Source organism: Balaenoptera acutorostrata, chromosome 19, assembly GCF_949987535.1.
Source record: "Balaenoptera acutorostrata chromosome 19, mBalAcu1.1, whole genome shotgun sequence".
Lineage (NCBI taxonomy): Eukaryota > Metazoa > Chordata > Mammalia > Artiodactyla > Balaenopteridae > Balaenoptera > Balaenoptera acutorostrata.
This window is the reverse complement of record NC_080082.1, coordinates 29,716,239-29,787,285: the sequence shown is the minus strand read 5'-3', so window position 1 is coordinate 29,787,285 and position 71,047 is coordinate 29,716,239. Positions and strand designations below refer to the sequence as shown.

General features: G+C 49.2%; 1 protein-coding gene across 1 annotated transcript; it reads left to right on the top strand.

The window, feature by feature from the left end:
- The first annotated feature begins 21,941 nt into the window (after positions 1–21,941).
- On the top strand, positions 21,942–59,638 carry SLC6A2 (solute carrier family 6 member 2). The gene is made up of 14 exons (XM_007167592.2): positions 21,942–22,215; positions 34,452–34,583; positions 35,313–35,550; positions 44,032–44,170; positions 48,994–49,128; positions 50,819–50,922; positions 52,167–52,291; positions 53,037–53,149; positions 54,394–54,522; positions 55,485–55,584; positions 56,561–56,661; positions 57,157–57,324; positions 58,867–58,938; positions 59,550–59,638. The coding sequence occupies exons 1-14, from the start codon at positions 21,942–21,944 to the stop codon at positions 59,571–59,573; spliced, it is 1,854 nt and encodes a 617-aa protein (XP_007167654.2). The 3' UTR covers positions 59,574–59,638.
- The last annotated feature ends 11,409 nt before the right edge of the window (positions 59,639–71,047 follow it).

The following is a 71,047-nucleotide window of genomic DNA, read 5'->3' as shown; positions in this document are numbered from 1 at the left end:
AGCTTCTTTTGTGAGGATCCAAGGGTTAAACCCAGGGTCAGCAGGTGGAAGTTATAGGGAAACGACTCCCCTAGCAATCAGAGAGGTCTAAAGGTGGAGTCGCTTGCCTATGGAAGAAGTGAGCACTCCGTCACGGGAGGCATCCAAGCACACGTTCAGTGCCCACCGTTTGGAGATTATATGGTGGAGAGAAGCATCACTTTGGACAGGCTCTGGAGTGCCATCCATCCTAGAAATCCTGTGATTTATCTTACTAGCCACAGTTCAATTGACCTGATTTATTTGGGGTCTTGTTTTTTGTTTGTTTGGGGTTTGATTTTGTTTCGTTTTAGAAGATATGCAGAAACTTCAGAATTCTCTTTCCACTCTAGAAATGGGACTCAGAGCTCTCAGCACAGGAACTACGACGAGTGGAAAGTGAGCCGGGACCACGATACTTTCGAGGCGAAGGTAGCAGGAAGTCACTGACTGTGCCTTAATTTGTGGCTGCCAGGAAGAGTTAAAGTACAAGCCAGGCTTCTGAGAAACAGGAAGGAAAATGGACAGATAGGACACGGGATCCTGGAATTAATAAGAAGTCAAATGGCTGAGTCACTGAGATAATTTCCAAGTCTGAAGGTAACAGGAAAAAATAAGAAATGGAAAAAAGAAAATCAGACACTTGGAGAGTAATGAAGGCTTTCCAGAGACCCCTGGTGACCAACACAACAGGAGAAGTCAGGAAAAGTTAATTCCACCCTGCTAGGTGAGTGCTTCGCGGCAGCCAGACCGTCCTGCTCCGGCCTTCCCCTATCACTGGATTCCTTCCCGGTCAACAGCAGCCCTCACACCCACCCCAGGACCCAGTGAGACCGGGGGCTCACCATTTGCGCAAGGGATCTCCTTCACGTCCACTTATACTGCTGTTCAGTCCATTTCATCACTCCCCCTCAGTAAGGACGCAGAACATCAGAACAGAAGTAGACGTTGGGAAACACTGCACGCGTCGTACAGAAGGCAAAGCGGAGGCCCAAAGAATGGTCCCTGTACCAAGTGCGACAGGGAAGATTGAGATGTGCAAGAGCCGATTCATGTTCTCTCCTAAATTGATAGAAAAGAAGTTCACAGTGCTAAAGTTAGAGCTCACGCTTCTGCGTTAAAAAATATCGTCTCTGGAGATTAATATGAGAGTCTCTCCCACTCAATAACTGGCTTTTGAGGAATAGAGATTTCTCCTGTCCCACACACTAAAAGTCACGTTTTTGTTGACAGGGTGAGGTTTGGGGATGTTCTTAGGAACCACCAGGCTCTGTGTTCTGCCCTGTTCACAGACAGACTCATCCAGAGAGCCGGCCCGTCCGTCCCCGGGTGGTCCAGGGGCATGGAGCCTGTTTGGCCCACTTTGAAAGACACAGAGGGGCCCAGCAGGGTTCCCAGCAGGACTGGGAAGTTTAGGCAGTTTTCTGAGCCAGGGCAGTCACGTGCGTAAGGAACTAGAGAGAGCAGGTCCATTTACTCTTTCAGTATTTCTTTGCATTTTGTCAAGATCAGAAAATGTCCCCAGACTGTTCTTTCAGGGTGTGATTTAGACTCCGTCGTTAAAACCACCCTTTGCTCCTGCTGTCCTCCTCCGCCTGCCTGTGAGGAAGGCCTCAGCCCCCCTTCCTCACTGCCCCCTCTTCTCTTCCGGTGCCTCCAGGACCTCCCGGCCCCACCCCTGCCCACCACTCTGCACACAGTGTTGGACAGACCCTTTCAATACAACTTTGATTGTGCTGTTCACTGTATAAAGGCCTCAGTGGCTTTCTCACTGCATTGAGTAAATGCCATCCTCTTCAGGGCGGCCAAGAAGCAGATTAAAATTAGGCCACCGTCCACCTCTCCACTTCCTCTCCCTGCCCTTGGCCACACCCCTGGGAGGCAATGCCCCTTGCTGCTCGCTCCCTCCAACCCACACGGTGCTTCCTCTGCCTGAGTCATCCCTCCCTGCTCCCTGCCGACCTAGGTCCCTCTCACCTTTTGGTCTCATTGGGGAGGCCTTGGAGAAGGCGTTGCCGAGCACCCAACTAAAGGGCCCTTCCCAGGTTTTCTGAGTTAACCCACTGCTCTGGTATTGTCTGCAAGGCTTTGTCAGTATCTATTGATAGCTGATTTAGTTGCTTGTTTATTTGTTCCTAGTCTTCCCCCTGCCTGAGTTTAAGAGGAACCTCATCTGTTTTTGTTTTTGTTTTTGTTTTTGTTTTGGTGGGGTTTTTTTTAACATCTTTATTGGAGTATAATTGCTTTACAATGGTGTGTTAGTTTCTGCTTTATAACAAAGTGAATCAGTTATACATATACATATGTTCCCATATCTCTTCCCTCTTGCATCTCCCTCCCTCCCACCCTCCCTATCCCACCCCTCTCGGTGGTCACAAAGCACCGAGCTGATCTCCCTGTGCTATGCAGCTGCTTCCCACTAGCTATCTATTTTACGTTTGGTAGTGTAAATATGTCCATGCCACTCTCACTTTGTCACAGCTTACCCTTCCCCCTTCCCATATCCTCAAGTCCATTCTCTAATAGGTCTGTGTCTTTATTCCCGTCTTACCACTAAGTTCTTCATGACCTTTTTTTTTTTTTCCTTAGATTCCATATATATGTGTTAGCATACTGTATTTGTTTTTCTCTTTCTGATTTACTTCACTCTGTATGACAGACTCTAGGTCCATCCACCTCACTACAAATAACTCAATTTCATTTCTTTTTATGGCTGGGTAATACTCCATTGTATATATGTGCCACATCTTCTTTATCCATTCATCTGTCGATAGACACTTAGGTTGCTTCCATGTCCTGGCTATTGTAAATAGAGCTGCAATGAACATTTTGGTACATGACTCTTTTGGAATTATGGTTTTCTCAGGGTATATGCCCAGTAGTGGGATTGCTGGGTCGTATGGCAGTTCTATTTTTAGTTTTTTAAGGAACCTCCATACTGTTCCCCATAGTGGCTGTATCAATTTACATTCCCACCAACAGTGCAAGAGGGTTCCCTTTTCTCCACACCCTCTCCAACATTTATTGTTTGTAGATATTTTGATGGTGGCCATTCTGGCTGGTGTGAGGTGATACCTCATTGTAGTTTTGATTTGCATTTATCTAATAATTAGTGATGTTGAGCATCCTTTCATGTGTTTGTTGGCAATCTGTATATCTTCTTTGGAGAAATGTCTATTTAGGTCTTCTGCCCATTTTGGGATTGGGTTGTTTGTTTTTTTGTTATTGAGTTGCATGAGCTGCTTGTGAATCTTGGAGATTAATCCTTTGTCAGTTGTTTTCTTTATTATTACAGTCCTGGCTCATAGAACTGTTCCTGATGCATAATAGTTGCTCAGGAAATACTTGTGGGAAGGAAGGAAAGAGGGAGGGAGGAAGAACGGGAGAAGAAAAAGAGAAAGGATAAAGGAAGCGTCTTATATCTACATATTCTAGTTGGTTTCTAGCTTGAAGAGGGTAGTAGCTAAAACAAATGATTAACTATGGGCTTTAATGCATTATAAGCAGCAATATTGGGGGGCAGATTGAGGATGGGGAGCCCTCAGTCTCACCTTCCAGGCAGCCAGCTCTGTGGTCCAGGGGAGGACAGACAGGAGCTGGGGAGGTAAAGGGAGCTGCCAGTGGGGCGTGATGGTTGGATGGAGTGGATGGAGGAGGGGAGAAGTCTCCGCCCTCACAGGTGGACAGGATTTGCCCTGCCTGGCAGACTTGTGATGGTAGCATCTGCCATTGTATAAACAGCATCAGGACCGGCCTTGCCCTCAAATAACCTAGAATCAATGAAAGAGTTGGTGGAATGCAAATATTTAGGTCAGAGCGAGGAATATAATTTATTTCCTTCCTTCAGCCCATGAGGTCCTTGGAGATGGGGCCCGGGTCTTCTGAAGTTATGCAAATGAAGTATGTCGCTCAAGACCTGGCCTCAGGTGGGCACTGCACACACAATTGAGCTATGATGAAGGTGGCTCAGGAGGGGGTGGGACCTTGTTCCAGGGAGGTGGCATTGCACCAACCTTTGGTGTTCCAGAGGCCAGGACTCATGTGGCTGGACACATGCTACACAAAAGCAGCTGGCTGGCCACCAGCAGAGAAACCTCTTTTAACCGAGAGTGCAGACACTGGACAGCTTGACTAGGGGGCTGGAGGGGGCAGGAGCTTCCCACCCTGGAGGCCGAGGAGAGCAAGAAGTGCTCAGGTATTAGGTAGGAGATGGTAAAGACGGTGGTCTGAGTCCCTGCCACACCACAGATCATTCTCTGATGCCCAGACTAGATCCATCTCCCGCTGATGCCCAAGTGGACACTCGGAGCCGTGGGGAGGGTGCTCTGCTCATCAGGGGAAAGTCAATTCCCTACGGCTTTTACTTATAACTTTGTTTGCAGATAGTGAGCCTTTTCTGTCCGTCTCCTCATCCGCATCCTTTCTGCCTGTGACAATCACATTATTTAATTTAGACGAGTGAAGTTACCTTAGATCAATTATACTTATTTTTCCTGTGTAATTTCCAAAGCTTAATATCTCCATTCAGGCCCAGCCTGGGGGACAGGTTGTCTAGCAGAGTCCTAAACGATTTCAGCCCTTAATTCAATTGTACTTTTACCACAGCCCAGGCAGCGAGCATAATTCTTTTATCCCTAAGATGTCTCATTAGCAATAATCTAATAGCACGTATTAAAATATAGGTCACCGAGGTGGGCTGCCAAGTGGAAGGCTTGTCATAACTTTGAAGGCTGGGCAGCTGTCTTGTTCCCCCCACACGACACACCCCAATCCCAGGCTTAATTCTCAAGCAATCAACTCACAAAAAACAGTTTACTTTCTGCGGTTCAAGGTTAAGAACTAACCCTGGCTAGAAAATAGTGTTGGTATCTGTTGCCATGGGGTGGGGTGAGGGAGACAGTTCTTGCCAACATGACACAGTAAAAAAGATCTCTGGCCTCTAGCATTTGGAGCTGGGGCCCTCATCGCAGTTGTGTCCCGAACTTGCAAAGTGACCTGAGGGTATGACTTTTACTCTCTCCGGCCTCAGTTTTCACATCTGTAAAGGGGGAAGGCAGTGGAGTTAGAGCCATTGTTCCTCTGGCAGTCCGAGTTCAACTTGTCCTTGTGTGCCCTTGATGTTTTCCTTTAAATCAACTCACTCTTCTAAATTAAATACATTTGTTTTAAAAAGGAAGCTCAAGTATCAATATGAAAAAAATCTCAAGAACATTTGCAGAAAGATTCATGCAGAATGATGCCATTTGTATAAACTTTAAACATGCAAAACGAAATACTAGCAAACAGAATCCAACAGCACATTAAAAGGATCATACACCATGATCAAATGAGGTTTATCCCAGGAATGCAAGAATTCTTCAATATACGCAAATCAATCAATGTGATAAACCATAGTAATAAGTTGAAAGAGAAAAACCATATGATCATCTCAATAGATGCAGAAAAAGCTTTCGACAAAATTCAACACCCATTTATGGTAAAATCCCTCCAGAAAGTAGGCATAGAGGGAACTTACCTCAACATAATAAAGGCCATATATGACAAACCCACAGCCAACATCGTTCTCAATGGTGAAAAACTGAAACCATTTCCTCTAAGATCAGGAACAAGACAAGGTTGTCCACTCTCACCACTATTATTCAACATAGTTTTGGAAGTTTTAGCCACAGCAATCAGAGAAGAAAAAGAAATAAAAGGAATCCAAATGGGAAAAGAAGAAGTAAAGCTGTCACTGTTTGCAGATGACATGATACTATACATAGAGAATCCTAAAGATGTTACCAGAAAACTACTAGAGCTAATCAATGAATTTGGTAAAGTAGCAGGATACAAAATTAATGCACAGAAATCTCTTGCACTCCTATACACTAATGATGAAAAATCTGAAAGAGAAATTAAGGAAACACTCGCATTTACCATTGCAACAAAAATAATAAAATACCTAGGAATAAACCTACCTAAGGAGACAAAGACCTGTATGCAGAAAACTATAAGACACTGATGAAAGAAATTAAAGATACAAACAGATGGAGAGATATACCATGTTCTTGGATTGGAAGAAACAACATTGTGAAAATGACTCTACTACCCAAAGCAATCTCCAGATTCAATGCAATCCCTATCAAACTACCAATGGCATTTTTCACAGAACTAGAACAAAAAAATTCACAATTTGTATGGAAACACAAAAGACCCTGAATAGCCAAAGCAATCTTGAGAAAGAAAAATGGAGCTGGAGGAATCAGGCTCCCAGACTTCAGACTATACTACAAAGCTACAGTAATCAAGACACTATGGTACTGGCACAAAAACAGAAATATAGATCAATGGAACAGGATAGAAAGTCCAGAGATAAACCCACGCACATATGGTCACCTTTTCTTTGATAAAGGAGGCAAGAATATACAATGGAGAAAAGACAGCCTCTTCAATAAGTGGTGCTGGGAAAACTGGACAGCTCCATGTAAAAGAATGAAATTAGAACACCCCCTAACACCATACACAAAAATAAACTCAAAATGGATTAAGGACCTAAATGTAAGGCCAGACACTATCAAACTCTTAGAGGAAAACACAGGCAGAACACTCTTTGACATAAATCACAGCAAGGTCCTTTTTGACCCACCTCCTAGAGAAATGGAAATAAAAACAAAAATAAACAAATGGGACCTAATGAAACTTAAACGCTTTTGCACAGCAAAGGAAACCATAAACAAGACAAAAAGACAATCCTCAGAATGGGAGAAAGTATTTGCAAATGAAGCAACTGACAAAGGATTAATCTCCAAAATTTACAAGCAGCTCATGCAGCTCAGTATCAAAAAAACAAACAACCCAATCCCAAAATGGGCAGAAGACCTAAATAGACATTTCTCCAAAGAAGATATACAGATTGCCAACAAACACATGAAAGGATGCTCAACATCACTAATTATTAGATAAATGCAAATCAAAACTACAATGAGGTATCACCTCACACCAGCCAGAATGGCCACCATCAAAATATCTACAAACAATAAATGTTGGAGAGGGTGTGGAGAAAAGGGAACCCTCTTGCACTGTTGGTGGGAATGTAAATTGATACAGCCACTATGGGGAACAGTATGGAGGTTCCTTAAAAAACTAAAAATAGAACTGCCATACGACCCAGCAATCCCACTACTGGGCATATACCCTGAGAAAACCATAATTCCAAAAGAGTCATGTACCACAATGTTCACTGCAGCTCTATTTACAATAGCCAGGACATGGAAGCAACCTAAGTGTCTATCGACAGATGAATGGATAAAGAAGATGTGGCCCATATATACAATGGAATATTACTCAGCCATAAAAAGCTACAAAGTTATTTGTAGTGAGGTGGATGGACCTAGAGTCTGTCATACAGAGTGAAGTAAGTCAGAAAGAGAAAAACAAATACCGTATGCTAACACATACATATGAAATCAAAAAAAAAAAAAAAAAAAAAAAACAATGGTTCTGAAGAACCTAAGGGCAGGACAGGAATAAAGACGAAGATGTAGAGAATGGACTTGAGGACACGGGGAGGGGGAAGAGTAAGCTGGGACGAAGTGAGAGAGTGGTATGGACATATATATACTACCAAATGTAAAATAGATAGCTAGTGGGAAGCAGCTGCATCGCACAGGGAGATCAGCTTGGTGCTTTGTGACCACCTAGAGGGGTGGGATAGGGAGGGTGGGAGGGAGGGAGATGCAAGAGGGAGGAGATATGGGGATATATGTATATGTATAGCTGATTCACTTTGCTATAAAGCAGAAACTAAAAAAAAAAAAAAAGCAAAACGATACTTTCTGTTGTTTAGACAGGCAAAACTAGTCCATGCCATTAGAGGAGAGGAGGGAGGAGATGGTGACGGAGAGGGGGTACAAAGGGGAATTCTGGGGTTCTGGTCATTTTTTTTTAAGTATATTCATTATGTAAAAAGTGTACTCGTGTGATTATTGCTCTTTTCTGTATTTTTCTGTGTGTGTTAAGCCTCATAGACACACACACATATATGTAAGATAATTTTAGGAGTATACACATACAATTTTAGTTATATATCCCTATATCTATCTCTATCTTCTTTATCCATCCATCCATCCATCTACCTATCAATCTATCATCCGTCTAGTGAAAGCATAGATACATGCTTGGGAATAATCAATATTATATAAGGATGGCGGCAGGCCAGGGCAGGTGGGAGGGAGATGAATACAATTGGGAAAGAGACTCAGGAACTTCGACCATATTTCTAATGTTTTTATTTCTTAAGTTAGTTAGTTGTTTGTTATAGGAGTGTCTATAATTTTATGTAAGTCTGAGATATGTCATAAGTTTAAAATCATTAAGTAATAAATAATGAAAGAAACTTTGTATAGTATCAGAAATCGAAAACCACTACCACATGCTATAAATAGATGGTAAACATAACAATAGTTATGCAATGAGATGAAACGCTGTTATTCAACTGTACTTTGACACTGTTTGGGCTGGAAGGGTCTGATCCTGAGCCCGGCTTCCCTCTGTTGAAATGGGGATCAGTGAAGGAGAGAGAGGTGCTACTTCAATAGTCGGGGTTAAAAGGACATGGTGTTACCAAACGAAATGTTGGAGTTTGGAGCAGAGAAAGGTTTATTGCCGGGCCATGCAAGGAGAACAGGTGGCTCATGCCTGAAAAGACCCCAAACTCCTCGAAGGGTTTCAGCAAAGCATTTTTAAAGACAAAGTGAGGGAGGGGCGTGGCTTGTTCTTGCAAACTTCTTGGTGTCAGAAGCATTTGTTCTTGTAGCTTTCCATGTAGGTCAGGTCAGTATGTTCCTGTAAACCTCCAAGGAGGCAAATGTTATTCTCTCTGTTCTGCAACTTTTTATCTCTACATGAATGGGAAAGTATTATACCCTTAAAGGTCAGGGCCTTGAGAATGGGCTGTGCTGTATATTTCAGGCTATAGGCAACATTCTTAACTGGAAGCAAAAGCAATAGAATACAAAGGTTAAAACAGAAGAAACATCTAATATGGAGTCAGATTTGTTCTTCTCTATTACAGTGGGAAGGGGGTCACACTTTCTTCCTATATGAGGCAAAGCCATTTAAAGCAGGGGCTGCATGGGCCTAAATCATCAACATCTCACGACCCATTGTGCTGCTCTACTTCAGGAAAGGGTAACGAGGTCCCTCTAAGCCCTGGCTGTCCTGCCTTCTAAGTGGTTTGGGGAGTGGAGTAGGTCTTGTTAGGAGTGGGCTGGGAGACAGGGAGACAAAAGAGGAGGGATTATTATTAGTAAAATGATTAGCAATGATTGGCAGAATTGGGAAAGCCTTGAGGAAGAGCCCCCTTCCTCCTGCGACCCCCTTCCCAGGCCTCATGAGTGCCTGGGAAACTGTCAGGCAAACAATCCCCACCATGTGGTTTGTTCTCACGCTGGGGCTCAGCCTGGATGCCTCTGGGAGCCGGGCCCTCGTGCCTGGGAGGGCGGCCTTGTCCACCCCGATACAGCCCTTTAAGCCCCCTCCTGTGCTCCGGGGAGCTGGGGGCTGACTCCCTGCAGCGTGTGTTTATGGGCTTTGATCCTGCTCTTCGGTCACAGAGAATAAAACTGCCACCTCCCCTCTCTGACTGCATGTCCCCCCATGAGGACAGGTCTGTCCCTCAGTCTCCTAAGGCCACAAGCCCCTTTACCACCACCTCTCCTCATACTCCCCAGCACACAGGCAAGCAGAAATATGCAGTATAGTTGCGGGGGTGTCCGAGTGTCTGGACTGACTTCAACTCAACAGCCCCCATCTATCCCTGGGCAGTATGAACTGGCTACCTGGTCTCCTCACAAGGAAAGCAGTGCATTGGAGGGTTAGTGTGTGCATTTCTGTGTCCCCTGGAATAAGCAGGGATGACCTAATGGTGACCTGTCTTCGACTCTGTCACCCAGAATTCTGCCCGGCCCAGACCCTCCTCCACCAAGACCTCAAAGTCTCCTCAGCCTCCTCATCTCAGCTTCCCCGTCCCTTGTTTCATCCCTTCAGGGTGTGCCCAGACTACCTAGTCTGATAAATACTCCACAGAGAGGATGTGGCATGTGAGAAGATCCCTGGACCACATGTCAGGAGTCAGGGTCTGAGCGCTTGTTCTGTGTGACCTTAGGAATTGGGGGTGAGGCACGGAAGCTGTGAGTGGAGGGTTCTTCTTCGAGTTACCTGGGAGGAAGGGAAAGCAGCGTGATACAGCACTAAGGAGGGGGGATGCCGTCAGATGGAGAAGACCTGGGTAGGACAGAGGGAAGGGGAGGAGAGAAGAGAAATAGAAGAGAAGCAGGATGGTGTTGGGGCAGGTCCCAGAGCTGGAGGGTGGGGGGACATAAGGGATTGGAGGGGGGAGGAGGTGAGCCTTGGAGAGGGAAGGACTCCAGCTCCGAGGAGAAAGGGCCAGAGAAGACAGTGGCTGCAAACAGACAATGCTGGGGTTCAGAACTGCATCAGCCTCCGCCTCCGGGTTCCCAGACAAAAAAGCGAGAGGAGCCCTGCTGAGAATGGGGAGCTTGAGTGGGGAAGGGGGAAGGTGAGAAGGTGAGGAGGATGAAGAAGGTGGGGACCAAAGAGGGAGACCCTGAGCCACCAGCATACAACAGTGGTTAAGAGCATGTGCCCTGGAGCCAGCCTAGCTCTAGGTTCAAATCCCACCCTCTGTCCCATCCTACCCATGTGACCCTGGGCAAGGCATTTAACCACTTTCACCATTATTTTTTCTTTTGGAAAATTTTTAAAAATTTTATTGGTTAATACCATTAATTCTTTAATCTGTAAAATGGGGATAATAATAGTGAGTATTATATGAAATAGTACTTAGCATGGTGCCTAAAACCAATAAATGCTCAATGAATGGAAAGATTGCCAAATATATAGCAAATGTCTTTTGTGTATTGAGTATGTGCCCAACACGAAGCATTTAGCAGTCATGATGCATTTAAGCCTTACGAGTACCCTATGAGATAAGTACTATGATGAGCGCCATTGTATAGAACACTGAGGCACACATCAGCCCAGGCTGACACAACTAGTGAGCAACAGAGCCAGGATTTGAAGCCCCAAGCAGTTAGTATGAAAGTTGAGTGCCACTCTGCCTGCTTGTCACATAAAGGAGGCCAGCGTGTCAGGGGTCTCCCGAGAAACTAGGAGGGGAGGGTGATGGTGTTTACCATAAAGAGGGGCAGAAAATCATTACCCTGAGCCTTGCTCTCTAGTTCCCCTGCCCTTGCCCTAAAACCACTCAGCTTTCATCTTGGGGGTCAAGGATACAGGCGGAGGAGGAGACAGGCTTCATAAAGGCATGCCTCAGGCTGGTGTTTTCTGTCTGTGGTCCACAGAGCGTGGCTACTGCTTGTGCTGCCATCACTAAGTGGCTTATTAGATTCAGGTTCCTGGGCACGAGGGCGGAGCAGGACCAGCCCAGGCTGGGGGCAGATCCCACAGCCCTTGGCTTCATTGTGCTGAGGCCTCCTGACAATCACCTTGATGAGGGTGCAGTTCCCACCTCCATCCCCTTGCCCATCCCACACACCTGCTCTGGGGGTTTTATGGCTGCTCCTGGTACCTCTACAACTGTCCCTTAGACAATGAGCAGGAAGCAGCTCTTCTCCTTGCATGCCCTAGAGGGCACCCTTTCACCCCTCCCAGGGAGAAGACAACTCGGCCAGGAAGTGGTTGCGAGTTTTTTGCTAAGTGTAGCCAGAGCAAATGGAAGAAGCCCCAGTGCTCGGGAAAGACGGCACTCAGGTGGGGCAAAGCCAGTGTGAATCGCTATAGCTACTCTCAAACTGGGACTCTGCTTATGAAACATATCACTAATACTGGAATTATGTTTTTTTTAAACAGGAATTAAACATGCCACAGACAGGCAGATTCCTGGTCCCCACTGCAGATCCACTGAATCTAAATTTCTGGGGCAGGCCCAGGAATCTGCACTTTGAACAATCTGCTAGACTAATGTGAACTGGGAAAGTGACAAAGAGGCAACAGAACTCTAGGAAGAAGCAGATTACTTTCAAGGACATGACTGTAACTGACGTCGCAGAGCATTGATAAATGAGTCCCTTCCTGTAGTGTTACCAAGTCTTTCCCATTGATTGTTTTATTTAATAGCTCTGTTATCCCCATTTTACAGGTGGGAAACCTGAGGCTCAGAAACCAAAGTCACTCAGCAGGTAAATGGTGAAGCAAGTTTTGAACCCACCCAGTTTTTTTTTTTTTTTAACTCCAAATCCACACTCATAGTTGTTATACCAACCCTTATTTGCTACTTCATCCCAGTCTCGGAATTTTTTTTTTTTTTTTGGCTGTGTTGGGTCTTAGTTGCGGCACGTGGGATCTTTTGTTGCAGCGCACAAGTTCTTCCCTGTCGTGTGCAGGCTTCTCTCTAGTTGTGGTGCGCGGGTTTTTCCTCTTCTCTAGTTGTGGCGCAGAGGCTCCAAGGCGCGTGGGCTCTGTAGTTGTGGCGTGCGGGTTCCAGAGCGTTTGTGGTATGGCGGGCTCTAGATGAGGCGCGCGAGCTCAGTAGTTGCCGTGTGCGGGTTGCCCCACAGTCCTATGTGGGATCTTAGTTCCCTGACCAGGGATGGAACCCGCATCCCCTGCATTGTAAGGCAGATTCTTTACCACTGGACCACCAGGGAAGTCCCCCAGCCTCGGAACGTGAAGTCAGATAGACCTAACTTAAAATTCTGAAGACAATCCCCACCTCCCAGAGATGTGGAGACATTAAAGTTTTTGAAACAACAGCAAGAAGAAGTAACACATATGCCATACCAGGCACTGTTCTAAGTGTTTTGCATGTATTTATTCATTTAATCTTCTCAACAGTTCTATGAGGTAAGTCCTATTTGGCATCACCATCTTATCCATTTTACAGATGAGGAAACTGAGATACAGAGAAGTAGGAGAACTTGACCAAGATTTCACAGATAGTAAGTGTGGAGACAAGATTAAAATTCATGCAATATGGCTCCTAAGTTCCTGCTTTTACCCATTCTGCCTCTCCAGACTGCAGAAAAAGGTTAACTTGGTAAGTTTCCGAGGAATAGATATCAGAGGGCCAGAGAGACAAGTGGGAAGGGGGTGGGAAGGTAGCTGTATGTGTATGTATGATGTATGACTAGTGAAACCACTGGGAAGTGTTTCCTGATGGAAAAGAAAACAGAGCACAGAGACAAGTGGGCAGTCATGTCAGGGATTCTGAGATGGAGTCCATGCAGGAATCTGCAAGTCCCCTAAACCTCTGTTTAAAATGCTGTGTACATTAAAAATGACAAATACACAGAGATAAGGAATACTTATCTTGGATAGGGATATCGAATACTGTAAAAAATTGTCAATTCTCCCCAAATTGATCTATAGATTCAATGTAATCACAGTTGAAATTCCAATGGGATTTTTCATGGAACTCAACAAGCTGATTCTGAACTTTGCAGAGAAGAATTTGCCAAGACACTTCCAAAGAAAAAGAGCTGGAGAGTCTTGCCCCATCAGATGGAAAAGCTTATTATATGGCAAAGTCGTTTGTTTGTTTTCCCAGCTTTGTTGGGGTATAATTCACAAAAAGTTGTATATATTTAAAGTGCACAACGTGATGATTTGATATACATATACATCGTGATATGGTTACCATAATTAAGTTAACACATCCATCACCTCACATAGTCACCTTTTATGTGTGTGCGATGAAATATGTAAGATCTACTCTCTGCAAATTTCACATATACAATAGAGTGTTGTTAGCTATAGTCACCATGCCGTACTTTAGAGCCCTAGAACTTAGTCACCTTATGACTGAAAGTTTGTACCTGGAAAACAATGTTAATTAAAACAATGTGGTATTGCTTGGACACAGAAAACCAACCAATGGGGCAGAATGAAGAGCCCAGAAACAAACGCAACTGTACAAGGAGACATGGTTGGTGAGTGAGCATTCTCTGCCAATCAGAGCAGAAAAGATAGAAGTACTTAATGAATGGGCCACAACAGTTTATCAGTGATTCATATGAAAAATAGTGAAGTGGCATCCCTACCTCACACCCTACACAAAATCAACTCCATGTGGATTAACAATATAAATATGAAGGGAAAAACTATCAAAGTTTATAGTTTAGGAAAATAACAGGTAGGGAAGGGTTTCTGAAATAAATACATAATGTATTTTAATGCATTGCTGCATTAAAATACATTAAAATGAATAACCTCTATCAAAATCACCATACAGAGAAAAAAGACTTACACAACCAAGACAAGATGTTTGCAACGTAAGTGACAAAGGTTCGGGCCCAGGATATTAAGAACTACTGTGAATCAATAAGAAAAAAACAAGCCAACACAAAATTGCACAGACAACATGTCATCATGTCACAGAAAAAAAGAAACACAAATGACCCACACTTATGTGAAAAGATGGTCCAGGTCATTGGAAGTCAGAGAAATGCATGTTAAAATCACATCTTTTTTTTTGTTTTTTGGCTGCGCCGTGCGGCTTGCAGGATCTTCGTTCCCTGACCAGGGATTGAACCTGGGCCACTGCAGTGGAAGTGCCAAGTCTTAACCACTGGTCCACCAGGGAATTCCCAAAATCACATCTTAAAGATTGGTAGAAAATAAAAGCCAGATAATGCCAAGGGTTGGTGAGGATGTAAAGAAACTGGAAGTGAAGAAATAACACTGTTAGAGTTTCAGCTGGTACCACTTTAGAAAATAGTTTGACATTATTTGATAAAGCTGAACGGACACATCTCTGCACACCAGCACTTCACTAAGTATAGAGCCTAGAGAAACTTGCACATGGGCATAGGAGCTGTCTGTACAAAAGTGTCTAGGCAGCATTGTTCAAAATATTTAAAAAACTAGAAACAATCCAAATGTCCTTCAATAGCTGAATGAATAAACAAATTGTTATAATTCAGACAATAGAATGAATATATACAACAGTGAAAATGAGTGAACTACAGCTAACTCCATCATCACGGATGAATCTCAAAAATATTGTATTCAAGCCAAAGGAGTCACAGAACAGTATCTGTAGTATGATTCCTTTTATATAAAGTTCAAAGAAGGACAAAACTAAACAATATATTGTTAGGAATAGATTCATAGGTGACAATACTGTGAAGAAAAACAAAGAAATTAATGAGCTGCTAAATACAGGAAAGTGGTTACCTTGGAGTGGGGGAGAGTAGTAAGAGGAGGGGCACACAGGGGCTCATAGGGTATTGGAGATGGTCTATTTCTTAATCCAAGAGGGTGGGTTCTTGTATGTTCATATTACTGCTACTTAAACTATAAATTGTTCATATATTTTATACCCTTTTTCTTATGTATGAGAAATTTCACACTAAATTTTAAATGCTGTGTGTGCGTGCATATTTCTGGGAGAGTCCACATTCATCGGATTATCTAAGGAGTGTCTGGTCTTCTAACAGAGTACACCCGGGCGTGAAGGTTTCTGTGGTCCCATCCTGCTCTGATATTCATTCCCATGATGGACAGAGGCCTTGTGTCAGCCTGATTATGGCTCATCCTGGTCAGCTGACCTCAACCCCCCTCTGCCTCGGAGCAGGACATGAACCAGGTGTGAGTCCTCTGTCCCCATAACTCACGTGACCACCTCAGGCCAAAGGAGGTATGTGGTGGCTCATGCAGAAGAGGGAGGTCCTCCTCTCCTCCCAGGAGACTGAGTTCCTTTGCCTCGAACATCTCCTTTCCTTTCTCCTTCCGCAGTTCCACTCCTGACATAACTTCTGTCTGTCTTTCTTCTTCCTACTGTCCCTCCCCATCTTGCTGATGGACTTGGCCCTCACCAGAAAGCCCGAAAGCAGCAGAGCAGGAGTCAGGACCCAGGGTGCTGACTCCCAGCCCTGTGCTTTTTCTGCCACCCCACATGCCAGTGCCTCTGTCCATCCCTTAGAGGGTCACGAGGCTTGGCCGGGCTTGTGTTGGCAAATCCACAAAAGGATGGTTTACTCATTCATCCATCTCACCCGTGGAAGGGCTTCAGATTCTATTCTGAATGAGATGGGAGCCATTGGAGAGAGGGAGGAATAGGATCTGAACTCGCTTCCATAAGGTCTTCCTGGTGGCTGTGTAGAGCTTAAACTTCAGGGGGCAAAGGGAGAAGTGAGGGAGGCCATTCAGAGGCTGCCACAGTAATCCAGGTGAGGGATGACATAGCCTGGAACAGGGTGGTGACCTTGGAGGTGTGGAGGTGGGATCTGATTTGGAGCCAACAGAGTTTGCAGTAGGATTGGTTGTGGGAACGTGAGAAAGAGGACTCCAAGGTTTTTGGCCTCTGAGGATCTACAAAGACAAATATGCCATCACCTGGAGTGAGGGAGATGAGGAGAAGCAGGTGTGCATGCAGCTCAGCAAGGGGACATCAAGAATTCTATCTTGGACATGGGAGTTCCAGGTGCCATTTATTACTCGTGTGGAGATGTTGGTCTGCATTTAGATCCAGGCAGGGGATGTAAATGGTTGTATCCATCGTCAATGATGGATAGACGCTCTTTAATGCCAGCGCCTGGATGTGGTCCCAGGTGGGGTAGGAGCTCCATAGAGAAGAGTCTAAGGACTGAGTCCCATCTGGGTAGGTTGGAAGCCTCAAGGACACCTGGGGGACTTTAGTGGGAGGTGTCCTGAAGGAGACTGATTTCAACTCCTAGGGGTCTTTTACTGAGGACACTTTTTTGCTATTTGTAAATGCAGTTTAACCTATACCAATGACCAATGACCCAGGGCAGGTCAGTGGCAAGGACATCAGTCTAATGCCCCTGATCAAACGATGAAAAAAAAAGAAACAGAAAGAAAGAAAGAGAGAGAGAGAGAGAGGGAGGGAGGAAGGGAAGGAAGGTGGGAAGGAAGGAACGAAGGAGGAAAGAAGAAAGGGAGGAAATGTACAGGCGAACCTCTCCTCCTCTCTGGCCTTATTTTCCTCATCAGTGCAATGGAGGTGCAGGCTCTGATAGTATCCTCAGGACACTTCCAGGACCGAGCCACTTGGATTCCAAATAACCTCCAGACCAGCCTTTGTGTGTCAGGGTCTTGGTGTCTGCAGGGAGATGGCCAGAGCTGGGCTGACAGCACCAGCCATCACCTTGTGCCCATGGCCTGTGTCACCAAGTGCCGTGGTAAGTGGAAGTGACGCCTCCCCAGGGATCCCGTTAGCGCTGATAATGCTCCAGCCGCCTGCCCACCCACTTGCCCTCAGGCCACCTGGAGGGGCAGGAGGCAGGGCACAGAGAGAAGCCACATGGCCCCATGGCTCTTGGAACTGAGGGGCAGGGAGTCTGGGCCAGAGATGGAGAGAGATGCCTTCCCCTTCAGCACAGCCGCGGGCTGGTATCCTCACTGCTGTCCTCCAGAAGTCTCTGAAACCACAAAGTGGAACCCTCAGGACTTGCTGGCGGCCCCTCCAGTGATGTGCATGTATGGGGGGGGGGGTGTCTCCTTCCATCTCTGTAGCGAACACTTCCACTGCCTCACCAACACCACTCGTCATCCACTATTCCTGCCAATGCAGACCTGACCCACCAGCTTCCTACTGCCCGTACCTGGGACTCTGATGGGAGCCTTTTTCTGGCAACAGGAGGTCGCTCAGCCCACACACCAGACAGGCTGGGAATGCTGGGAAGTTAGCACCCTTCCAGGGAAGGCTGAAGGGAGCAGCCTTCATGGATAAATACTCCAGCTTCCTTGCCCGGGGATGGGACAACTCCGAGGGAATGCTGTCTCCCAGAAGTTCCCAGCAGGACTGACCAACAGCTGCCCACAGCCGTAACTGCTTTTTTTTTTTTTTAACATATTTATTGGAGTATAATTGCTCTACAATGGTGTGTTAGTTTCTGCTTTATAACAAGGTGAATCAGCCATACATATACATATATGCCCATATCTCCTCCCTCTTGCGTCTCCTTCCCACCCTCCTTATCCCATCCCTCTAGGTGGTCACAAAGCACCGAGCTGATCTCCCTGTGCTATGTGGCTGCTTCCCACTAGCTATCGATTTTACATTTGGTAGTAACTGCTTTTTAACATCCCCTCTGTTGGGTTCCTTCCCTTTCTTACCTCCCCCCTCCTCTATCAGTGCTTCCCGTATCCCCTCCTAAATAAACTTCTTGAATTCAATTCTTTGTTTCAGGTTCTGTTTCTGGAAGAATCCAACAGAAAAAACCCCAGCCAAAGACACCAAACCCAACCAACAATTGAGATCTCTCCTAGTTCTGTTGTGTACACATTTCTGGAGTGCAAGCTATGTAACAGGATATATCAGGTACTGTCCTTGTCCCTAGTAGGGAAGTCACACAGATAAAGTACTAGGCAAAAATACAAAGCAATATAAAGGAGGAGTTTACTCTCTTGTGGGAGGTGGTTATCGGGGAAGGCTTTACAGTGGAGGTGACATCTGAGGTTTTAAAGGATGAATAGGAGTTCTCCAGGTAGACAAGAGGAAGATGGACAGCCTACTTAAAAATCCAGAAGTGTAAAAAGGCACAAGGTGTTCAAGGACCCATTAATAGTTGAGTATCTCTCATGTTGCTGGAGAATAAAGCACATTTTGGAGATGGTAAAGGAATTTTAAGAAGAATGAGGAGAGAATTGGAATAGCAGGAGATGTGGTTAAATAGGCAGGCAGAATCTTGCCTGTACAGCTGAAGGTGTTTTGATATTATCTTGGAAAGATCGGAAGATTTTAAGAAATTATCTTTTTTCTGATTGCATAAGTATCAAATGCTCATTGTAGAAAAGTTGTCAGATAAAGAGAAGTATAAAGAAGAAAATAAAATTACCTCAAATCCAGGGTTAATTAAATCACGTTGATGTGTTGTTGTCTCTCAGAGGAGTTTTATGCAGAAGAGTGAGGTGATCAGATGAGTTTTAGAAAAGGCTCTGGCAGCTGGTGAATATCATGTGGCTGGAAAGATACTGGACACGGGGTGACCGGCGAGGAGGCTGCTGCAGTGGAAGGCGATGGGTGGGGACCCTCTGTGGGGATGCTGCAGCAGTGGGAATGGGGCTTCGTAGCAGGTTTAAAGGTGGGATTCTCAGGACCAGTTGGATGGGACATGGGGTAGAAAACAGGAGGGGAACATGACTCCCAGAGAGATTCTGAGTGTCTCCATCCATAAGCTGGTGGAGGAGACACAGGCTGGGAGCCAGGAGACCTGGGTTCTCATTTCAACTCTGTCACTTCCAACCTGTGAGACTTCACAGCCACAGTTTCCTGACCCCCAGAATGGAAAGATGATTCCATTCCTGCTTTCCTCACAGGCTTATCAAAATGGTCCATGGGTCAGAGGAGATGAACGTCCTTGATGGGCGTGGTCCCAGGCTTTCCTCCTGAAACCTCCTCCTTTCTCTGACCATCGGCCTCCAGAAGGCCAAGGCTGACCCACCACCCCACTATTTTTCCTTTTCTCTTCTCTCTGCATCCTTCACAGAGGACATCTGTCATGCTGGTCGCCCTGATGAAAATGCTCTAAACACCCTCATACACCACCATTAATTCATTCACCTTACATAACTGATGCCCTAGTATGTTCCAGATATTAGGAATATGGTAGTGTATAGGACAGCCAAGGTCCCTGCCCTCATGGAGCTCATAAGCCACCAAGAGGAGACATATAATAGATAAACAAATTTTAAAATTTGGATAGTGATGTAATGAAAGGAATAAAACAGGATGATAGGGTGATGTGATAGAGAGTGGGCATACACTTTCAATTTGAGTGGTCAGGAAGGGACCACCAAACTGAGACCTGAACAACTCAGGCAGAGGAAACAGCAAGTGTAAAGGTCCTGAGGTGGGTTTGAGCTTGAAATGTTTAAACAAAAGAAAGGTCGGTGTGCCTGGGCTTATTCAAACTCCTACCTATCCTGCTTAAGTGTTGTCACCTCTGTGAGGCCTTCTTGGATCACCACCCCGCCCCTTACTCGCTAATTCAGCTGCGCCCAATTTCCACACCCTTGTGGTCACAACTAATTCTGACCACGCTGATTTGTGATCAACTCTTTACACACTGGACTGAGAGCTCCTTGAAGCCAGGGACTATCTCCATAGCTCCACCAGCCAGCACGCTTCAGGCATATAGCAGGTGATCAGCATCTACCGATGAATGAATAAATTAACCAATAGGTAAACGAATGAATGAATATCAGGTCCAAATGGCTCACTCCTTTACTTGTTTAAGCGTCGCCTTCCCAAATTCCCTGGTCACACTGCAACTGCACCCTCCCCCCACACAGCACTCCCTATCCCCTCATAGTACAGATCACCTTCTGATATACTATATAATAATGTGTTTACTTGTTATGTTTCTTGTTTTCCCCTGACTCCCCCTGACAGATTGTAAACACCATCATGTCAGGGATTTTTTTTTTTTTAAAGGGATTTTTGACTGAGTTGTCCACTAATGTATCTCAAGAGCCTAGAACAGTGCCTGGCACATAAAAGGCATATGTAGGAACACGTGAGCAAAGGGGTGCATGAATGGGTGAATAAATGAATGAATAGCGACTCTAAGCCTCATACAACAGGGGTCACAACCTCAAATCCCTTGCTAGCCTGCCCATAACAAACAGATGAAGGAGTAAGTGCCCAGTTGTGACCTTTCAATTCGAGCCAGCTAAACAAAACCCACCCAATGGCCTGCAGGCCCTCAGTGTGCCTTCCTAGGCATTGAACAGAATATTCCCATTTTGTTGGTGGAGAAACTCCGGCCAGGTAGTTTAAGTGGCCTGCGGCGGATGACAGAGCTGGTACTGAACCGTCATTGATCTCCCCAGTCCTTTCCCCGTCCCCTCTCAAACGCGACTCAGATCCTAGTTCTGAGAATCTCGCTCTCTTCCCGTAGTCAGAGGTCAGAGCCTGGTGCCCCCAGGAGCTGAGTCTGGTGTCCCAGTGCGTGCTGGAACGGGAATGGGCGCCCGGATCCCGTGAGTCGCCGGGAGCGGGACTCCCGCCGTCCCCCGAGCCCGCGCCGCGCTCCCGCCCCTGCCCATCCCCGGCCGCGCTGTCAGTCTCCATTAGCGCTAACAGGCTCCAGACAGAGCGGGCCCGGCGCTGGGTTAATGCAATCGGCGCGTTACCTGGGGCGCAGGCTACATTACCAGCCCGGCCCCCACCCGGCACGGTCAGAACCAGCCAGCCTGCGCCCCGCCGGCCGCCCCGCGCTTTCAGCGCTCCTCGGGCCGCGCCCGAGCGCCACGCGGCGGAGCCCAGCCCCAGCCCGCGCCCCACAGCCTGGCGAGCCGAGGCGAGGCGAGGCGGGTCCGGAGCAGGCAAGGCAGGGCGCACGGCAGCAGGGATCCCGTCGCCGCGGAACACGTGAGTGCGCCCTGCGCGCGGAACCGAGCTAGGTGTGCCGGGGAGGCCCAGGTTGGGATGCGCAGAGCTAGGGTGCCAGCGAGTTTGAAGTGCAGAGGTAATAAGTGTCCGGGGAGACTCCTGGGGCTCTCGGACGTGGCTCAGACCCGAGCCGAGGGTAGGGGGCAGCCAGCTGCCCCCGGCCGGGTCACCGCACTGGGAAACCTCTGCCTGGACGTGTCCAAACTCCGCCGTTTGGGGACAAGAGAGAGCGGGTGAATGAGGGAAGAGCTGCGGGGTGCCTAGCAGGATCCCTAGGGCGGCAGGGGCGGTCTCCACCTCGAAGTGCCGTGCGTGTCGGGCGCCCCACTACCCTGCTTCCAAATTTTTCCAACAGACGCGCGCCCTTTTCTAGGAACCTTGCGTCCGCTCAGCGCGCGCCGACCACAGTATCCCAACGCTCCCGGGAGGCCTTGGGAGGCGCAGGCAGGGTGGAAGGGCCCAGTGACCGCGTCTTTTCCTTTGATTCCAGCAGAGCCTCGGCGTGGTCCCAGTATCACCGACTCCCCTCTCGCCAGCCGCACCCATGCTTCTGGCGCGGATGAACCCGCAGGTGCAGCCTGAGAACAGCGGGGCGGGCCCGGGGTCGGAGCAGCCCCAGCGGAAGCGCAAAGCTGCAGAACTCTTGGTGGTGAAAGAGCGCAACGGCGTCCAGTGCCTCCTGGCGTCCCGCGACGGCGACGAGCAGCCCCGGGAAACCTGGGGCAAGAAAATCGACTTCCTGCTGTCGGTGGTCGGCTTCGCCGTAGACCTGGCCAACGTGTGGCGCTTCCCCTATCTCTGCTACAAGAACGGCGGAGGTGAGCCCCCTGACGGGCTGGGGGTTTGTACTTGGGAGGCTACCTAAAGTCCACAGCGGTGGCCGGGAGAGGAGCTGGGATACACACGGGAGGAGAAGAGGAGGCAGAAGGGCAAGTCTGGGACGCAGGAACGGACTGGATAGGGCTCACGGAAAAAGGAGTCCCCTGTGGAACAGGGAAATCGAGGCATGACTTTGGACAGTGATAGGCGCATGCGTGGGCTCACGGAAAAAAGGAGTCCCCTGTGGAACAGGGAAATCGAGGCATGACTTTGGACAGTGATAGGCGCATGCGTGGAAGGACCAGGTTGGGTGAGGAACTCTGACCTTTTGATGGTCCGCAGGAAGGGAGGTGGAGATCTGGAGAGCTCTTGACTGGGCGCCAAAAGTGCCCACGGTGACCCTAACTCCAGCACTCCAAGTTTGATAAAGGACTTGGGAACCCTGAAGACACTTGGGAGGCACTGCTCCCTTGGGGACGGAAACCCTGGAACAGAGACGCATAAAGAGAAGCTAGTGGCAGAGAGAACTCCACTCTCAGGTTGGTGGTCCTTTGGCTGGAGGGACCAGAGCACAGAGCCTAGGCGGGATTGCATCAGTGGGTACCAAGAACCGGCCTGGTCCTTGAGACAGGAGGCCTGGGTGATTGGGATGAAGCCTCTACCTCCCGGGGTCCTGGCCACGTTGCAGGGTGGAGTGGGAGGAGGGCCTGGAGGAGACCCTAGTCCAGCAACCAGGCTCTCTCCCCCTCCCCCTGCTGGGTGACCAATTACTGTCTGCCCTGGGATGAGAGCCTAGAAATCAACTGTAGCCTACTCAGGGGGCAGAGTCCTGGGGGAAGCAGCCCAGGGGGCAGGATACTGGGGCCTAAAGCCCGAACTCCTTCCTGAGAGCTTTTGCCCAAACCACCTCAGACCTGCCCCCTTTGCTGGAATGAGCTCAGGAGTACCCTGTAGAGAGCCTGGGAAAATGACCCAGAGGAAGAAGTCGGCAAAGGGGGGGCCACCAGCAACCGAAACACTTTTCTATCCACTGGGCCATCTGCCTGGCAGGGGCTCTGGCTCAGGACTCCAGGGGGTCAGAGGGAGGTAGGGTGAGCGTTTGGAGTTGGAGGGAAAGCTCATGACCTTGTTCCATAGGGTCTGGGACCCTGCTGATTGCTTCAGTGTATACTCTGGACCCTTGCTTTGGGTGAGGAATGGAAAACAGATGATCCAGAGGTGAAACTTTTCCTCGTTTGACTGCTGCAGCTTCTCAAGAGTTTCTGGTCAGGTTTAAGCATTCTGGCTCTTTGGACTCAAGGAGGGAGGAAATGCAGATTCTCTGTATTTTTAGCAGACAGGGAGATGAGGAATGAAGGACAGACTAAGAGAACCTAGGACACTCTGTCTAGCATTTCCTCCATGACTGTCCGAGGCTGCGTGTCCCTAGACAGCAGAAGGTTCTATCATTAATCTGCAATATTTATTGGGTTCCTCTTGGCATGAGGTACAGTGCTAGGCTCTGCAGGGGTCACCTAGATGTATTAACCACCACTTCTGCCTGCCAGGAGCTCTAGTCATCTAAGGGCTTCATTGTCATGCGCTACACATCATTTCCATTGTTATAAGTATTTGTTGAAACTAAAAGCACCCCAGATGGCCAATTGAACACATCAGCTAGATGGATATTCTGGGGCTTTCACTGACACTGTCCGCTCACTTGGCCACCGCCACCAACTGAGAGTGCCTGCTGTATGCAAGGTAGTCTGTACTAGGCGCCCAGGGCACCAAACACAGCACATTTGTCACACGTTCCAATTTTTAGGTGAAGTTGGCCAGAAGCTCCCTCTCCTAGGCTTGCTAGCCCTGCACATCACCCATCCTGAGTTGTTGAGTGATTTGTCTCTTTGTGGGTCTGTCTTCCAAACAGACTGGGGCACATTGAGCGCAGAGACTGTGGCTTTTTCATGCCTGTATTTCTAATGCCCAAGATAAGGGCTAGATCCTGGCAATGTGGTAGCAGGTGCCCGACAAACTTCTGTTGAATGAAAAAAATGAATGAAATGGTTCAAGCCCTCAGAGACCTAATGCCTACCCAGGAACAGCAGAACCCCCGCCTCCACCGGCAGGAACTAACAAAGTGAGGCAGCCTGTGCTGGTGGGAGGCGGGGTCGGCACCTAGAGATCAGAAGCCCTGGCTGTGGAGTCCTGGGTCCCAGCTTCTAGCTGTGTGACATTGGGCAACTCTCCAAGCCTCCGTTTCCTCATCTGTCAAATGGAAACAATGGTGTTCAACTCAGAGGGTTGTTGTGAGGACTCAACGTGATAATGCTGTGGAGGGCCTGGCATGAAGTACGGCCTTAGTAAAGATAGCTGCCGCCTCTTATTCACATCCTTGGGATGATGCATGAGATGGATGGGAGAGGTGTCGTGCTCTAAAGGCCTGAGTAGAGGCTGCTTAGGAAAGACTCGGAGGAAGTGAGCTGTGTGGTTGGAACTCAGCTCCTTGGGACGGATGGAGCACGGACAAGCCTGGGGAAGGGAGCAGGTCTACTAGTTGTGCAAGAATGCAGGAGGGATCGTCTCTGAGATTAGGAGTGCAGACTGGCTGAAGGGCAAGCCAGGAGAGATAAGGGTGGAGAGGCAAGTTGGGGCCAGGCTATGGAGACCTTGGCTGGCAGGCTACGGGGTGGGGAAGTTATACGAGTGAATTTCCATTTCTGCCTAGGATGTCTATGTCTGGCACAATGGAGCGGTGCAGCCCCACATCTCAGAGTCTGAGGCAGCTCCTGTTCTAACTTACTCCGCACCCCTCCAGGGGATGCTTGGCTGGCCTCTTCTGGGCTTTGTCTCTGCTGAGACCTCCTGGCTGCTCCTTGTGGATCAATTCTCATCCAGCAAGTATAAAGTCAGCCCTAGAGATGGGCAAGCAGGTTGGCAGGTGGATATCCTGTAATTCTAGAAGCAGCCAAAAGACCCAAGTTCAAATCCCATCTCTGTCACTCTCTCTGAGCTCAAGTTCCCCGCTACAGCTAGAGGTGAGCTTGGATGACCCCCAAGATCCGTCCCTCTCCAATGCCTGGCTCAGCACTGCACCCAAGCCAGGACTCACGCACCCTGTTATTTAACAGGCTGTGTTCTCTTCTGGTGCCAGTATTAACATGGTAACCTCCAAGTCCAGCTGTTCATGCTGGCCCAGACTGGAGGATGTTTTGAAATGATAAAGGTGCCAATAGTTTAGGCCCCTGGCTAATATTTTTTGAATGAATTACGGAGAAATATCAGCCTGTCCGAACATCTTCCCATAAGCCAGCTGCTGGTTTGCACGGGGGCTAGTGGCTTCCTTCCAGCTGGGAAAGCCACTCTTGGAAATTCCAAGGCTTTGTTCAGAACCTTCTCAAACAGGGAGGCGGTGCCAGTGGGGCTCTTTCCAAGGTCCTCCGCTCCCGTGGTCTTGGGCCAGGCCTGTGTTGGTCCCCAGGGAGGAGTGGACAGATCCATCGAGTCCCCGTGTCTGTCTCCTTGCCATGGAAGAGGCCACTCTGAATTATCCTTTGTAAATGACAGCTTCTGTTTGAGATGTGTCCGGCTGACAGCTCCGAGCCGTCAGAGGTGTCCTTTAGGTTCAGACAGACCTGAGTTTGAATCTGAGCCTGACATTTCCCAGAAGTGTGGCCTCGGACAAGGCACTCGTCCTCTTTGGACCTCAGTTTCCTTGTGCAGAAAAGGAAGGAGACTGCCTCTTCCCACAGGGTGATATAACATTAGATATAATATAAGCAAAGTACTTACAACAGTGTCTGACAAGTAGTAGGGGCTCAATAAATGAAATTGTTGCTGTTACTTTTATTGTTCAATGATTTTTAACTGCTAGACCCAAGCTAGATACAGGAGTAGGGCAGGGTCCTGATTTTGGAGCAGATTTGATTCTAAGAGGAAGTTAGAAGGGATATAAGGCTGGAAAGTAGTCACACTTGGGCCTGGGATTTCTAACAGCCTAACCTTATCCCACTGTTTTTTCCCTACCTGGAAAATGGGGATTGACATTCCTATATGGGGTCCCATGAGATATGTAGTTCTGGGTCCCAAGTGGGGTTCCCTTCCTTCCTCAAGTGAGCTCAAGGTCTCAGGTACCCACAGACCTTTGGGAATCCTCTTGGCCAAAATATCTGGGGTTCTTGAGGTCAAGCGAGAGGTGGTGACGGGTACAAAAAGCAGGAGTTTGCAAACTCATCGCCCTGACGTTGGGCCTGGCTGCAGGGGGCCATCTACACCCTGAGCTTGCCAAGCCTGATGCCGATTGTTCAGCTCGGATGTACATGAGCCAGCCAGCTGGTATGGCCCTTCGGCTAACAGGTTTGCAGGAATGAGGCATTCATCAGGGGCTGGAGCTGAGACCATGATCTGGCATTACCAGCATGATTTGGCCCATTGCTCTGAGCTGACCAAAAAGATCTAGAGGGACTGTTTTCAACAAGGTGGGATTTCATAGGGATAAATGTCACATCCTGCCCTGTGGTCCCAAACCCAACTGCCTAAGTAAGGATTAGGCCACAGCACAAGTGGAGAAAGGCCCCGGGGCTTTCATTAGCTGCATCCTCTGTGTGAGTCACTGCCGGGATCCATTTATTTAACCAAAAAACCCACTTACTAAATGCCCGTCATATGCCAGGAATATAGAGATGAGCAAAAGGCAATCCCTGCCTTTAGGGAGCTCATAGTCTATTACAGATACTCTACGAGTTAATGTCATTTTCAATTCTGTTATTGGAGGTACTATATCCCAAATCAGGGAGGTGAGGTTCCACTCTGTTCTTTGTGAGTTATATTTCCTTCTCTAATATAGTTCTGACCATTCCAAACACCCTGTAATTTGTTCCTCTTAAAGAGACCAGGATGGAAGAGATGGGAGACCAGAATCTTCGAGGAGCTTCATTAGTAAGAATCAAGTCAGATCCTGCAAAGTTGACAGCTGAGGGAGAATTGTCACAGGAGGAGGGGTAGCCTCAACTCCACAGTTTCCCTGAATTTCACCCCCACTGACCTCCTTAGAGGAGCGGGGTTTAATCTACCAGAGGAGCAAGCATGTTTCCTCATTGGAACTGTCCTGCTCTCAGAGCTAGGGTCCAGAGATCAGCTGGAAGAACCCAAAGTGCAGATGAGGGAGCAACCCCTTGTGGGACCAGAAAAGCCGGTCCTCATCACTTGGTAGATCATTCTGTAGAATCCCCTCTTGGAATAGCAGGGGGCTTATGTAGAGGCGTGTATAGGTGCTGCTGCCTAGTCTCAGTAGCGTGCAGGGGATGGAGTGAAGAGGTACAAGACTCCACTTGGGCTGAGGTCCCCGGAACTCTGAGGCCAGTGGGCAGAGCCCCACAGTGGTCGCTGAGGGTCCTAAGGAGAAGGTCGGTCTTGGGGCAGAGAAGACACAAGTTGACACCACATGGCTCAGCTACCCTACCCATGGCAGAGAGTCTGTGTTGACAAACTTGAATAACCTGGGCGTGATTTATTATAGGAACAGGCATGGTTCCTTACAGAAATGGCCACTGGCAAAGACTCAGAAGGGGACCCTATGCCTGGGACCCAAAGGGCACAAAGGATTGCTTTGGAAAAGTCTGATTTGTTTTGTTCTGGAGGACAGAATGAAGGCAGTAGGTGGAGGCTGCAGGGAGAGGGATTTAGGAGAAGGGAGGAAGCAGAGCTGGCCAGACGGAGAGGTTGGGCTGCCAGGGTCAGCAAAGCCTCAGCTGACCATGGTGTCCTCTGAAGCTGGGATGGCCCTTCAGACTAGTCCTGAGTTGGGGTGAGGGGGCCAGGACTGTATGCCCCAGGGTCCATCAGTCATTGGATGCCAGCTGCCCTGGGAAGGGAATGTGGCCTTGGGCGAGGCAGCTGGCTTCAGCCGAGGCAATTCCCAAAGGGCTGCAGCCGAGGGCTGAGCAGTCCCAGCTGCGGGGGAACAGGTCCTTCATTCTTGAAGGAGAATCTGGGCCGTACCGCCGGAGCCCTTTTTGCTCATGGGGCTGGCTGTGACCTGAGGGAATCCTTGGATCTACTCCTCGTGGTCAGCAATCTTGTTTGGACACGAGGAGGAGTAACCAGCCTCACTTGGGATGGGGGCATGAGTTGCCCAAGCAACTTGCCTCAAAATCCTTCTGTGCTGGGAGCCTCTGTGCTGTGCTCTGCAGAGGACCCGGCCACCTTCAACCTCACGGGCGATCCCTTGCTTGTGGTTTCCAGTCTACAAAGCCGCATCCCAGCTGCTCTTACATGTGATGGCAGGACATGCTTCCCATTTACAGAGCACCTCAGTGCCAGGGACTTCACCTCCGTTATCTCTAACGGTCACAGCAAACCAGTGATGCAGGTATTATCCCCCCTTACAAAGGGGGAACCAAAGCTCAGAGAAGTCACATTGGCTCAAGGTCACAAAGCCATAAATAGCATGGTTGGGGGCCAGGATTGCCTCAGATCGAGGCAAGGGGGTAAGAGGAAAACTCCGTTTTTGTACACATTCTACAGTCTTTTGACACCAAATCTGTAGGGTTTTTCCTAACACCAACCCATCCTCCAACTTTGGGGTGCGTGTCCTACCGTTTAATTCTGACACTACCTGGAGTTAGTGCAGACCCCACAGGTTAGGGCTCAGTCTCACAAGAATTCTTTCACTTCCCATGCCAGTCACAAGGGTCAAGATGTCACCTGTGCTTCTGACCAACTGGCTATAATCAGGGGTTCCCATGACCCCCTCTGCAGGTTTGATAATTTGCTATAACAGCTCACAGAACTCAGAGAAACATTTGCCAGTTTGTTATAAAGGATATTATAAAGGGTACAGGTAAACAGCCAGGTGAAGAAGTACACAGAGGGTGAGGTATGGAAGGGTCCTGAGTGCAGGAGCGTCTGAGCCCGTGGAGATGGGGTGCGCCACCCTCCTAGTACGTGCATGTGCTCACCAGTGCGTCAGTCCGGAAGCTTTCCAAACCCCCTACGTTCGGGATATTTATGAAGGCTCCTCACAAAGGCATGATCGATATTAACTCAATCTCCAGCCCCTCTTCCTTCCCTGAAGGGTGGATGTGGGGCTGAAAGTCCTAAGCCTCTAATCATGGCTTGATCTTTCTGGGGACCAGCCCCCATCCAGAAGCCCACCAAGAGTGGCTTCAGTAGAACAAAAGACACTCCTATCACCCAGAAAATCCCCAGGGATTTAGGAGCTCTGCGTAAGATGCTCCTGTCACCCCCATCACTCAGGAAGCTGCAGGGGTTTTAGGAGTTCTGTGTCAAGAGTCCAGAGCAGAGACAGGGGGTCTGCCCTGGACCCTGTGCTTTGGAGAGCAGAGAGGGCCCTGTGCTCTTCTCTGCCCTCCTCTCCACCTCACCCAGGCCAGGGCTGAGAGGGCCTGCCCACCCAGAGCACTGATTCTAACCCCCATCAAACTCCAGGTACCTGGACTCCGGAATTCCCTGCCCAAACACTCCAACATCCACCCACCCCAGTCTACAAGGTCCTCTAACCTAGACCCTACTTCCCCAGCCTGGGCTGTGTTACAGGCCTGCACAGCCCCAGGCCCAAGGGGAAGCCAGAGGCCCCCTGTCTGCAGAGGCTGTGGACAGAGCTTAGACGTGTGGGCACAAGAGTCCACACGTACGTGCAAAAGGCCTCACACACTGCTGGTTGGAGCTGAGGTGGGGATGAAGCAGGGTGCGGCCTCCCCCCAGGCCTCCACACTCCAGCGCAAAGCTCCAAGAACTGGGGATTCCAGATTTGAACTTTATAATAGAACCATGCTGAGTTGTCAAGGTAGGATGATAGAGCAGGTTTGGTTCAACAGCTGTGGCCTGAGTTGTCACCTTTAAATATGTAGATATCGCAGGGTAAGTCTCCACGGGTGCTCTTGTCCCCATTTCTGCAAGTCAGGTGGGCCTGCTGCAGGCAGCCCTGTCTCTACTGAAATCTCACCTTCTTTTGCACCCTGATATCTATACCCTTGGGGTACTTGGGGAGCGGGGACAAATCTGGCTACCGTAGGCATTGACCAAGGTTTTCTTGGAATTCCGGTGAAAGCCACGGGCAGTGAGAACCCATAGCTGAGCTGCAGGCACCAGGCGAACCGTTCTGTGGGTTTTCACTTCTTAATGTATCAGGATGTGGCCAGTTTGAGGATCCTACCCTCCACCAACTGGGAAGCTGGTCCAGTGAGGTCTCAAGGGACCCTCCTGTCCCTCCTGCAGCCCCTCCCTGATCACAGTCTCTCCACCCCCCCCACCAGGCCTGGCCCGCACCTCCTCTTGCTGAGCCACCTCCCACAGGCATCCCGTCCCCTCCCCTGGGGTCCTCCTCACCCACCAGGGGTCTGCTCCAGCACTTCCCACTCTGAACTGAGTGACCACTGGCTTCCCTTTTCTGAGGACTTGGCATTTGCACAGAGGAGTCCAGAACCCCTCTCTGACCAGTAGGGTTCCTCTCTAATGCTGGGGCATCAGGCAGTGTGTGCCAGACAGATGCTTTTCTCACTGAATTTATCCGAAGGCCACGGGTCGGAGTCCCTTTCGCAGCTGACAGTCTTTTCTTCCTGTGTTCGTGTGAGTGTGTTGACGTGCAGAATCTGTGTGTACCTTTGCATGAAGACGTACAGGTGCGCATCTGTGTACGTGTGTGGATGTTGGAGACTCCTAGGAGCTGAGACCCTCAGGAGGTCTGCCCCTGTCAGCCCAGCCAGAGCATTCCAGAGCCAGGATTCTGGGCCTGTAGCTCCTTAGGTTCTCAGCTCTCTGGCCCTGCATGAGGCTGGATAAAGCTGACACTGCCACGCATGGAGATGAGGCAGGGCTGTGGGAATGTGGCAGTTATGAGCCTTGCAGAGCAGTACCTTCTAGGAAGTTTGCAACCAGCCTCGGTGTCCCAGGAGCTGCTGCATGGCTGTTTCTAGGAGAAGCATCCTTAGCTGACCTCAGGCACCCCCGAAACCTCTTTCTGACTCTTCAGCTCTGTCCTGGCTTCCTCCAGATCTTTCTGCAAGGGGGCTTGGGCCATCTCCCTGGTCGATATCCTCTTTTAGAATAAGACACTGGCCACTGGGCAGCTTTCTGGTTTTCATTCATACTCAGCCATTCCATCATTCTTGAACGTTCCCCGTCTGTTACCACCTAAAGCTTTGGCTGGCCCGCATCAAACGCACTTGGAAGAGTCTTGGGCTTGTGCAGACCCATCATCTTTCCTCCTCTCCTTCCACTGGAACTCCCAGCCAGCACAAGAGGAGATGAATCTCAAACTGGGCAATTTACCTACCTGTTGGCAGTGCCACCCAGAGGGTTAGAGTTGAGAAAACTGGCCAATGTGAGATCCCTGGTGAATTGGCTGGCGTTGCTCGTTCCTCTGGTTGTAGAAAAGAACATCTAGTTGACAGCAGCAAACCACGGTGCCAAGATCTGAGCCGTGACTCCTGGCTTTTTCCTTCCCTGTTGTCCCTTGGGCCACTGACTTCAGTCTTCAGGCCCGTTAAATACTCTAATACGTCTATTTCCCTTAACTCTCTGGCTCCAGGCCCCCAAGGGCAGTGACAGGCGGCCACAAGGCAGAGTGGGGCTCCGACAGAGCCAGATGTGGAGCCAAGCAAGCATACTTACTAGTTTGGACAAGCATCTTGACCTTTCTAAGCCTCAGTTTCCTCATCTTTTACATGGGATTGGTGGTAATTCTCAGGGATGGTTTTAAAGGAATAATTATGCAAAAACTTAGTGTGTGGCTTGGCATATAACGGAGGCTTAATAAATGGTACTTGTTACTTTCACCAGCTCCACCGTCACCACCACCACCCCGACCTCCATCAGCAACACCAGCATTGCTATCAGCAGCGTGAACAGACGTGGGTTCCAGTGCCAGACTAGCCCTCTCTGTGTGGGGAAAGAGAAGGGTGGAGATTGAGAGTAGAAATGAGGAGGGGAAGAGAGAGGTTGGCATGTGGCCGTTTCAAAGAAGTCCAGCCTGGAGCAGGGGCTGGAGGCTTGGACCAGCCCATGACCAGCAGACCAGCTGGCTCAGCTGGCCCCAGAGTCCCAGTTTCAGATCACCCTCCACCAAGCCTCTATGCAGACTCATGTCCTCCATCGAGGCTGGGATATTCTGGAATCAGCAGAATATTTGGGGAATGGCTCTGGAGCTCTGGAGCCAGGCAGACCTGGGCCCAAATCCCAGATCTATCACTGACCAGTTGGGTGAACTTAGACAAGTCACTTAATTTCTCTAAGCCTCAGTTTCCTCCTCTGAAAAATGGGTATAGCAGTTGCCACCTGAGACGGTTTCTGGGAAGGGTAAATGGGATCACAGATGTCCAGTGCCCAGTAGTGCCCTGCTTGATACATAGGAGGTACTCATGTTCCAGTGGTTTCTTCCCTACTGCCCACCCTGCTGGTCCGTCTCCTGCTTCAGAAGGACTGGGTCTCAGAGCACTGCGGCCAAAACTTCATGCTTTGTCCCTAAGAGCCCTGGGCTTCCTGAGGAGAAGCCCTGGGAGGAAAGTGGAGACTGACAGTCTGAGTAGCTGGGGGAGTTTGACTCTGGGTGCATGCAACTTTGCCACAATTCTCTGCTAGCCTGGAGCCCCAGTTTCCACATCTAAAATGGCAGTAGTAATACTTTTAGGGTTGTTGTGAAGATGGAATGAGACATTGCATGGAAGACAGTGCCTGGAACACAGCAGGGAATATTATATTCCTAATATTATCATCGTTACGTATTTCCCGGTTTCTGCACTTTCCTAGTGTGGGCGGGTCAGAGAGTGTTTGGTTTCCAAGATTACGACATCTCAGCCAAAGGCCAATGGCGAGAGGAGTGTGGATCTGGCCTGGCCACCTCCGGTTGCACCAGGCCAAGGAGCGGCCTAGGCTGACGTGGCAAGTACCCCCGTGAGTCACCTCACGGCGTCAGAGCCCGTTAAGCTCACCCCAGGCTACCAGGCATACCGAGAACTGTCTCTGGAACTCAGACGTGTCTAATTCTACCAGGAATTTTCCCAGGGATTTGCTGCTGCCCATTGCCAAGGGCTCCCTGTAGCTTCGGCAGTGTTCTGGGTGGGCATCTTCCCTGGTCAGAGACTTGAGCCTCTGGCCTCTTTGCTCCAGTGTTTGTTTACCTTCAGCCAGCAGTAACAGAGTGAGCTTGATGGGTTGGAAGACATGAATGCGAATCCTGCATCTGTCACTTAGCAACAGTGCAAACAAAACCAGTTCAACTCCCTTCTCTGCCTTCAGTTTCCCCTGGGGGGAGATAATGACCCTCTCTGATTATTTCTGTGAGCTGATGTGAGACTAAGGACAATCCAGTGAGGTCATGTTTGGGAAAACCCGAGGTGACCTTAAACTGATACAGACATGAGCAAAATGAAAACTCAGTCATATGTAACTTTGGGCACTGTCTCTCCCTCTCTGACCTCAATTGCCTTCCCTATAAAAGGAAGGGTTTGGGGTGATTGGCATTCCCCAGAGTTGTGATTCATGAAAGGAAGGGTTCTATGTTGAAATTAATTTGGTAAAGACTGCACCTGATCTCCCTCATAGCCCGTCACAGCTTGTGCTTGTGTATCAAAGGCTAGGAGAATCCTGCAAGAAACAAGCCTATTTAGCTTTTTTTTTAATTATTTTTTTAAATTGACTTTTGGCTGCTTTGGTTCTTTTGTTGCTGTGCATGTCTTTCTCTAGTTGCGGCGAGCAGGGGCTGCTCTTCATTGCGGTGCGCGGGCTTCTCATTGCGGTGGCTTCTCTTGTGGAGCATGGGCTCTAGGTGCACGGGCTTCAGTAGTTGTGGCACGCGGGCTCAGTAGTTGTGGCTTGCAGGCTGTAGAGCACAGGCTCAGTAGCTGTGGCGCACAGGCTTAGTTGCTCTGCGGCATGTGGGATCTTCCCAGACCAGGGCTCGAACGAACACATGTCCCCTGCATTGGCAGGCAGATTCTTAACCACTGCGCCACCAGGGAAGCCCAAGCCTATTTAGCTTTGATGAACACAGATTTTACTAATTTGAGCACAGAACCTCATTATTATAATTATGACTATTGCTATAACTATTATTATGTTATGGTTATTTGTATTAATTGCTCTGATTTACCTACCACAAGACATCCCTTGAGAAGTGACCAGGTGACATGAATGAGGACCCTCACAGCTCTGGCTGACATGGGTCCACACACGCTGAGGGGCAGGCCCCAGGCTGGCAGGGATCGAGGGGCTCACGCTCTGCCTCTGTGTCTTCCAGGTGCCTTCCTGATCCCGTACACCCTGTTCCTCGTCATCGCTGGCATGCCCCTGTTCTACATGGAGCTGGCTCTGGGCCAGTACAATCGGGAGGGGGCAGCCACTGTGTGGAAGATCTGCCCGTTTTTCAAAGGTAAAGAAGGAATCTGGGGGAGTCAAAGGTTGTTCTACAAGACTTCTGCGTGCCCCTGGAGAATCTGCTCCAAAGGTGGGATCTGCGGTAGACCAACTCTCTCGAGATTTACGGTTATTGGCAAGGTCAAGCGCATCCACCATTCAAAGTAACATGGAACGCATTGGGGGCGTCAGGAACAGCTTTAGCCTAGAAAGTCTGGAAATCTGGGCTCCAGTCCAGGCTGTACAGCTGAGTGACCAGAGGGAGTCTGTTTTCCTGAATGGGAAAAACTCATAGAAGTGTCAGAAGTACCCAGCACGCATACCACTACTCTCCCCTCTTGCTCCCATGGCAGACATGATAAGTGGATCACGTGTCTTTCCACCGTGGGCAAGGGGCTTCATTCCGCTGGGAGAGAATGTTATCATGCCTCAGTGTTATCCTGCCCAAGGGGTGGGGGGAGCTGGGATACTTATGCTCCAACACCTGACCCGGCTGCTCCCTGGGGCATTAAAGGTCCTGGCACTTTTGCCTTGCCTGATGAGTGGATAGAAGGGGCTCCAGGGGCAAGAGAGAGCCCTCAGGCAAAGGAGTGGGGGGTGGGGCCCTAGGGGATTTAGGGCTCTGACAATCTGCTACAGAAAAAAAGAGAGGTGTGGGGGTCGGGTAGTGCAATGGTTGGAGCCAGCTCCCCAGGAGAGGTGGTTCTGGGGAAGCCCCTGCCTGACCCCTCTGCCCCCCACCCAGGAGTTGGCTACGCTGTGATCCTCATTGCACTCTACGTTGGCTTCTACTACAATGTCATCATTGCCTGGTCACTCTACTACCTCTTCTCCTCCTTCACCCTTCACCTGCCCTGGACTGACTGCGGCCATGCCTGGAACAGCCCCAACTGCACCGATCCCAAGCTCCTCAACAGCTCCGTGCTGGGCAACCATACCACGTACTCCAAGTACAAGTTCACGCCGGCAGCAGAGTTTTATGAGTAAGTCATCAACCCCTTGTCCTGTTCACACGGGCGCATCGAGACCTGTGCTGGGCAGGACCTGAGCCAAACGCTAAGGAAAACCACAGGAGGGGAGGGGGCCACACCAGTCACTGTAATGTTTACTCAGCAGCCACCACAGGCCTGATCCTGGCTAGGAGCCAAGGATACAGCCGTGGACAAAGCTTGAGGAGCTTGTGTTCTGGCACAGAATGGGGGTGGGGAGACAACATGCTAGCAAAAAGGTAAGGAAGCAAGAACACTGTACGGCATGAACATGCCCTTCAGGAAATCAAACACATTTTAGGGAGTATAAGTGCTCTTAAGGAACTAAAACCAGTGCTACACAGTGATTGTGTAGGGAAAAGGAACTTTAGTGCAGGTGGTCAGGGAGGGCTTCTAGGAGGAGGTGTCATAAGAATTGATGAAGTCAGCCAGGGGAACACCTAAGGGCTCAGCTGGTAGATGATGGAGCTGCAGCTTGAACCCAAGTCGATCTTATCCTGAAGCTGTCACCTGGTCCCCCCTGTGCTGCTGTCTCTCTGGGGCTTCCATGGGTGAAAGTAGCCAGAGTTTGTGAGTGAAATTTAGGAAGCGGGAGGCAGGCCAGCTGTGTACAGCTCAGAGAAATTATGTGGACTATGTGCATGAGAGGCACTGACTGGTGGTAGAAGACAGAACGTCTTTTAAAAAAAGAAACATTTTATGTTGAAATCATTTTAGAGGTAGAAAAAAGTTGCAAATGTAGTACACAGAGCCCCTGTAGACCCTTCACCCAGTTTCCCCTAATGTTGACACCTTATACAACCATAGTGCAATGATTGAAATCAGAAAATTAACATGGATTAACTAACCTGCTAAAGACTATTTTTGAATTTGTCAGTTTTCCCACTAATGTCGTATCCTGGTCCAGGATCCAACCTAGAGTCCCATGTGGCATTTAATTGTCACATCTCCTTAGTCTCCTCCAATCTGTGAGAGTTCCTTAGTCTTTCCTTGAGTGTCATGCCCTTGATGCTTTTGAAGAGCACTGGTCAGTTTTTCTATAAAATAGCCCTCAGTGTGGGTTGGTCATTGTTTTCTCCTGATTAGACTGAGTTTGACATTTTTGGCAAGAATAACGTGGAAATGACATTGTGTCCTTCTTGGTGCATATCATATCAGGGGGTACAGGATGCCAGTCTCTTATTACTAGGCATGTTGACCTTGATCACTCGGCTAAAGTGCCATCTACCAGCTTCCTCCTGTGCAGAGGTTAGCATTATTCTCTGTAATTAGTAAGTGTCTTCTGGGAAGTTACTTTGAGGTTATGCAAATATCTCATTTGTCATCAGACTTTTGCCCACAGTTCTTACCATCCTTCAGTGAGTCTTGCAAACGAGGATTATTATTTATAGTGTTGATCTAAAGTGATTTCTAGTCCCATCATTCTCTCTAGATTAATTGAAAAGTCCCTTTTCTCCTATTTATTCATTCGTTCGTTTACTCATTTATTCATTTCTATCAGTATGGGCTCATTGGTGTTTATTTAATTCTGTGGTTTTAACCCATAGCCATCATTATTTATTTTGTTGCTCCCTAGAATTCTCTCAACCTCTACTCCATCCTTTTAAGTCCTTGAGGTTGGTAATCGTCAACTTGTTTGCAGTCACCTAATTTCAGATGTTTGCATGGTGGTCTCTTCAGAATGTAGCATCTATCGTCTTTATGCTTCAGGCGGGGGTGAGTCCCATTTTAGCAACCCCTACGCAAGTGTTAGCAGCTAAGCAGAAAGTCCCTGGTACAAGCTGTGGGGCAGGACAAGTAAATCCCACTCAAACCTCACTCTCAAGGTACACATGGTCTAGAGTAGTGGTTGGAAAACTTTCCAGTAAAAAATTAGATAGGAAATATTTTGGGCCTTGTGGGCCACATAGGTCTCTTGCATATTCTTTATTTGATTTTACCCTTTAAAAAGATAGAAACCATCCTTAGCTCACAGGCCATAACTCAATGGGCCACAGCTGGATTGGGGGGCAGGGGGGTGGGGCATGGCTTGCTGACTGCTGGTCTGGCGCAGTGCTACTACGGAGAACTCCCCGTGATAGAAATGTCCTATGTCTGCACAGCCCACTGCAGTAGCTGTGTGCCACACGTGGTTAGTGAGCAGTTGAAATGTGGCTAGCGTGACTAAGTTGAATTTTTAACTTCATTAATTTTCATTCGTTTATGTGTAAAAAGCTCGTGGTTACCGTATTGGGCAGTGCAGGTCTAGAGGATGGAAAACAACAAATTCACCAACACCGAAACCTTAGGGCCACTCTTCTTTGGTCCTATGTATTCCCTAAGCCAAGGACCTTGGAACGAGTCCTGATTATCCAGAGAGTGGGGTTCCTGAGGACCATTTCCACTCCTGCCATCTCGGTGCAGCATGACCAAGGAGTCTTGGTGTGGTTAAAGGTGGTCTCTGGAAAGTCTGCTGCCTCCTGGGGCTCAGAGGAGTCAGGGTTCTCAGGACCCAGGAACTACCCTCAATGAGCCATGGCGGAGAATTTGCTAAGGGTCCTGGACCTGTGTGTCCACCTGCCCCCATCTGTGTTTTCTGCAGACTTCCAGCAGGCATGTGCACAATTATGTAGATTTGGGAATTTTGTGGGGAGAGGGTCCACAGTTGTCATGGAATTCGAAATCCTTCTACAGCCCCGGACGGATCTGAAGGACTGCTGTTACTTAAAGCAAGCATCTCAGTAACACCACCATCCCTGTCTTCCTCCTCATCGCAGCAACAGCTAATCACTTACCGTGTGCCTCAAGCTTTCTGCTAACTTATTTGTGTGTTATTTCAGTGTAAGCCTCACACCAACCTGATGAGGTTTCTGTAACTCTTACCTTCATTGCATACATGACGCGGCCTCATTTCGCAGATGAACAAATCACTGGCCCGTGGCCACATGGCTAGTCCTGTGCAGAGCCAAGATTTGGACCCAGACGGTTTGCAGCTACGGGACCCCAAGAGTGAGCGCCCCCTTACACTCTGCCCCCAGGAGCCTCACTCTCCTCTCCCTGGCCTCTCCCTTGCCAGGCAGTGAAACTCCAGAGCCTGCAGGCTTAACTTCTGTGTTATATTGGATTCTAGCCGTTATAAACGGCTATGATTATTCCAAAATACTGTCATAGTCACAACTAACATCTATCCAGCTTAGATTCTATCCCAGCCATGCATTTGGAAGTGACATTTGAAGTGGGTTTGAATCCAGGAAGTCTGGCTCCAAAGTCCAGGCTCTTAGCCCAGCAATTCTAAACACTGGCTGCTCATTGGAACCACTTGGAGAGCTTTAAAACACACTGATGCCTGGATCCCACACCCAGAGATTCACTTCGTTGGTCTGGGTGCAGCCGGTGGGGCGTGGAGATTTTTATTAACGGCCCTCCAGTGATTCTAATATCCAGCCAAGGCTGAAAGCCCCTGTCTTAGCCACTGCACTCTCCCATCTCAAACAGAATAAGATTCTCAGTGGGCTCAGGCTAACATGCCTACAGTATCATGTCATGGAAAATCTAGGGCCTCCTTTATTCTTCTCCTTAGGGGCGTGGCCTCGGACATTCCCAGAACCGTTAGGGACCTTGCAGGCGGAGGTTTTAGGCCTTCCTAGTTTACAAGTGTGGTTTGGACTAGGAGACGATAAAGGATAGTGGAGCTGAGGGTGCTGCTGATACAAGTAATTGGTTCCGTGCTTTCTCTATCATCTCATGATAAAGGAAGAAAACAGGATCTTTCTTTTTGCTCTTGGCAACCCTCGTCCTTATAAATTAAAATGGGAAATGATAGCCTTGTCTCTAGTCTAGTTATTATTTGATTCCTTCTCTGACGTCTTCATAGCCAGCAGATCTGCCCCAGCCGGAGGGAGAAGTGAGTTGGGTTTTGAAACCCAGGTTGCTTTAATTACAGCCTGAAACTTCCTCCCGGCTTGTCTGTGAGCAGAATGAGGTGAAAGGAGATGACATTCTCTTACGTGGGGCCGCAGGGGCTTGGGGGTTGTCGTGGGGAGCAGAACCCAGGGATTATTTCTACACCTTCCTGCTCCGCAGAGCTCCTGCCCCCTTCCCTCCTCCCCCTTCCTTCCCCTCCTCCATCCTTTGAAGTACACCCCCACCCCAAGCTTCACAGCTGCCGTGAGCCAGGCACCAAGCATCTTCTCACGTCCAAGTCCCATTTAGTCCTCGCAGTTCATGGAGGGGGGAATTACTCCTATTTTACAGATAAGAATGTAGTGGTACAGGTTTTAGGGAAGTGGCAGAGCTGGGATCCGAACCCGGGCCGTCTGAGTTAAGGCCCTCGCCCCATCCACAGGCCTCTCCCGTCTTCTCTTCCATCCCATCAGAGTCTCCAGTGGGGTGTGTTCGGGACAGGAGTGCAGGAGTCCCTCTGGGGAGATCGGAGCCCTTCTCATGCATCTCTTTCTCACCTTGAAGCTGCTTTTTTTTTTTTTTTATGTTATGTTATGTTATTTATTTATTTATTTATTTATTTTTGGTTGTGTTGGGTCTTCGTTTCTGTGCGAGGGCTTTCTCCAGTTGTGGCAAGCGGGGGCCACTCTTCATCGCAGTGCGCGGGCCTCTCACCATCGCGGCCTCTCGTTGCGGAGCACAGGCTCCAGACACACAGGCTCAGTAGTTGTGGCTCACGGGCTTAGTTGCTCCGCGGCATGTGGCATCTTCCCAGACCAGGACTCAAACCCATGTCCCCTGCATTGGCAGGCAGATTCTTAACCACTGCGCCACCAGGGAAGCCCTTGAAGCTGCTTTTGTGTGCTTCTCAGTATCTAAGTCATGAGCTGCCTCTGGATTTGTTTTTAATGGCCCTTTTATCTAAATGCTTCTGCTTTAAAAGTTACCCCCTCTCAGTCTGGGGACCCAGCAGGTAGGACTCCCAGGACCAACCCTGAGGAGATTACTTGGTTTTTTTGCTTTCCTCAGAGCCTGCTGGCCGATTCTCTCGCCATCTTGTACTTATTTAAGCTGATAGATTGAACATATCATTCAAGGGAATAAAACTTCGATACTCCCCAGACTCCAGGCCTGAAGCCAAATAGCCCAAGGCTGAAGGAAACCCCGAGGCTCTGTAACTTAATCTGTAAAAGGGCACCCTTGGTGAACACGCTCAGGGAATAGAAAACTTCTACCCCCTGCCTGTTCCTGGTGGGGAAGAGAACTCTCCCTCCACCCCAACGCTAACCCTTTGCACTTAAACGTAAAGTGAGATCTGAGCCCATTTGGCCTGTAGACTTCGGAAAGTCTGGACCGTGTACTCCACGATGATTCATTTTCATTAAACTGCTGGAAAACTACAACAAACCCAAGTTACTTGTACTAACCCCCAAGGCTTGGGCCTGTTACGGGGGAAGAGGCTGGGTTCTCTTTTCTTGGAAATCAGCTCTGGAGTCTGGCTTTTTCACTGATGAAATATCTAGACAACCACTGCCAGGCTGAAAGTGGACCTCACACACATGTGGGTCACCTGGGCCGGTTAGGAGGCATTTCGGCCATCTGATTGGATTCTAGAGTCATTTTAGCACGTTTGAGGGCAAGCACAGTTGGTTCAGTGCCTTTTTTTTTTTTCATGATTTTAACAGTCAAATTGGCCAAATGGTTATTGATACCATTCAATACTTGGCCCGTATGGAAAGAAATGGGAAGAAGCAGGATTAAGAGTCAGATGGGCTCAGTACCTGATTCTGGTTCTCCATCTTTTTAGATATGCCCGGCCTCTCTTCTCTTCCAATCTCCTCCCTTCCCTTCGCTTCCCTCCCCTCCCCTCTCCCCTCCCCAACCCCATGCTTCTCCTCCTCTTCCCCCTCCCCCTCCTCCCCTGCCCCCTCCTCCCCTCCCTTCTCCTCTCTCTCCCCCTACTCTTCCCCCTCCTTCTCCTTCTTCTTCCTCTCTGTCTCCCTCCCTCTCCCACTCTCTCCCTCCCTCTCCCACTCCCTCTCTCTCCTTCCTTCTCAGCATAGGAGAGGGACCTCAGCCAGGGCCTCATTTTTGAGCTGAGACTAGCAGGGACAGAAGTTCACCAGGCAGACACATTGGGCCAGGAAGTGTGTGCTAGGCATAAAGGAACAGACAGTTCCAAGGCCCAGAGTGACAAGAGCTTCATGTAATTCGGGAATGACAAGTGGCTGGTGGTCGCCAGGAGCCAAAGGCATGGTGTGGCAAGGCATGGGGTGCACTTGGTACAGGACGATTGAGAAAGGCCTCCGATTCTGAAAGGCTTATGTTTTTATCCTCTCTACCAGGATTCCACAACGCTGATGCTTTTGACATTTGGGGCTGGATAATTCTGTGTTGCGGTGGGAAGGCTGTCCTGTGCATTTTGGACGTTTAGGCCCATCCCGGGCTTCTGCCCACTAGACACCAGTAACACCCCTCTGCCCTCCAGCTGTGACAACCAAAAATGTCTCCAGCTGTTGCCAAGTGTCCAGGGAAGGCAGGGGCAAAATTGCCCCCAGTGAGAACCACTGTTTTAGGTGATAAGGAGCCTCTGAGGATTTGGGGGCGGAAGAGTGACAAAGTTAGAACACAACTTCAGATGAATCGGATGGTTCTACGGCAGCACAGACTGTGGATTTAAGGAGGCCGAGTGGAGGCAGAGAGACTGGGATGGCGGGAGGATGAGGAAGTTTTTACAGTAGTCCTGGAGGAACAGAATATGGGTCCGGCCTGGCATCGGGCCATGAAGACGGGGTTGTTGGTTGCAGATCAAGAGATAGGACTAGGAGGGGCCAGACACAGAGACTGATTGCTCAGGGAAGCTGATGCAGGGTGAGTAGTTTAAAGCCATAGCATCCTGCCTGGGGGCAGTGGGGATGAAGGCCGTTCTGGAGATGGGGACACGGGTCTTTGTGGGCCTTGATCAGCCACACAGCTCTGCTCATTCATTCCTGCGTGCTCACTGCAGACTCCTCTGTTTGCCTGTCACCACCCACCTCCCTCTCCCCATCTCGCCCCTACCACACCTGGGCACCCCTTCTCAACTCACCGGCTCTCCCACAGGCCCGCAGAGAAGGCACCAGCCACCCCCTCCCTGGAGCCCGCCACACTGACTCTCTTGGCTGAGTTTTCTGGGCACTCCTTAGCTTCTTTGCCAATGCCCACTGCCCCTTGAAGGCTGGGACTCAATCAGAATGATAGTTACAATGACCACTGGCGCTGAGCATTTCCTGGGTTCTAGGCACTGTCTCACATTCTGCAATGTAAGCCTCGTGAGAGCCATTTTACTGAAGAGGAAAAAGGCTCAAGATGGGGAATGTTTGCACCAGCTTTTGTTACCCAGGAGCTCCATGTGGCTGGAGCCATCACCTACTTGTCCACAGCCTTGTCACCTGCCCCCAGCAGTCCTCTTTCAGTTTTGACTTCTTTCTCACGAAATTAGGTGTGGGAGATTCATCCATACAGAGCTAGTTGCTATATAATATTCCAATTTATGAATATATCATAATTTATGTAGTCTACTGTTTTTGTTTTGTTTTGTTTAATATTTATTTATTTATTGGCTGCATTGGGTCTTAGTTGCAGCACGCGGGATCTTTTGTTGCAGTGTGCAGTCTTCTCTCTAGTTGAGGCGCACGGGCTTAGTTGCCCCAAGGCATGTGGGATCTCAGTTCCCCGACCAGAGATCGAACCAGCATCCCCTGCATTGCAAGGCGGATTCTTAGCCACTGGACCACCAGGGAAGTCCCTGTAGTCTACTGTTTATAGATACTTATTTTGCAATTTGGGGTTGTTATGAATAATGCTGCTATGAACATTCTAGACCATGTCTTTTGGTGAACATATGTACATGTTTCTATTGGGCAAATACCCAGGAGTGGAATTGCTAAAGCAGAGGATACACATACCTTTAGTTGGGGTAGATATTCCCAAATAGGAGAAAAGTTTACTCTTATCTCAGTCTCTAGACCAGGTATTCTAAACCTCAGCAACATGGCAATTTTGGAGGCTGTCCTGTGCCTTATAGGATGTTTAGGTTGTCCTGTGCATCATAGGATGTCCCACTTCTCTGTCCTCTAGATGTCTCCTACCCAAGTCGTGACAGTCAAAGACATCTCCAGCCATTGCCAAATGTTCCAGTGTCCACTGCTTTAGACCATGAGTGCTATGAGGGCAGAGACCTTTCCTTTGTTTATTTACCACCATCTCCCCAGGACCTGGCTTGCAGGTGGCACTCAAGAGATATTTGTTATGTTGAAAGCTTCTGTTGCCGTTTAAAAAGCAGCCTTGGGTGAGGACGTCTCCCCAGATGAGTTGCTGGCCCAGGGCAGGGAGGTGCTGGGCACAGGCCATGACTGTGCAGGGCAGGTCCAAGTGATGCAGGGCTGTAGCCGGGGCAGCCCAGGGCCTGTCTCCATCAATGTGCACTTTGGAGGACTGGCCTGTGGTCGAGGCCTTGGTCATCCTCCCTGACGACACCATCTTCCCCGGTCCGCTCCCCTCTCCTCCCCACAGGCGTGGCGTCCTGCACCTTCATGAGAGTAGTGGGATTCATGACATCGGCCTGCCCCAGTGGCAGCTCTTGCTCTGTCTGATCGTCGTCGTCATCGTCCTGTTTTTTAGCCTCTGGAAAGGAGTGAAGACATCAGGAAAGGTAATATCTTTGTTTCTCTTTCAGTTGGGAGGTTGACCTCAAAAAAGATGTTTTTTTCCTACCTATAAACAGGTAGTTGGTGAAAAGAAAAGGTGGTGCTAGAAGTACAAAACCTGGGTTTGCACCCCAGCTCTGCCACTGGCTTGCTGGAGACTTTAGACGAATCCCCTCCCTTCCCTAAGCCCAGGACTCCCCAGCAGTAGGATGAGGGAGTGCAAGTGGATCAGGGTTCTTCACACTTTCCCACCAAAGCCTCCCTAATAGCAGAGACCAGGGAATGGGACACCCCAAGGGTCTCTGGAAAAAGCCCAAAGCAACCTGTTGACATGTGTTTGATAAATCTTAAATTCTGGACTAAAACTGCATGCAAATATTGCAGCCTTCTCTAGCATATAACCATTTCCTTCACTATAAAATTGATTGTTCCCACCTCTGAACTTTTGAGTAAATGAGAACGCTCCAGAAGATATCTAGATGAATCCTGGGGCATCCTCTGAAACAATGTGGAGTGCTCGCAAGGGTCTGCGTTTCCTGGAGAGAGGAGCACAAGGTTCGATGACCTAGGAGAGCCTTCCAGAGTTGGCATTCTGACTTAGGTGACACTGCCCCCCATAGTCAGCACCTCAGGGTGGAGTATACTCAGGTCATGGGCCACATTGATTCTGAGCCTGAGGAATATCATGAGAACAACAGCTCCATTTGGACCCTATGGGTCCATGTGGAGCTTGGCTGTATTAAAGAGGCTGTAGCTGGGAAATATTCTGTCCAGTGTTTTGGTTAGCTATCGCTGTGTAACAAAATACCTCAAGATGTAGAGATGTAAAATAACAACCACTTTATTCCCTCTCATGATTCTGTGGGTTGACTGGGCTCAGCAAGGTGGTTCTTCTGCTCCACGTGATATTGCCTGAGCTACATGTCTGGGGGCTTGACTGGGCTGGAACCTCCAAGATGGCTAACACTCATGGATGGCAGTTGGTACTGGCTGGGAGCTTAACTGGAGCTGTCAACCAGAGCACCTTGGGTGGTTTCCATACAGCCTCGCGCTGTAGCTTGGGTATCTCACAGCATGATGGCTGAGTTCCAAGAGCATGTTCCAAGCAGACAAGCCCCAATGTACAAGTAGCTCTTGCAGTCTCTGTTTACATCATGCTTGCTATTGTCCCAATGAACAAGATAAGTCTTGTGGTAAAGCCCAGAGTCAGTGTGGAACACACAGTGTGTATGTTCATTGGGGGTTACAAGGCAACAATAATCAGGTAGGCATGAATTTATGAGAAGCTTCATTAGGCAACTGATTTTGAATTTTTTTAAATTTATTTTATTTATTTATTTTTGGCTGCGTTGGGTCTTCATTGCTGTGCGTGGACTTTCTCTAGTTGCGGCAAGCGGGGGCTACTCTTCCTTGTGGTGCACGGGCTTCTCATTGCAGTGGCTTCTCTTGTTGCGGAGCACGGGCTCTAGGCGCACGGGCTTCAGTAGTTGTGGCACGCAGGCTCAGTAGCTATGGCTCGCGGGCTCTAGAGTGCAGGCTCAGTAGTTGTGGCGCACGGGCTTAGTAGCTCTGCAGCATGTGGGATCTTCCTTGACCAGGGATCAAACCTGTGTCCCCTGCATTGGCAGGCAGATTCTTAACCATGGTGCCACCAGGGAAGCCCTAGGCAACTGATTTTGAAAAGTGGGGTGCATCAGGGTTCTCTCTGGTTCTCCTAAAGTCTTGGTTATGCCATAGATAGCAAAGATAGTGACAGGGGACCAGCAACCAACAAGAATGAAATTTGACAAGAGCCTGAAGTGGAACTTCCTATCAGCATATTGGAGACATGGTATCTGCCCCAAGGAAGAACCCAAATGAAATGCAGACCAGGGCTTGGAGGAATTCTAAGATAGAGCAAAACCAGGCTAGGACCACAACCATCCCAACACCTGACACATAGTAGGTCTTCAGTAAATATTTATTGACGGACTAGTGAGGAAAGAAGGGAAGATAGAAAGAAAGGTAGGTGGGTAAATAAGTTTGGGGAACTTCATTAAGTGTTCTTTTGAATTCAACTCGTTAAACATTTACGGATACCTACTATGTGCCAGGCTTGATGCTAGTACTAGTGATGCAAGAAGAAATAAGACAGATTCAATTGATTGTAGTATTATGTGTGTTATAGCCAGGTAGATATAGGTCAATGTTATTAGTTTCTTGCATCTCCGTTCAGAGACATATGTGTGTCCCCCTTTCAATAAACACTAATGGTCACAAACTATACACACTATTATAGATCTTGCTTTTTAAAAAACTTAACTTTACCTTGAAGACAGTTTTACATCATAGGTTGCACTTTCATTGAGATACAAACTGTGGGTTTTTCAACTGTCATTAAATCAATTTAGTGGGTCACCACAATTTTTCAAAATGAAATCGTCTAGATAATAACAGCATGCATTGCACATACTAAAGTTAGAGCTGTCTTGTGGAATTTTTGTGTTTCAGTTATAGCAACCCATATGTCTCGATAAATAAGGTTTTTCTTACCATGAGTGCCCATGGTCCAAAAAGCATAAGATGTTACATTAGTGGAAGAAGGAACTCTTCAGACTGAGAGGGTCTGCAAAGACCATGGCGAAGGTGGCATTGGGCTAGGTCAGGCAGAGATGGGGCAGAGGGAAAGGGTTTTCAGTGGAAGGAGCTGCAAGCAAAACTACAGAAGCCCCAGGCCAGCCTTGTCCAGCCTCTCTGCGCCCCTCCTGGGTATCAGGAGCAGGGCTTTCCTGGCCTCTGCAGGCAGCAGAGCTGCAGAAGGTGTATGAGCTTTACTACTGCTGCCGGCCTGGGTGAGGGGCCACCACAGGCTTCTAATATTACACCCCAAGATTAAGCTTCCTGTAGCCATCGCCAAAGGGGTACAGCCTGCCCCGCCTTGTTTAGCACTTGGCTGGAGCAGGCCTGAGTTGTCTATGGGGAGACTGATGCTAAAGAGAAAAGGAGTGGAGCCTCGCATGCTCCGCTTCTTTGTGCAAAGTCGCCTTTGGAGGAGGAGGACTCACGCCCTCCCCTGAGGAGTGTAATGACGAGTGGGGCAGGAGTGTTGCCCTAGGAAGCACCCCGCAGATGGAAACTTGTCGTCTGAAGTCCCTGCCCGCGTTTTGCCTCCAAGCAGGCGAGGACCCCTGCAGTCCATGGGGAGGGGCTTTCTAGAATAAGGAACTTCATGCAGGACATTGCTGTGTCCTGTCTTTAATTGTTTTTATACCCTGGCTCATGAGAAAACCAAGAGCATTGCTTATTTCTTCCCAGACTACGTCTGGAACAGGACACGGATCTTTTCTTAGCAGGCTGCCAAAGCCACAGAGCCGGCCTGAAATGAATTGCAAGTGTTCACACTTCCCGTCTTGGCCGGTGAAGGCTCTGTTCTTGGGAAGATGGCTCCACAGCTGGGACACTGGGGGGCGAGGTACAGTCTGAATCAGGGAAAGGGGTTACCGCAGACCACACACTCTGTGACCCTGGCCCACCGACCACCGCAGGGTAGAGGGCGGAGGTCAGTCAGCCCCCAGGGCGTCGGGCAAGTGTGCACACACTGCCGCTTGCCGCCCTGGAGTCCTGTCTGCCCACCCGCCGCTCACAGGCGTTGGCTGAACCAGCACTTAGCAACTACAAGCCTGTACCGAATGCCTAAATGTTGAACTGGAAGGTTCTCCAAAGCCATCTACTCCAGCCTGCTTGTACAGATGGGGAGGCTGAGGCCAAGAGAGGGAGAGGGTTTCACAGCCGTCTTGGCAGAGCCAGGACTTGAACCTGGGTCTCAAATATGCAGTAGCGTGAGTGATTAAGCACATGGCTTTGTGGTCAGACCACCTGGGTTGGAGCCCAGACACCATCGTTCCCTAACGGGTGACCTCGGGATGAATGATGCCACCTAAGCTACAGTGTCCTCACCCGCAAGATGAGGGCAGTTCCTGATCCTGCCCGCCTCCAGGGCAGTTGGGAGGATGGGGTGAGAGGTCCTCACTGCTGGGCTAGCAGATGGAAATTGCTCAGTAAGTGATCCTCATCTGTCTTTGTCCCCTGCCTCCACCTGAGGGAGCTTTCAAAGCATGGAGTGCAAGCCCCATCCCAGACCAATTAAATCAGAAAGTCCAAAAATGGAGTCTGAACTTGGACATTTTTGTCTATAACTTCCCACAGAGTAGTCTAATGAATAGTCAGGGGTGAGAAGGAACAGCGAGGAAGCCTATGCAACCTTCTCCTCTCCCCACTTCTCTTCTCTGTTTCTTCATCGTGGGCAGGCTGGGCTGGTGTCTCTTTTCAGTCTGGGGACAGTTTCTTCCCTTATGGGTTTCTGGACGAGGCAGTTTGTCTTTGCCCTAAATCCATCCCCAAATAAAGAGCAGCCAGGGATTCTGCTTTCTGCCCAGCCACATCCCTCCCTGGGCAGTGAGCTTAGGAGGATACACTTGAATGAAGGTAAACAAGCGGGGGAGAGAAGGGAGGAAGGAGGGCGTAAAGGTGAGGGTGCTAGTTCCACCTGGGGCAAGTCAGCACAGGAAGCTTGTAGAGCAGGAGGCGCTGGGCACCAGGAGAGTCTGCGTCCTCACTGCCCTTGGCTTCCTTGGCAGCGATGCCCCCAGGGTGCTGACTTTCTTATTGGGTGCAGCCTTGGTCTGTCCACTCTGTCCTGGAGTGCCCCAGGCCTGGCCTGGAGGTGGAGCTTTTAGCCCGTGCACTGTGTGAAGGAAGGTGTGGGGAGGGTGTGACTAGCTGCCCCCCGCCAGCCCCCACCCCGCTGGCAGCAGAGTCAGGCTCTCACTGCGAGCTTGTCCACCGCCAGGTGGTGTGGATCACGGCCACGCTGCCTTACCTCGTGTTGTTTGTGCTCCTGGTCCATGGCATCACGCTGCCCGGCGCTTCCAATGGCATCAACGCCTACCTGCACATCGACTTCTACCGTCTGAAAGAGGCCACGGTCAGTGCCCAGTGACCACCCACCCTTGGGCCCGGGTTGGGGAGGGTTCTCGGTGCAGGCAGTGGAAGAAACTCTGGTCCCAGCTCTGCGTAGCCTGGGATGGATCCTTCCCACTCCGGGCTGCAGCTTCTCCACCTGACCAAGGCCAATTTGATTTGCACCTGACAGTCTCTGTGAGCCTGTCCGGCTCTGATGGCTTGGGATCTGTGGTTCTGTTGAGTGGCCTTTGCAGACCCCTCCTTTCAAGGAAAGCAGTACCCTGTCCTGGGTTCTTACCTCTGCCCTGTGCCGTGGCCCCAGCCTCACCCCAGCCACCCTAGCCCTATTTCTACTCTGGTCTCCAACCCTGGCCTCTGGTACCATCTGTGATGTTGGCATAAGGAACAGCATCAGCCACAGGGAGACCCAGACCCTGCTGACTTTCCCCTCGCAGCCCCTCGAGCTCACTGTCCTGCCCAGAGGCAGAGATTATGATGAAGGTGGGGTGAATGTGGAGTGGCGTCCAAAGTAGCACGGTGAGGCTGGGAGCAGGGACAATCTTAGAGGTTCCTAGTGCCTTGAGCATCTTCAAATCACAGCTGAGATGATTTCCAGCCTCCTCCCTCGCGTCTGCCTCAGTGACCACACCTCAGTATTTCCCCTCATAATCTCCAAAGACTTCCCCACACTCTACTTGAACCCATAATCATCCTGGCAGGCAAGATCAACATAGGATTAGGACGGACGCCTCCCAGTACACACCTCCCATTGTCCCAGCACAACTCAGTGTTATAGCCCAGTAACCAAGAGAAAAACCTACTTCCTTAATAACTGTCAGAAAAATAACAGAGCGTAAGACATGAAACAGCCTTGTAAATTGTGAAGCACGTCAGAGTTCTATCTGTTCTTCATTGTTTAAATATCCTAAGTCTTTCTGGACAATAGAAACTCAGCCTGAGTGCCGTCTCAGGGTGCAGATCTATCTTCCTCCATCAGATTGCTTCTCTCATTACACCCTTTGCTTACAAAGCAGGGGAAGTCTAGAATAACACGAGTGGGGAGATGACAGAAGTCTCACAAATCCAAATTGTGGCTTATTCCTGGTGAGCTAGGTAAAATTATCCCCACTGTACAGATGAGGAAACTGAGATATAGACAGTGAAATTGACCAGGGCAAGACCATGAGGCTGAGAGGTTGGAGAGGAGCTCAGATCTTCGGGCTTCCAGCCATGCAGTTTCATCATCCAAAAGATGAAGGAAGTAGACCCCATTGGCCACCAAGGAGTCACCACTGTCTATGGGTTGGTAGAAGCTACTAGGAATCATTACCCCTTTCTGAAGATGTTGTCTCCATAACCCCTGAGATAGTCATAACCCTTTGCCCTTGCCCTATCCACATTCTAGCCTAGAACATTTTGTTTATTAACTTTCTTTGAAAATCAGGATGTCAAATTGAGCCAGTGAGTTCCTCTGGGGTGAGCTCACTCATGACCACCCAAGGCTGGGAGATGCTAGAGAGACCCCAGCCTCTCTCCACAGTGATTTTGTACAGGCTGCGGGAGAGCAGGAGTTGCGTGGCCGCCCATCTCTAGTTCAGACCTCATTTCCTCAGGTCTTAGGGCATCCCTAGGGCTTCCCAGCCCTTCTGGAGCTGTGAGGTAGTCCAGTTCTGTGGAAGCAGAGGGTGATGGCCTTTATCTGCCCATTTCAGGTATGGATTGATGCTGCAACTCAGATATTCTTTTCCTTGGGCGCTGGATTTGGTGTCTTGATTGCATTTGCTAGTTACAACAAATTTGACAACAACTGCTATAGGTAAGATCCTTCCTGGGGCTCTGGAAAGCTCTAAATCCTGGGAATCAACCCTTGCAGGGATGGGAGAGAGGGCTCTGGTCTGGGACAAGTCAAATTTTCTTCTTGGGTTTCTTTCCCTGTGAAATGAAGCGCAGTCGACCATCCTGGACGTTCTGTGAACTCCGACATGGCCTATGGGGTCCTGATGAACATGTGTCAGTTCAGGACACCTCCCAAATAGATGCAGGGTGAGGAGCTGCAAAAGTTGAGGCCACTAACACTGGGATATCATGAGGGTGGGTAGCTGGGACAGAGGGGAACTGTGTGGCTTTCAGAGCAGCCAGCACAGCCTGTCTGTCCATCTGATGCCCAGGCAGACAAGGTTGGAATATCCAGGCTGGTTGCTTGAGGGGTGAGGGTCTGGGAGGGTCAGAGCTTAAGACCACACAGCAGAATGAGAAGTCTGCTCAGTGCCGTAGAGTCAGAAGACCATGCTCTAGATCATCTGGTCCTGTAAGCATTTAATGCTGCCTCCCACAGCCCCAGTGCTGTGAGGGCTTCAGACATGGGCACAGATGGAGCTGCTTCCATCCCTCTCTATCAAAGGCTTAAGACAGAATCATAACCTCCCTGGTACAAGACAGAGTAGGATGAATGCAGACCAGTGGGACAGGCTTTAGGGAGGCTAAGGAAATGGGGTGATCAGCCATCTGCTGGGGGATCAGCAAGAGCATAGAGGTGCGTTTGAGGTGAGCCTTGGAAGATAGTCAGGGTTGCGATAGGCAGACACAGAGTGAGTGGACAACTTACAGCATGAGCAAAGCCAGGGGACGTGGTATGTTTGTAAACCAGCAAGCTAACTGGTTTGCTCAGAGAGTGCATGTTGGGGAGTCATGGGAAATAAGCCTGGAAAGAAGGTTGGGTCCTCTCAGCAAAGCTCTTGAATGCCCAGGTGAAAAGTTGAGAGGCACTGGGGAGCCACAGAAAGTTGGTTGAGGAAGGAGGCTGGTGACTCGATCTCCCAACAAGAGTTTGATATAGGCTCTGGTATCAAAGTGTTTCATCCAGAAGCTGCTGACCTATTTTCTGCACCTACAGGTTCTGACCCTGTGGTGGTGGGGTGCTGGGGGGTCCATGTGGCAGCAGGGATGCTGAAGAGGGGGTTGGCATTTGAAGCCGTGGATTCCATAGATGGTCCAGCAGTCCATAAGCGGGGTTGGGGAGAGTCAGACCACTTGAACTAACAGTGCTTTCTTTTCCCTCAGGGACGCCCTGCTCACCAGCACCATCAACTGTGTCACCAGCTTCATCTCTGGGTTCGCCATCTTCTCCATCCTTGGTTACATGGCCCACGAACACAAGGTCAACATTGAGGATGTTGCCACTGAAGGTGGGTGTGGGGCTGAATGCCCTCCACTGAGGAGGAGGGGGCTGAAAAACTCACCCCTTTCTTAGCAGTTCTCCTGTGGCTGTGGGACTGAGAGGACTGGACACGGAGCTTTCCAGCTGCCCACTTTCTTTGAGGCCATCAGTAGGAAGTCCAGGCAGAATCATCTTCTGAGTCAGGCCAGACCAGATAGATTTTGGACCACTGACTCTGTACCAGCCCCTGTGCTAAGCACTTGACATATCTTGGTTTAGTTCTTGCAGTGTCACTAGGCAAGTGTTAATAGACCCACTTTAAAGATCAGAAAGCTGAGACTCAGGCGACTGAAGTTGTTCAACCAGCTCGTGTCCTTCCCCGCTGCTTCTCATATTCTTATGGCTACAAACAGGCTGAGACTTGGGGAGGGGCTGCCTCTGATGGACTCTGAAAATCGCAAAGTTCTGAGAGTAAGAGGATCCCTCATGGGGTGCAGGAGGTGGGGTTTGAGGCCCATTGCCTGTAGCGGTCCAGGAGAGGCACTGCCCTCTGGCTTGGCTGTTTGAGGTCAACCTCCTTGGTGCATAGGTGAACTCAGGCTGGAGCTGGCTTCATCAGTCATCTTTAGACCTTGGTTTGCTCCATCTACACATGACTGCCCAAATATCATGGGGCTGGGCTGGGGCTTGTTGGGCCTCAAAATGCTCTCCTATCATCTGCAGCTCAGACCAACAGTCCCAGCTATTAATGAGGTCCTTGATGTTTCTTACAGGAGCTGGCCTGGTCTTCATCCTGTACCCAGAAGCCATTTCCACCCTATCAGGATCCACGTTTTGGGCTGTCGTGTTCTTCGTCATGCTCCTGGCTCTGGGAATTGACAGCTCAGTGAGTGACCTTGCTGGGGATACCATCCCCCCACAGACACCACTAGACCTGACCCTCCCTCCCCTAAATACACACACACTACTCAGTCTAAAGCTCCCCCCCATTCAAGCCCCTGATCAGTAGTTGTTTGCACAAGACCTTATTTAGATGCAAACAAGGAAATCAGTACTCACTCAGAAAGGCAAGATTTAGGCCAAAGCCAAGAACCAAGAGAAACCTACTTGGCATCATGGAACGCTACATTAGAAGGGACCTCGGATAAGCCAGCCCAATACTCTCCTTTTACAGATGGGAAACTGAATTCAGAGAGGGCGTGGCTAGAACTCTTGTTCTCTAACCAACCACTCTTCCCATGGTATTGCATCAGCATCCACTCAGGCTGAGTGAGTGGACAGGAGTCAGGTCCCTGTTGATAAGGGGGAGACAGGAGTTAACTCTTCACCATCTCCCACATGGTTTCTGAGTTCTGAGGTTGGTTGAGAACAGGGCAGAAGTGGGGTGAGAGGATGGGGAGAAGGGAGGACCTGCTGATTTCTCTAGAGAAGCAAGGCAGCCTCCAGGGCTCATGAGTCCAGGGCTGCGGGAGGTCCAAGGGAGCTGGGAGGCCTGAGACTGGGGTTCAGAGAGTCCCTCACTCCTGTGTTGACTGAAAAAAAAAAAGCACAACCTGGGACTTCCCTGGTGGTCCAGTGGTTAGGACTCCGAGCTTCCACTGCAGGGGGCACGAGTTCACTCCTTGGTTGGGGAGCTAACAATCCTGCATGTGCGTGGTGCAGCCAAAAAATGCACAACCTGAAAGTTGAGAATTATGTTTCAGTTGGCAGACTTTCTGGGGACTTCAAGCCTGGGAGGCAGCCTCTCAGATCGCTCTGAGGGACTGCTCTGAAGAGGTCAGGGGGGAGCCAGGATATGTAGGAGTTTTTGCAGCAAAGACCAGGTGGTCAGAGCATCAAAAGATGACTGTTAATTAAACAAAACCAGACATCTCAAGTTAATGAATTTAGCGCTTTTCTATATATGGGAAGATGCAAGAGTCTGGGCTTATTGAAATCATTCCTTTGATATGCACCTGAGCTATCTAGGGCCAGTATCCTTTCTTTCCCATCCTGAGTCCCCTCAGGTGCCCCTTTGCGGGGGCAGCGGTAGTGGCTGATGGCTTGATGGCTGCAGCATCCTTTGTTTGCTGACATGTTGGGCAACATTTTTCACTCACCCCTGTGTCCCACCTGCCTGGTTCCCTTCAGATGGGAGGCATGGAGGCGGTCATCACGGGCCTGGCCGACGACTTCCAGGTCCTGAAACGACACCGGAAACTCTTCACATTTGGTGTCTCCTTTGGAACCTTCCTTCTGGCCCTGTTTTGCATAACCAAGGTGAGGGGGGCTGGGCTCTGGGTCACCTGGGGCTTCTGAGGCTGCATTTCAATCCAGCCAGATATTCCCAGACTTGAAGCTGGGGGGTAGGGCTAGGGTGAGCTCAGGGGAACCTGAGTATACCAGTGACTGGTATCCTGAACTCCGTTGCCCAGTCCCCTAGGGTTACACCCCGTTGTTATCTGTCCCTTCTGAGCCTGAGGATATCCAGACAAATCTTGCAACTGCTTGTTGGTTTGGGGGGGCAGCAAAAGTCCATTTTAAACTGCCAGCTGAAAAAAGTGCACAACCTGAAAGCTGAGAATTATGTTTTATTCGGTGGACAAAACTGAGGACTTAAGCCTGGGACACAGCATCTCAGATAGCTCTGAGGGACTGCTCCAGAGAGGTAAGGGAGGAGCCAGGATACGTGAGTTTTTGCAGCAAAGATCAGGTAGTTGTTACATCAAAAGATTACTGTTGACCAAAGAAAACCAGACATCTCAAGTTAAGGAATTTCGTGCTTTTCCGTGTATGGGAAGATGCAAGAGTTTGGGCTCACTGAAATCATTCCTTTGGTATGGACCTCAGCTATCTAGGGCCAGTATCCGAGCTTTTTGCTGACTGCTAGATGGCGGGCATCCTGTTTCTATCCTGAATTCCCTCAGAGCTCACCTTCAGAGCGGCGGCTATAATGTGATGGCTGCAACATCTTTTGTTTACTGATACGGCAGGCAACATTTTTTTTTTCATTGATAAAATCCATCTTGCTTTTTACTGGCTGAAGTCCCCACCCTCAGACCCAGTGAATACATAGAATACATAGCAACAACACAGTAGCACCAGAAACCCCATTACCTGTGTTGGGGGTGGGTGTGAGTTCTGAGTGAGCGGGACAGGGGACAGCTAAATTTTGATGGATGTAACAGTTGATAGCCATTTCTATCCATCATGGCCTCAGGCTTTCTCTGTCCATGCCCCAGGGTGGAATATACGTGCTGACCCTGCTGGACACATTTGCGGCGGGGACCTCCATTCTGTTTGCTGTGCTCATGGAGGCCATAGGCGTCTCCTGGTTTTATGGTACGTGCTGGGTCCTGAGTGTGTGGCAAAGCCTCGGGCCCCGTGTGCTTCTGGAGCCTTTTCACCTGGAGGTGCAAAGGGGCTTTCCATTTCCAGGGCAGTCACTGGCTGATCCCAGAGTTGAATGAGTTGCTTATTGGACGCAGCTCTCCCAGCCCTCAGCTCATCTTTGCATGAGCTCCCTTTAAAAGGAGGACACAAAGGCCCCAAAGGCATCAGTGTCAGCTGTTAGAGAGGAACTCAGAGGAAGCCGCTGCTCCTCAAGCCATGTAATTCATTCTAGAGTAGGGTTGCCAGGTTTAGCAAATCTGGGATACAACACATCCAGTTAAACTTGAATTTCAGATAATGAATCATTTTTTTTAGTATATGTCCCAAATATTGCATGAAATTACTTAAACTAGAATGACTTTTGTTGTCTCTCCGAAATTCAAATGTAACTGAGTACCCTCTGTCTTCTCTGGCAACCTTACTCCAGAGCTGAATGGGGAAAACGTGGTAGAAAGTGAAATGTGTCGTCATTGTTCATTTCTTCCCCATGTGTCACTCGCTCTTTTCTATTCATTGGAAAGAGTCTGGTCTCTTCTACCAGATTAAAGTCGGGGAAAGCTCTATATACACAGCCATCATTGTTTTAAGAGAGAGGGAGCGGGAGGAAAGAGCTGGGCTTTGGAGTCAGGCCACCCTGGCTGTGTAACCAGGGCCAAGTCCCCTCCCCTCCCCGAGCCCTGGTTTTCCCTCTGAAAAAGGAATTGGGGCGGCACCTACAAGGGAATGCTACCTCTGAGTGTGTTCTCTCCCCTGTTCTGAACCAGCCAAGTGCCTGTCCCCAGGTCTCCTAAGTGCCAGGGTATCCCCGTCTTAGGAGATAACTGTTCTGCTCTCCACCTGGGGACAGACCCTCTTGGGAAGGCAGCAGGGGTGGCCCCAGGCTCTGCAGGGGCCGCTGTGATGGGCCTGCCCTGTGTGTGCGCAGGTGTGGACAGGTTCAGCAACGACATCCAGCAGATGATGGGGTTCAAGCCGGGCCTGTACTGGAGACTCTGCTGGAAGTTTGTCAGCCCTGCGTTCCTCCTGGTGTGTAGTGTGTGGTTGGGCACCCTCGGGGGAGGGGTGCTGTGTGTCTGGGGTGAGGGTTGGGGTGGGGATCTTTGCTTCTGAGGGGAGGAGGTTGGGATGCAGGGCCCTGGTCACGCAGACAGATGCTCAGGATGCTCTGCCCTGTTGATTCCCAGGAGGCTGCACATGAGCGGGGTCGCCAGCCTGGGGCCAGGTCTGGGCCGGGGGCTGTCTGTGCCACCACTCAGTTCCAAGGTCACCTTTCTAGTCTTCTCCTCTTTGTATTGCTCCTGTTTCTTTGTCTCCTTTTTGTTATCCTTCCTTACTTGGATTCTTCCTCCTTTCTCTCTCGATCTCCCCCCTTCCTTATCCTCTCCATTCCTGCATCCATCTCACACGCTGGTCCTCACTTCCCTCTGGTCCCTCTCTGCACCCCTCCCTCTCTCCCACCTCCTTCCCTCTCTCTCCCCTCTCCTTGTCTCTCTCCCTCTTCCTTCTGTCCCTTCCCCCCAGTTTGTGGTGGTCGTGAGCATCATCAATTTCAAGCCGCTCACCTACGATGACTACATCTTCCCACTCTGGGCCAACTGGGTCGGGTGGGGCATTGCGGGCTCCTCCATGGTCCTGGTGCCCGCCTACGTCGTCTACAAGTTCCTCAGCACGCGGGGCTCCCTTCGCGAGGTGAGCTCTGGGCCGAGCCTGGGGGGAGGGTGGGGGACAGCACGGGAGGGGGCATCCCGAGTCATTCCCGCTGGGGTGAAAGAGGGAGACAGAAGGACATGGAATCTGGAGTCACACGGACCTGCCACACTGGCCACGTTATTTACCCCCAAGCCTCAGGTGCCACATTTGTGACCTGGGGTAATCGTACAGACCTTGAAAGGTGAAAGGAAGTGCTTGGCACAGCGCCTGGTACACGGTAGATGGTCACCACGCGGCACCTGCTCTCGTGTTGAACGTCATATGCACTGTGTGCTCCCACTCTGTTCCTACCGTTGTTTATGTGAGGAGCTCAGCCCTCCATTCCCCTAAGGAGCAGTTAATCTGCATTAACTGTGCCCACTCCTGTGTCCCACCTCCTAAGGTTTGTCATGTCCCCAGATGTCCCCCACTCTCCCCATCCAAACTCACCGTGACCTTGTATCTTGGCTTTCACCTGCTTCTGTTGTGAACCTGATATCTGAGCAGGCTAAACCAGAGATTTCCAAAATACATTTTCTTCTTTGACCTGTGTACATTGCAGATACATATACGCATGATCTGCCTTTTAACTAAAATTATGTCTTTCCTGTACTTTGGTTGTTAAATGCCCTTTCTTTTATAAATAATGGTGATAGTCTTTTCCTCATGTCCTTACTTATAAAGATCTCATCCCTTCATTCCTTTATCCACTTCCTTCACAGATATTTACTGAGTATCTGTACGGGGCAGGCAGTATCCTCAGCCCTAGACACGCTCCCCGGAGCTCATGTTCTCATGAGGGGACAGAAAGACACAGGAGGATGTAAAGGAGTGAGCTGTACAGGAACTTAGGGCAGAGGGTCCCAGGCAGGGCTGTGTCCACCCCCTCCCCCTTGTGACGTGTTTCCTGTCCGTGAAATCCCGAAGTCCAGGAGCCTCTGGGTCACTGGGAGGACCCGTGTTCCGTGAGCTCATCCGGGACGTGGAACCAGGACCTGCTTTGAGCTTTTTATTCTCCACACTTTGGGATCCCCCTCTAGTGATCAGGCATTGATTCCAGACACATTCCCTGGGTCCACCCTGTGTCTACAGCCCAAGGAGGCGGCCCCAATCCCCAGGCAGGGCTGAGGTCCCATCACTGAGTTCTCATTGTGCTCTGAACTTGACCTCTGCAGCACTGACTCCGATCGTGGTTGTAAAATTGCCGGTGTGTGTTTCTGTTCAGTGTCAGCCCCTTCCATGAGCTGTAAGCTCCCCCAAAGCAGAATGTGTGGGTGACCTTCAGCTCTGGATCCCCAGGGCCTAGGCCAGTGTGTGACTACAGTCATTGACTCAATAAACATTCACTGGATGAATGTCTCAAAGTGAACCAAGCAGCTCCACAAACCAGGGTGGGAGTGTCTTGTATGAACCTCTCCTGCTGTCCATGTGAGACTTCAGGGCCAAATAGCAGGTGGCCCTGATGTGTGGTGTCCTCTGGGCTGCTGGAAGGGTGTCCCTGGGCCAAGCTGAGGCCTCCCCCCCTTCTCCGTCCTTTCACAGAGACTGGCCTATGGCATCACCCCAGAGAACGAGCATCACCTGGTGGCCCAGAGGGACGTCAGGCAGTTCCAAGTAGGTGCAGCTTGGACCATTTTGATGGGGGCCACGGGGCGGGGGCGAGGCAAGACCACACACCACACTCCAGAAAACCCAGAGCAGCTGCGGGCTATAGCCCCTGGGGGTGTGATGTTACGAACGGAGGAGAGGGGCCTGTCTTCTTCCTTCTACCAGCTTTCACCTGCCCCTCCACTCCTTGGTCCTGAGATACCAAATGCCCAGACTCTCCTAAACTCGGTTCTCCCTCTTTGAGTTGTGACCACGGAGTATCCCCAAATTAGGCTGAGGATTTCTTATCTTGAAGGAAGCGCTGGAGGTACATCAGTAACGTGTTGACCTGAGTCCTACCCTTTTCCCCTGTAAAATATGGGGGTGGGGGAACCAGGAGGGTCCCGGTGAGCCCCCCCTGCTTCAGACATACTGTGTGACTTTGTGAAGGTTCCTTTGCCCTTTCTGGGTGCCAGTGACAATTAGGGGATTGGCCTGCGTGTTCTCCGGGTCTTTGAAGGAAGCAGCTGTGTTTTCTGCCCCTCCATGTGTCTTACTGCCCTTCTCAGCTGGCCCTTGTCCCTCGGTCCCTGCCCGCCCTGGCCCTGGCCTAACAGCCTTGCTGTCTTCCTCTGCAGTTGGAACACTGGCTGGCCATCTGAATCTGACCCCGAGGAGGAACCCTGCTGCACCAACGTTCAGGTCAAAGGCTTCCTACCACCCCAGACACTGTCTGGGGATTCCTCTCCGACCCCCCTCTTCCTCTTTTCCAAGTTACAACTGATTTAGTGACCTGGTTTTCGTTCACCTTCTGTTCACCTGGCCTGAGGGCTGTGAGCTTGGATTGGTAAGCCTTGTGGGAGAAGAGGAGAGGAGGGAACAGGAAAAAATGACTTCTGTTGAACTTCTTTAGTTTTGAGGAAGTCTCACCCAGTGTGGGAGCCGGCCCGAGCTGATGTCCACGGGCTCGGGCAGAACTCCCCACCTCGTTTGCTGGTACTTTGGGCCGCAGAAGAAATCCTCAGTCCACCAAATGAGACAGAGGATGTTGCTTTTTGGTCAGACACCGTAAAACCAAAACACAAATAAAAAGCCCAGCTGAGTTTGGGAGGTACAGAGATCTTGCCTCTCTCGTCTGCCCCGGTCAGTGCTCTGTTGTTTGGACCTGGGTTGGGGAGCTTGAGGATATTTGTCGCTGTTATGAAGTCCGTGGATAGAAGCTCTGGGGGATCGTGAGCAGAAATCTTCATAGATTAGTTTTCACTCTGGTTGACCTGGGTTTGATTTGTGTGTGTTCTGGAATATTCTTCTGGATTCTGGCGCTCAGAGGGTCCAGAGCTATGGGTGTCGCAGCGAGTGGCTTCTGCAGAAGAAGCAGACAAGTCTGTAGAGACCACATGCGGGTCTCGCTCTGTCAGATGCACGGAGCTCAGGAACCTACCTGTGGCTCCTGAGACCTTCCTGGGCGACTCAGGACAGGAACCCAGCAAGGCCAGCTGCGTGTCTCCGCTACAGGATCCTCTGCTGTCCTCACAGGGCCAGGTGGGTGTCCAAGGGCACAGCCGACAGGCTGTCTGTTTCTGTATTGTTCACAGACACCTGCAAAGCCTGTCCCTGGGAATCCCACCCAGCCCGGACCAGGAGTCTCGAGTGATGGGGAGCGGGCCCTGAAAACTCCCTTTGTCTCTCTTCATGGGCCATACTTTGCACCGTGGAGGGCAGCATGGAACCAAGCATATAGCACGCCGGTCACTCAGGTTGAGGGGAGAATAGTCTCAATTGACGGAGCAGGTTGGCGGCTGTAGAGGATTTCAGGTTGATTTCTGATACAAACTTATAAGTGGTGCCCTCTGGTGGTGCTGGTGGCTAGTCTCAGCTCATTCAGAGAAGCGATTTGTAGTTTGGTAAGTCGGTGGCATCCATTTGGGATTTCTGTTTATGGTCTGAGTTTCTTACGCTCTCATTGGCAATCTAGAGTTGTGGGTTATCGTCCTGACTGTGGGAGCCCCTGTTGCAGAATCTTGGGCAAAAAAAAAAAAAAAAAGGCTACATCATTTCCACTGGGAGTAGAGGGTGACACACATCCAAAAGGTGCTTTGGGGAAAGTGGGGTGTCACTGACCCTAATCTATTGATCATGCAGTCTGTGGAAGATGGGCCGGCTGGGGGCAGGGAGGTGGTTTTCTCCCAGGGACAGGGTCCTTATGTCATTCTTTAAAGAAAAGTAGGAAAATCAGGAGACTTTGGATCTTTCCATATAAAAAGTTCAGTTCAAAATCTGAGACAGCCCAAGTGGCAGGTGTCTTGGACCCTGAAAAAGATGGGGCCTGGGAGCATCCAACAGAGCGGAACAAACAGGTAGGGGTCTGGGGATGAGAGCAAGGTGACCCGTCACTGATGGAATTTGGCCTCACAAGTGACTGAATCCGCCCGTGAAGGATAATTCTTCCCTAGGTGTGACATTTTTGTTTGTTTGTTTGTTTGTTTGTTTTTAACAAAGCACTTTCATCCACGTTCACTCCCATCCGCCCAGCAAGTACTGCAGGGCTGGCTTCTGTGTCCCTATTCTCCAGGTGAGAAAACCAAGGTCCAGCATTTCAGTCATTCTTGCTCAAGGTTCCCCAGCTACTAAGGGATCCAGTTGGACCCTCAAGTCAGAGCCCCTGACTCTCAGCTGAGAGCACTTTGAAATTCCCAGCACAATATGGTTCACCCCATCCAGGGCTGTCCTTAAACATAAACAAAAATCCATCCAGTCAAGTGGCCAAGGCATATTTCTTAGCAAAAGAACAATGTGTTGGAAGAAGGGGGGTGGGGGCATGTCATTTATTCTCCTCTAGCTGGTTGCTAGAGAGGAAATGATTTACCTGCTCTCCTTTGATGAAAATAGTCACTCTAGGGAACAGTGGGTTGTGAAAAGCTGAGTCTACTTGGCAGAAATGAGTCAGAAAAGCCTGTGTATCAGGGGCACGCTTCAGAGAGAGCCTGACGTTTGCGCTTTGCCAACTGCACGTGGCCCTTCTGCCTCCAGACATTTGTCCGAAGGCGAATCAGAGATGCGGTGCTAGCTGAACCAACACCAACCAACCCAGTGGTGCTGCCTTGCGGGGGAAGTTGGCTCCCGAGCCTGGGGAGGGGCTCTGGAGATGGGGGGACCCGGGACACCCATGGACATTTTCGAGGAGGTGCTGGCAGACCTTCTGGGTTCACCTTTCACCCACACTTGATGGAGAGGGAGCATGGGCTTTATCATAAGTAATGTTTGACTTCTTATTTGAGGCCTTTTTTTTTGATAGTAGAGGTTATCCCAGATAAGGGTGCTCCTGTGTACTGTATAGAGCACTTTTGATACTTTACCAGATTTTTTAAAGAATTATTATTTTCCATGAAGTGTAAAAATATCTGTTTAATACCATCCCGTTAACATCTACTCAGTGTCTAATTATAATATTTAGTGTCAACCTGTGAGTCGGTCTTCATTCTAGATGCGAATGAGACAGAGGAGAAGGGGACCTGCCAACTGTTGCCAAATATCGTGCCAAATAAAGGTCCTCAAAGCTGCCTTAATTCTCAGAGGGGTTCCGGCCCAGGTGGGAGCCAGTCTCTTGCCAAATAATCCCGTTAATGTGAGACCGAACATTCTTACCAAAGATGTCATTTCTTAGTAAGAAGCCCACTGAGCTCATTTCATTTCTTTATTTCCTTTGAAAGCCATGGAAGGGAGAAGAACAGAGAGGGAGTGTGGCGTGGGGGAAACAGCACAGCATTTAGAGTTGCACAGACCTGGGTCTGCGGCTGTCTTACTAGGTCACCTGGGGAGAGGGGCTCCACCTCCGTGGGCTTCAGAGTTCTCTGTCTGTAAAAGCAAGGGTTGGATCAGAGATCAAAGGTCCCATCCAGTAAAAAAAATTTCCTGTCTCCGTAACAATGTTATTGTTGTAAATTTACAATGAAGGAAGCACATGGTTTACTGTAGGACTTTCCAGAATGATCTAGTGACCAATAACCTACTACTGAGCAGAGACATATCAGAACTATGATTTTTCTGGACATTCAGTAGTTCCTCTTTCGACAACATTTCTTCAACTGATGTCAGAAACACTTGGTATTTTAAACAATAAATCCAACCCTTTTGTTTTGCGGAATTTGAGGGTAAGTTCTCATGCTCTTATGAGTCCCAAAATCCACAGCTCTGCAATGTGCAGCATGGCTATAGCTGCGATCATAGAAGTCACCAAAATTCTGGTGAATGTGAAGTTGCTTTTGGGGTTCCCGCCCTCATCCCTCTGTTTCTCCACTTCTTTGTAAATAAGGACTCTTTCAGTGGCGCCCTGTGTCATGGACTGTTACAATGTCATGCAGATTTCTATATCTGGTGTGCGTTTATTTTAAAAGCTGTTCTCTTCATGGAAAATTAAGTGTACAGAATAATAAAGGATATTTCCTGTGCCATGTATCTGGTAGTGGAATTCTTTCTGGTGTGAAGGTAAAATGCTACAAATTAAGTCCAATGGGTCTTCTGTGATCAGCCTCCAGCTAGTAAAGTAGAGCTTCTGGTCATAGTGGCCCAGCTTTCACCCAAACAACTCGTTTGATAACCTATGGAACAGAAGACTGGGAGGGAGTTAAATCTGTAATCCTAGCTCTGAGATTGACACATTTTTATTTAAGTAGAAAGTGGATACCAAGTTAGTAGTTTTGCTTTTTTGTTTCTAGGGCTGAATTTCAAGGGCATCAGAACTTCCAGTTGGATGGAAATGAATGTGCAATTTAGCACTTGTGTGCAGTTTTCTGGGAAGAGGGATACACTAACACTTAGGGCCTTCGTGCTATATTGTATTGTTTGGGGAAGGTGTGCCCTTACATTGTTATTTTTAACGCAAGTAAGCAGATAGACAGTGACACCAATATAAGGGAGGTATTGACAAGCAACAATTCAGTCTATGTCTTCAAGTATGTAAAGGCTGTCAGGGAGTGGGTGGTGGGCCCCAGGGCTGAATTGAGGCCAAACAGAGCATGGGATGGTGCGGGAAGTAGTGAGCACCCCAGTGATGTCTCTTAGGGAGGTTGTAGAGGGAACTCAGTGTCAGGTAGGGCTGTGAGAGGGGGTTGCATACCTCTAAGGTCCCTTCCATTTGGAGCTTATGGAATTTTTTTTTTTTTTTTTTGGATAGCCATGAACCCAACGTTGCACAGCAGCATTGGGAAAGTCAAATACATTTATGCCAAAGATGTCAGGGTGGGTTTGGCTTGTTGAATTGGAGTTGGGCAGACATCCCAGAGGGGGTATTATCATCTGATCATTTAAATTTTACCTCCAGAATTGGAGTTAGGGTTTATTATAATGAATCAAACAAAAGGCAGCCACATTGCTTCCAGCCCTCCCCTCACACCTGCAGACATTTAATAAGGGGCCCTGCGGGAGTAGAGGAGGGAGCCTGGGGCAGAGGGGGAAAGGGCAGCTCTTCTGGGGGGCTGGCTGCCACTCTGTCCCCTAGGCTGACAAATGTAGTTGGAGAAGCCTCACAGGTGGGCTTCACTTTAAGAAACTGGTGGGCTTTTGAAATGTCCCAATTTTAATCGCACTCCTGTCCTATGTTTGGAGAGATAGAGTTTCATTTTTATCTCCTTCCAAAAGGCCCTGATATGTGGCGTCTCTCCCTAGGCCTCAATTTGTTCATCTGTGCAATGGGTCAGGGGTTATTAACACTAAGTGTTCATGGATAGGCTTCAGAAATATCAGAACCTTCTGAAATGAATCGCAAATTTTTGTGTGCATGAGTTTGTGTCTACCTTTCTGGGAGAGAGAATTGATACATTCATCAGATTCTCAAATGTTGAAGACTCACAGGTATATATTACCTTTGGGGGCCTCTTTCTTCCGATAGTACGTGGCATCTCTCTGTGTCCTCACCCCAAATGAAATTAGTATGACAACAGAGTTCATTTCTAAATCTCCATCTCCCTGCATTATGTTGACTTTTCATTTTAATCCACCCCAGATCCAATATCTCATCTGTTTTCCTGGCAACTGTTATTAAACCTTAGCTTTCCAATCGGTAAAATGAAAAGGTTGGATTAGGTGATTCTGTAAAGTCCCTTCTGTTTTTTGTTTGTTTGTTTGGGGGGTTTTTTGGCCGCACTGCGTGGCATACAGGATCTTATTTCCCTGACTTGGGATGGAACCCCATGCCCCCTGCAGTGGAAGGGTGGAGTCTTAACCACTGGACCACCAGGAAAGTCCCCCCTTCTGTTTTTGACTCTATGATATACTCTCAGGGAGCGACCACAGATGTGATTGGTGAATTCACACTAAAATGTGAATGACTACCTTTCTAGGCAGCTGCTGATAGACAGGAGTGGGAGTTGCTACTTTTCACCCATTCTATGTTTTTAGTGTAGGTTTCAGCAAACATTTTCTGTAAAGGTCTCTGTCAGAAGTACTCAACTCTCCTGTTGTAGCATAAAAGTAGCTTTATTTACAAGACAGGTGGTGGGCTGGATTTGGCCTGAGGTCTGTGGTTTGCCCTGGATTAGTGAAAAGAACAAAGGTTTTGAGTCAGATTAGACCTGGGTTTGAATACCAGCTCTACTACTTACTCCTGTGGAATCTTGGACAAGGTATGTAAAATCTGAGTCTCTCTAGCTTCTGAAGAGTGGAGATAAGACTGCCAAGAGGATCGGCAGGATCAAATAAGATGATGAACACTTAAGAGCAACCTCTCTGGGGCCACAGTGCCTGGATCCAAATCCTGGTTCCATCACTCAACTGTGTGAAGACTTGGGCAAGTTACTTAACCTCCCTTTGCCTCAGTTTATCATCGATCCATGGGAATGACAATGACCCCACCACCTCATGGGATCATAGATAGGATTAAATATTAATATTGGATTCAGAATAGTGCTAGATTACACAGCTTGTTGTTATATGTTCAGTACATGTCAGTTACATAATGATGATCTATTTCTTCTCCTTCTCACCCATCTTTGCCCATTTCAAAGGCAGCCCAGCTACTGCTGTGTTTTCATGTAGCCGAAACAATGTCTCTGTTCCCTTGTCCCCTCCTTAGGAAACTGCCCCAGAGGTTTGAACTGGGGTCTGAGTAGCCAAATCTGAGTCTCCTTGGGCCTGAGTGCACGTGACCACTGGGCAGGAAGTTCCAGCTTCGGAAATACCAGCCTCCAAAGGCCTTGCCAGGCAGCAGCCAACCTCCTGCAGGACCTGGCTGCCTCACAAGCCCTCCGCTGTCAGTCCCCATTAGGCTGCTGGCAAGGGAGATGTTCCCTCAGCTGGGCCATGTCTCAGGGAGGCCCTGACCTCAGCTATGACCCAGAAGAGCTGGAGACAGAAGTGTGGTAACCAGAGGCTCCTGAAAGAGCTGGCAAGTGATTGGCTTCTGATGTCTTTCTTATTAGCTACTGGCTTGTCATCAGGCCTGGGAGGGGCTGAGCTGGGCCCCTAGCAGGGCATGAAGGTAAGGGGTTGGGCTGCAGGAAATCAAGGGAAACCATCTCTGTCCCCAGAGAAGGCCCAGCAGGGGTCGTGGCCGGAACATACCCTTGAGCCACGGTTGATTGTTTCTACAGCAAAGAATATAGAGGGAGCAGCTACCCCACCTACTGCAGCTTCAGGCTCCAGTCCGGAGTCTCAGCCTAGGACCGGAAGATGTGGAGTCAGAAGAGGAGAGGCCTGAAGCAAAAACCCAGCTTCTGGCAACGGTGAGCCTGGGGCAGATGTGAAGGCCATGGTCAGGCCAACAACAGGGCACCTGCCTACTGCCCACCCTGAGTCCATTCCCAGGTTCTTGCTACATTTCTGTTCTTGCACCACAGCACCCCAGACTTCCCTGGTAGTTGCCATTGACCCCTGACTCCCATCTCCAGTCACTTGATGGTAACAATAACCTATCAATGGAGAAGAGTGAGAGGGCAGGGCCGATAAATGAGGCAAACTCACTTCATGGATAAGGAAGGACATTGCCACTGTGACATTTCAAGTGAGCTGCAGAATCAAATCAGGGAGTGTCAGAGCCAAGACTAGAATTTTTAGGTAAGCAATTGAATGTAGAGAGCTTCCCACCGGAGTTTTGGGATTGGAAGGGAGCATGGCACAAGCAGGACCTGGCTTTGTTAAAATAGAAAATGGGGCCATCCAGGTCTCACAGGCCATGGTTCCCAGGAGGACTGAGACCTTAGGAGCATCAGCACCTTGGACAAGGCCAATGCACTGGGCTGACATTCAATTAACAAGCACATTAGCTTATCCCGCCGCAGTTACTATTCCCAGTGCTTTACAAATTGCAACTCTCTGAATCCTCTTAATGAGTCGATGAGGTAGTATTATTATCCCCATTTGTAAGTGGGGAAAGTGGAGACAAAGAGAAGAGACAACTCACTAGCTGGTGGGGCTGGGATTTGAAGCCAGGAAGTCTGGCTGCAGTCTGTGCTTCTAACCACTCAGATATGCCATATTCCTTGGTCCCCAGCCATCCAGGCATACCATGGTCTAGCTGGTAGGGGCATGGGTCCTCAACTAGTTCCAACACCCTCTTCAATTACAAATAAGTACTAGATATGAAAATAAATTTATTTATATGTATACACATTTGTAATTTGTACACATATACATACTTTATATACACGTTATATATGCATATATGCATGCACTTAAATCTATATACATTTATATATAAATATAATTTGCCTACATGATGCTAGGAAGTAAATGACTTGCCCTAGATCACAAAGTAAGAGATTTCATCTTGAACAGACCTCTCCTGTATCTCAAGGAAAATATCTTTGCTGGCTTTCTCCATACACACCCCAATCCCATGCTTTCTGGTTCTTATGTCCATCTGGACTCACTATCAAAAAGCAAAAATGTTATACTCATATGTGTTAGGATAAGTGGCTGCATGTAACTGAAATCTAACCATGGTCTCTTAACAATGAGTTTTTCTCATTTTCTTGTAACAAATAGGCAATGAGTCAGAGAGAAGATTGTTCTTCAGCAGGAAGAAAAGCGAGAGGTGTCCCCGGTTCTGGAGAAGGACTTTAGTGAGGATCTCCTCCTGGACATGCCCAGAAGCCCAGGATGCCTCTGGTGATGCTTAAGAAAGTCATCAAGGATTTGGACTCCTTCTGGCTTCCTGTTCTACCATCTACAGCATGCGGTTCTCACAGTCATGGAGAAAAATGGCTAATCCACCTGCTGACATCTTGCCCAACTTTCAGGCAGGAAGAAGGGAAATAAAGAGAAAGAGCAAAGGGCAGAGGCCTGCTGAATCTGTGCCTCTTGACTCTGAAGAAGAGTAGATCTCCTAGAAACCTACCTGGATGTTCATCTACATCTCATTGGCCAGATTCATGTAACCTGGCAACTTTAGCTGTAAGAGAGTCTGGGGTGGGAGAAAGACTGTGTAACTGGATACATTGCTTCTCTGGACAGAATCAGGAAGAGGATCTTAGGAAGAGGATGAGGATATTGGGAGGACACTGGTCATTACCTCCCTTTCGTGGCTTCCTCACCTGAATTCCATCATCTGCTGACAATGGCAGGGGCCCTTGTGGAAAGCACCATGGTCTGAGTGGCCATAGATAAAGGGTTTCTCTGTCCTATGGGGTGAGATCAATGACTCCCTTGGCCTCAAGTTATGGGGATTCGGGATGCAGGTCTTGCAGGTGAGGACAGACTGACCTGGGTTGGCATTTACAGAGGCACCTCTAACTGGCTGAGCAGGTAGGTATGTCTGCTTGTAGCCAAATATAGAGTTAAAATTCTAACAACTGACCTTCTCTTTTAACTCGTGTATTAATTCAAATAATGTACACATGCTGCTTCTCTCTGCTAACTATGCTGATAGGCTCTAGCCTGTTTGGCTATTTCTTTTTATCCTGAATCACAGGTGTGTAGGATCAAGCAGTCAGCAGAAAAACAGTCAGTCTGGTCTGCCTTGACTGGAGGCAGATCACCACAATGTCCATGAATCACGGAAGTATCAAAAGAAGGGGCTCCAGCCCAGCGAGGTCTCAGTCACATAGTCTTGCGATCCCTACCCTCAAAATTCTCCTTAAATAGACCTGCCCTCTTTCAGAGAGTAGGACGGTAGTTGTCAAGACGTTAGTCTGTTCCCTCCTCATTTGCTGGCACATTAAGAAATTCTTCTTTCCTTTATCCTCAAAACCTTGCCCTCGTTATTCTCATTTGGCATCGGGGACAGGGACCAAATTTTCGGTTACAAATTGGCTGAGCCAGCCAGAGGCACCTCGGCTCCCCAGTGGGGTGGTGTTCATCCCCTACCCAAGTCCAATGGAACACTGTCGGAGCGGGGAGGGGAGGGGAGGGGTGGGGAGGGGAGGGGAGGGGAGGGGAGGGGTGGGGAGGGCCCGCCCCGCCCCGCCCCCGCCCCAGGTTGCACTTGGAGCCCATGCCGGCAAGAGGGCCCCCTTCCGGGAAGAGAGTGAAGAACTGTCCAAGCAGCTGCCGGAGCCCCATTTAACTCTGGGGAACTCCGGTCTCTCTCCCCAGATAGGACGTCGTCTCCTGCAACTTGAACCTTCTTGGAGGAAAAGGAAACAGATTTTGGAAGAGTCGAGACACCTGGGCCATTTGGGTAAGTCCCCTGGTATGCACACCGAGATCCTTGATTCCGTACTTTTAAGGAAGGTTGTGAAACTTCCAGGCCTTTATGAGGTGTTTGTGGCCCCGTTGGTATGGAGGTCACGGTTGAGTGGGACCAGAGAACCCGGGGAAGTTGTTCCCTTTTGTTCTCTTTTGAGTTTTGAAAGGTTCCTGTTTGTTTAGCTGGCCTTGTTGGGTTTGGTTCCTTTGTTGTTCCTTTGTCGTTTGTCTGCTTTTAAACATGGGAGGTGCCGTCTCAATTCCGTCCGAAAGTCCCTTGGGAAGGATTACGGCCGAATGACCAGCTTACAGCTATAAGCCTATGTCTAAAAGGAAAATGGGTAATGAGAGCGCTATTCCATCTTATACTTGTTCCCTAGGGTGTATTTTACAAAACTGGGTGATTTTTAGTATGCTCCTAGAAAGAGAAGTTTTTTTTTTTTTTAACACTGCATGGCCACAGTGTTCTTTAGACTCTGGAGAAAAATTGCCAAGATGAAGTTTTTTTATGCCAAAACTGTTTCTTTTTGCATATGCAGTTAGAGAAAGCTGGTTTGATAACATACTTTTTTTTCAGAATTCTGACCCTGTGAGAACAAAAATATGCCTAGCAGAAAGCTCGAGGTGAACTCTTACATGTCCTTGAAATATAAACGCAGCCCACTTTGCCTGAGACTTAAGCCTTGGGTTAATAAGCAGAACTGTTGCCGAAATCTCGGCTTCTCTGTGCACCGATGCCGAACAGAAAGTCGGAGCCAGAGATTTTGGAGGAAGATAGAGATGGCTTGATTCTTCTGCCAGGCACAAGGGAAGACACAGCAGGCTAGCGCCTCAAGGACTGTGCCCCCCACCTCCTTCGGGAATCGGAGAAGATTTTTTATGTGGGGCTGCAGTCCCGGGTAGATGATAAGGATCAAAGTAGTGAAGGTCTTGCATTCTTCTTTTTCCCCGCATTATTTCAAAACAGTCACAGCTGGCGTCAGGCAGTCGGGTAATTGGGTCCGTTTGTCTCTGGGTTATCCGCCTGCGACCTTTTTTCTGAAATGCAAATGCTACAAGGGGTGATTTGCTACAAGGGGTGATTTACTACAAGGGAGTGCATGATGTAATTCACATAGTGTTAAAAAGTAATAGGTTAGCTTTGTGAAGTACAAATCTAGTTACAGAAACTACAGATTAGTAACAGTTAAAAACAAACAAAAACTAGGAGTGATTAACTCAGGCCAGGTTATGTTTCTTCTCCAGCCTGTTCAGTGTTCCCTTGTTCTCAGGAGAGGGAAAACTTCTTCAATTTTTGCTGCAACAAATTCCCCACTGCTAGTCCATTCCCTCCATATCAATGGAGGGAGGGAAACAGGCGTCATTCTTGTCTGGCTGAGGACAAACTTCAGTTTTGCTCCACTTGACAAACACCAGCTATCGGGCCCAGGGGCCCATCTATCTCCTATTTTATATCCCCCCTGAGAGGTGTGAACCCCAAGAAATCTTCATTGGGAGGATAAGGGACGACGGGGAC

Coding starts and splice junctions, on each gene's coding strand:
- SLC6A2 (XM_007167592.2), top strand. CDS start 21,942: ATGCTTCTGGCGCGGATGAACCCGCAGGTGCAGCCTGAGAACAGCGGG. Junction 22,216..34,451: donor CTGCTACAAGAACGGCGGAG/GTGAGCCCCCTG, acceptor TGTGTCTTCCAG/GTGCCTTCCTGATCCCGTAC. Junction 57,325..58,866: donor CGCGGGGCTCCCTTCGCGAG/GTGAGCTCTGGG, acceptor GTCCTTTCACAG/AGACTGGCCTATGGCATCAC.